The 55,716-nt window shown below is 40.7% G+C and overlaps 1 protein-coding gene across 4 annotated transcripts; it reads right to left on the bottom strand.

The window, feature by feature from the left end:
• Window positions 1-5,318: 5,318 nt before the first annotated feature.
• On the bottom strand, window positions 5,319-54,036 carry kif13ba (kinesin family member 13Ba). 4 transcript variants are annotated; one of them, XM_022209566.2, is made up of 39 exons: window positions 53,893-54,036; window positions 53,337-53,669; window positions 46,754-46,847; window positions 37,862-37,874; window positions 36,672-36,732; window positions 36,427-36,519; window positions 34,570-34,750; window positions 32,661-32,748; window positions 32,060-32,194; window positions 27,666-27,778; window positions 27,108-27,219; window positions 26,730-26,942; window positions 26,538-26,648; window positions 26,192-26,326; window positions 25,547-25,677; window positions 25,241-25,327; window positions 24,757-24,947; window positions 24,371-24,650; window positions 23,888-24,050; window positions 23,632-23,787; window positions 22,345-22,494; window positions 20,995-21,120; window positions 20,559-20,732; window positions 20,244-20,401; window positions 19,933-20,065; window positions 19,620-19,775; window positions 19,253-19,352; window positions 18,993-19,119; window positions 18,801-18,856; window positions 18,586-18,710; window positions 18,228-18,503; window positions 17,982-18,134; window positions 17,772-17,849; window positions 17,616-17,666; window positions 17,300-17,456; window positions 16,341-16,471; window positions 14,037-14,099; window positions 12,391-12,979; window positions 5,319-12,204 (listed from the first exon to the last, which is right to left on the bottom strand). In XM_022209566.2, exons 2-39 carry the CDS (start codon window positions 53,404-53,406, stop codon window positions 11,999-12,001), a joined length of 5,436 nt encoding a protein of 1,811 aa, XP_022065258.2. In that variant the 5' UTR covers window positions 53,407-53,669; window positions 53,893-54,036; the 3' UTR covers window positions 5,319-11,998. The 4 variants fall into 4 exon arrangements, with proteins under 4 accessions (XP_022065258.2, XP_022065259.2, XP_022065260.2 ...); XM_022209567.2 differs by having other exon boundaries at window positions 14,037-14,096; XM_022209568.2 differs by having other exon boundaries at window positions 16,341-16,438.
• Window positions 54,037-55,716: the final 1,680 nt, after the last annotated feature.

The following is a 55,716-nucleotide window of genomic DNA, read 5'->3' as shown; positions in this document are numbered from 1 at the left end:
CACGACCTATTGCTATTAAAATCATGTAATTCTGGCCTTGTCTTGTAATTCAGTGTGTTTTTCTAAATTATTTCCAATTCAGTGCAAGTAAGGGTCGCTTCACAGTGAGGATTTATTCCAACATGAGTGCACGTCTCCAACATTATTCTTTACAACAATATCAGAATCTATATTCTGTTCAAGTAAATGTTCAAGGATATCCATACCTTAAAAATGAAATAAAAGAAGAAATAAAAATATAAAATAAAATTTAAATTTAAATTTCAAAAATAAAAAATAAAATAAAAGGTGTTGCACTTTCTAATAACACTATCATCTCTTTTTCCTCTGCAAGGAAACAGTTAACAACTTAAATTTCACAAATATGAGAGCATCAGTTAAAGGGCTAATCTCCAACACTATTCTTTACAACATCACAATGTCCTTTTTGCAAAATCAAATACCAAGCAAATTAGTGTTCACAGATATCTAATCCCCATGAATAAAGAATAATTATTGCACTGTTGTCTGCAAGTTTGTTATTCACAGTATAACATAACTTGCTAATGAAATTTTAGAAATGCTTTGATTTTCATTCTATATTTACAATAACAAGAAAATAAAATCAATAAGACACAGAAACGAAAAAAGGTCCGTTTTTTCATTTTCTGAGACCAGAAGTGGCATCAGTAAGTGTGGAGCATAGACTGTATATAAAGATGGATGTAGCATCTGGCTCCAAAATTGAAGCCCACCCGGAAGTGTCAAAAACTTGCAATATCACGCCGTCCGCTAGGGTTGGCTCCAAAAAGCTTTTTCTCCATAAACCCCAATTCATTTCTGGAAAAAATAAAATTTGATAGACTGATTTTCTACAGCTCAGGATTTTTTTCCCGTTAGTTTTCATGGTCAAAATGAGAGATCAGGTGGCCGATCTTAAAATAAATCAATACTGAATTTTAAATAAATCGTTAAAGTTGGCGGAGCCAGGGGGCGTGGCTATACTTGATAGACAGCAACAGAAGCCTCTGCGGTAAAATGTGGGCGGGATAAGAGAGTCCTCAGCCAATCCTGCCCCGAGTTGCTCTCCGGTCCAGTCTGTTTGATGACGCTTTTTACGTCACTGGCTCCAAAAAATCCAAAACAGCGACCAGGAAGTAGCAAAATCCGGGCTTCATTTCCTTGGCGTTGAAACCAACGGGTGACGTCACTGTTAGTTTACGCCTGGGTCTGACAGCATAATAAACCCCTCAGGCGTCGTTCAAAATGTGGGTTTTGATAGAGAGTTGTGGTCAGTCGAGAGTTTGGATAGAGTTTTGATAGTCTGGATACTAGAGTTTGGATAGTGTTCATATAGTTTGGATATGGTTTGGAGAGTTTAGCGAGAGAGAGAGATAGTTTGGAGATTTAGGAGAGTGAGGAGAAAAAAATAGGTGATAGGAAGGAGCCAACCAGGAAATGGAAAATTTCCAGTGTGGGAACATTTTGATTTTTAACTCCTAATAAGGTAAGCTAAATCTAACATTATTACAGACACATTAGGTTTGCTTATCAAGAATTGTATTTTTCACTGTTTCTTATTTTATTCAAAGGTGAGGTGTTTATTGTGTGTCAAAAAAAGGAATCGTTTAAAACCAGAAACTGTTGAAAACCTGTTACTTCTGAATAAAATGAATAAGATCTCCCCTTTCCTGTACATCCTTGTTTAAGTTACACAAGCATATTTAGTACAGTCGTCCTAGTTCCACAAGCACTTTCACTGTCCTCTGCCTGCATAAGTCCATGCCATTTTCCTTAGGTGACAGAAAGACATTATTACACAACCTGCTGCATTATATGATACTACCGTTTTGGGGAAATTTACACACACAGGATACATGAAAATATATTTTATTATACACATATGTGATCATTTATCTATAGAAATCATTTGATCATACATTTTTTTTGTTTTTCCATAGTCATTCCCCACAGCCACAATGAACAATGATTCAATGCATCAGGCATGTGGTTCAGATACAGCTGCCTATGATTATACACTTGACCAGTAGGTGGTTTTGTGTGCTCATGAAGCTTCAAGAAATGAACCCTTTCTTGAACCAATTGGCTCAAGTGTTTCAATGCCTCATGAGGCTTCATCTCATCATCACTATTGCAAGCCAACGCCTAAAGAACAAACTAAAGCAACGGAGCCAAACCCGGTTCAGTGAAGAGAAGGAGAGGAAATGTTTGAGTGCAGCCAAATAAAGCAGGAAGACACTGAGCTGCTCAGGCGTTCCTGATAACACCAAGCAGCCACCTGGACAGCCAATTGGAACACAGCTTACTGGAAGTCCAGAGGGCTGGCTTAGTGAAGTAAATTTAATTTAAATTTGAAGCAGAAAGTTAACAGAGAAAGTTGAAAACCACCTTCTGATTCCTGAAATCATAGAACACCTGAACATGTCAAACTGGTTCCACAGTAGAACCTTCACTGTAAAAACGTCATAGTATGGTGTGTTGCTCAAAAATCATTATGACCGGCTGTCTCGGGTTCACAATAACACAACATGTGAGCAGAAAAATCACAGTCTGTCTTTAGTTCAGCTGAAAATATTAGTTTCTGTCTTTTTTATTGACCAAACCTTTCAGGAAGTAGATGAAGAATAATTAAAGTTGTCATGTAGAAGTCCCAATTTATTTTGGATCCTTGTGGAGAGTTTAATCTTAGAGTTTGTAAAGCTGTTGAGTTTTTAGAGTCACATGGGTTGTTTTGACATTTAATAACCGAGTCCTGAAATAAAATTACAGTTGTGGATTTCTGTCATTTAGTCTGGACTAAACAAATAACAGCAGCATAAATCTCAAACATCACTATGAGGAGTCTGGATTGAAGTTTCTCACTTGATAATGATCAAGACATGAAATTTAGGTTGGTTTAAAGGGATATTCCCCCGTAAATCTTTGAATGTTGACCTAAAAGGTTGGTTTCAGGAAGTTTTCCACCTACAAGGTCCTCAAACATCCACCTTATAGGAACGTTCCACCAAAAATCCCTGGACATGCACCTAAAATGTTGGTTTAACCGAGTATTTCATCCAAAATCCTCAAAGAGACCTGAGGGGCTGGTTAAAAGGAATATTCCACCTAAAACCTCAACTAGGGCAGTATGTGTAGCAGCGACAACAGAAAGAGGTCCTCTCTGGATGGAAGAACCGCGTCCAAGTGGCAGTCCCCTTTCTGCTCTTACCTTACTCACTAAACTGAAGTGCCATGGAGGGCTCGAGTAGTTGGCGTTTCCTGCTGCATCCTTCTCTTTTTCAGCTTTCTTCCAAGTCCGATCACTCCCAACCCGGTTTTTGTTGACGTTTTTGACCCTTTTTCGAGCTTTGACCAATCCGAGAACATGAAGTACATCATCGGCGGCGTATCCACTGGAGGGAAAACCAGCCTCACCAACCGCCTGATGAAGGACCTGCCCAACTGCTGCGTGGTCCATCAGGATGACTTCTTCAAGCCCCAAGATCAGATTGAAGTTGGTGAAGATTCAATTCAATTTTATTTCTATAGTGCCAATTACAGTCAAATTCTCTCAAGATGCTTTACAGAACGCATAAGCCTGATCCCCCAGAGCGAGCCCTAAGGCGACAGTGGCAAGGAAAATACCCTTTTGACGGGAAAAAAAATCCTCGAGCAGAACCCTGCTCTATATGTGGGGGGACCCATCTGCCTGCTGGCCGGGCGGGTTGGGAGGAACAGAAGAGGTAGAGAGGTAGAAGGGTGGAAAGGAGGAGGGATGGGAGAAGAGGGAGATGGGGAACAAGGAACATATGACATACAGTTGGATACATGCATGACAAGATAAATGATACATACAAAGTACAAGCAAACATTTAAACTGATTCATAGTTTACTGTTATGGTGTACGACTCTGGCATTAAAAATATTACATATATAGCTGGCAGTAAAATTCAAACAGTGAGTAGATGAGCATATCAAATATAGTAAGGATGATACAGAGTAGATTGGTGGAAATGGGCAGCTGGAAGCAGTGGACTGGAGGAAGGTCAGCAGCAGCATCCCACAGTGGACATAATGGAGACTAAGCCAGTTTGTGGGAGAGCAAGTGCAGATCTGAAGCATCCAGCTCTGGGACCAGGGACACTCAGGAAAGGGCGCAGGGAGAAACAGAGTGAGTGTATATAGTGCTGTTCTTGCACAATATTTGTCACTTAATTGCCCTCAGGATACTATCGTTGAGTTTACCAGTTTTACATAACAGGCAGATGCGGCAGCTAATGTTGTTGTAATTCACATAAACAAGGAAACAAGTGCATCAGAATTTGAATGTTAACAGTCCAAAATGAAAAAGGTCATATACAGCTTTCCTATTGGGTTAAAGAGCCAAAAAAAACCCAAAAAACAAAAAAAAACATGAAAAATACTTTGTAAAAGCGAGAGGTCGATAGTAGCTTTCATTTTTTCTTACAATTTTTCGGTGGCCCCCCAAAATATCTGTTGTACCCCCCTGTGCCCCCCCCCCCCAACTAAAATTAATCTGGATCCGCCCCTGCAAACCAATCATGCTAAGTTGTACAGCCTAAAAGAAAATTCCAGTTTAATTAAATAGGATGTATTTCCCACTGATGTGACTATTCTGTGGATGAGGGTTATAACAAAAAAGTTAAAAAATGTCTGCATCATTCCTTATTCATTATTCGCTTAAATCTACAGGGACCTTTCCTGACTGATCTGTGTTGTTTTGTGGATGGAGGAAGTGGAGAGTGCAAAGTTAGCATGACCCATAGAGACACAGCAACCACATTAAAGGGAAATCCACTGGAATGATCCTTGATATTAGAAGTGAAACTAATCCTACTGTACTGCTTCATATGATACTAAAACAATGTCATCAATTAGTTCAGTCTTGCCTCTGAGCATTGTCACTTTGCAAAACAACCCCAACTTAAGTCCTTCTCATTACTGTTCCCCCAGAACTCCCAACCGTAACACATACTTTTCATCAGAGGAAGGAGTTTGTGGAAGTAAGAAGAGCACAAGGTACCGAGCTGGCATAAAGAGATCGATCTCATTGGCAACTGAGCAAACTTCATGAGCTGATGAAGATGTGGTCGGTAATTTAGCCTCTGGACCATGAGATTGAAACTTATCACAGAATAAGTGCAATTTTTCCGTGAAAATTTGGAGAAAACCTCAGACAAACAATAGTATAAACATTTAAAATATTTCACATTTTGATCTTTTTCAGAAATAAAGAACAAATACTCTGTTCATTTTTTCTCTTTTTTATTTTTCATTACCAGATTACTATTCAGATGATAAAAAATGAAAATTATAAATGTATTATAATACACATTTATTCTTTGGATTGCAGCATAGAATTACATAAAACAATTAAATTAATCAAAACCCAAACTTGTGCTCAGATTTTTTTCTCTTTATAAGTCTTTAGATGCGCATATATACACATACATACATAGAGCACCACTGTGACGGTGCACTCACACATACAGATGACAAATCAAGACAAACGCTCCACAGAATCAGCAGTAGCAGTGATTGATAATGATTAGTTAGGATGACAGTAATACTGCTGACCAAGGTCATTACAAACTTAGCATCTCTTCAGCTGAAAGTGTGAAAAGCTACAGGGCTGGAGGGGATTTTTATTTTTGCAGAAATAACAGCAGGAGTGAACTCCTGGACTTAACAAGCACCAAACCCTCTCGTTAAGCTCCTATTAGCCTTCCATCATTACACAGCTCAGCTAAATATGGCTGCTGGTACCTTGGAGGAACATTGATATCAACAGGCTTTATAATGCACCAGGAGGAGGAGGAGTTGTATCTGAGTGTTCCTGGAAAGCAGACCCAGCTGAAACGTTCAGAAACGGCCTAAAGCTGGAAAACTATGCACCTGCAACAAGGCTGCGCTGCATCAACTGCTAGCTACATATTGCTTGTTTGTGTGGTTTATTCTAATAATTGAAAACACACCGAAAAGGGAAGCGGCTGCAGCTGGGTCAGTAGTGAAGCACGTGTAACTGTCAGCTAGAAAAACTCGGTGGTTCAACAATCTGGATGACCAAGAGCAGGACAGAGGTAGTTACAGGATGAGAATTTACTACCAGGGCCGGAAAATACATTCTAGTCCAACACAAGTCCAAAGACAGCAAATAGAAAATCTGTTTCCATCCTGGGTTTCTGTTGTGGTGGATGATAGTTTCAATGATTTTTCTAGTTGTCTTGTATAGAACCATGTGTGGAAGAAAGGCCTTTTATCAGGTTTTCCAGCAGCCACTAGGGGGCAACACATTAGCTTTCCTGACATTTAGACAATAGCCACATATCTGTGTCAATGTCAAGCAAATTCAAAGCAAGCTTTTGAAACATCACAACAAAACTAAATAACATTAAAACAGGCTTGTTTCAATTAACCACTTTAGAGTGAATAAACTAAGCTGTGCAGTGTTGGACATGTACAGCTGTGTCACCTACGGCTGGATTAAAGAATGGAAGAAGGTGTAAAAAAACAAAAAAAAACAAAAACACAAAACCTTGAAGAAGGAGGAACAAACAAGACATGGCCATCCATGAGTGAAAAATAGAAAGAGGTTGTCAGGAATTGTTTTCAGTCTGCAAGCTGTAACTATTTATTCATGACAGTTTTGATGGTGTTTGACATGTTTTATATTGGCTAAAGGTGAAGACAATGAAAGAAGTGGAAACAGCAGATCAGTCTGATGAGTTCATTGTTTTCTATGTGAAAACCTTTTAGACAAAGATATTTCTATCTCCCACTGGGCACTTTACCTCTTTTTTGAAAAAGTTCAAAATACCTCAATTTGGTTCCAACAATGTAAAATTGGCGATCTTTTAAAAAAAAAAAAAAGTAATTTGCTTTTCTGCTAACTTTTTCTCAATGCATTATTTTAAAATGCGCATTAACACAGGTAGTAAAAACCCGACAGATCCTGTGACCCATTAAACAACTCTTTTAGTGGAAACTCTTTCAGTCAATAAACCAGAAAGGGTTTCCATGGTTTTGGAATGACCCTCTTTAAAACTCAGTGTGCTGAGGGTTTACTGGAGTACAGCGCGTTCACTTAAGAGAGCTGAGACAGTTTCTGCTAAAACCAGTCTGGTTCCAGGTTGAAGGGCAGGTTAAGGCAGGAGCTGCTCCAGACGTTGGCACAGAACTACAGAAACATAACATTCTGCACAAAGACATGAGGTGCATCTAAGAAAAATAAAAGCACTTAAAACAACAGAAGTCAACAAAAAGGAAACACTGTGAAGGGCTGAGGACTCCTAGAGATCTGTATAGGCTGGACTTACACTACCGTTCAAAAGTTTGGGGTCACTTACAAATGTCCTTAATTTTAAAAGAAAATATTTTTTCAATGGAGATAACATTAAATGAATCAGAAATACAATCTAGACATTGTTAATGTGATAAATTACTATTCTAGCTGGAATTTTTAATGGAATATCTCCATAGGGGTACAGAGGAACATTTCCAGCAACCATCACTCCTGTGTTCTAATGATACATTGTGTTAGCTAATGGTGTTGAAAGGCTCACTGATGATTAGAAAACCCTTGTATAGTTATGTTAGCACATGAATAAAAATGTGAGTTTTCATGGAAAACATGAAAATTGCCTGGGTGACCTCAAACTTTTGAACGGTGGTGTAGATCCAAATGACATGACATAAAAAGGACTGAATGTGGTTCTAATGGTTGTTGTCACATAACTTGTCAGCTTAGCCCTGACCTCTACAGTAGCAGAGGTGGAGACTACGGAAATGAATTATGACTTTGAATCTATCCTGATCAAAACACTCTTCTCGTTGTGCAGTTTCTTTTTCAAATGGATCTTGTTGCTCTGTAGACGATGTGCATCTATGTTCACTGATGGGAGTTACAGAGAGGGTGTGTGCTGGAAGTAAAGACATGTCAGATCTTATCGCTATATTTAAGCTTAGTTCTGCTGTTGTGTAAAACATTCCCTCACAATTACACCAGTTTCTGTTATTTTTGACTTAATAAAGACTTAAGCAGTGAGTCAAGGACTATGGCTGAAGACTATTGCTCCCAAACCTCAAAATGTTAAATTGAGAGAAGAACAGGTAACTTGAGGGCACTGGTTCATAAAAAAGGTTGTATTTTCCTTTTCCATATACATGTGTTCCAGTAATGAACTCTTCAATTCCCTCTGGAGACTTTTGTGCAAATTAATAGAAACATTGATATGAAAACAGTGTATGGAAGATGGTCACATGGTTTCTGAGGCACAATAACATAAAAGGACATCCAGAAGCCTGACGTGATCTCAAACCCCTAAAAGAAGTGTCTGAGCAGAGACCAGGATGGGAAAATCCACCAGCCACAGACCCTGGGACTTTTTTTAAATTTATTTTTTTACATTTTTTTTCAAGAGAGCAGGGAGGTCGAAAGTTTGTTGCTCTCAGCAAAAGTCCCAAGAATTGTAAGTGACGTGACAGCTGGCGGTCATTTCCCATCTTGGCAAGGACTCACAGACACAACTGAATCAGAGCAGGTCCACCCAACCACACACACACACACACACACACACACACACTACACAACCACACACAAGAAAACTTCACGACCTTCCTTCATTACCACCTAACTGTTACAAACCACAACATTAGATAGATATATACAAAAACTAACTAACCCAACAAGAGTCCAACCTACAAAACGCATCACAACCTGCCCATCGATGACACACAGACGGCCACCAACCAGTCAGAGGACTCCAGTGTCCCGGGCTTTAAGGCCAGACAATAAATACACGGATGATAAACTAGACTATGGTGATATATTGAGCCTCATCTCATATTTCAATTTACTGCAACTTCAACATTATAGCTTCCTCATTTCTGCTTAGAAATCAATACATAATTCATTTTCACCCAGAAAATATTCTAGCCATCTCTGCTTTAAGGCTCACATGACAAAGTGCCTCATTTGTAGAAATTCTATCTTTATGTAAAATGATGTTGGCCACTAAACTAAAAGCACCGACTTCAGTTTGTCCATTTGAGACTCAAAAACAAACTACTGAAATCCAATCGAGCGCACAGTCAGAGATACAGAGCGTTAGATTCAATCAACTGATCATTTACAGTTAAATTTACAATGCTAATAGCAGCAATTTCCATGAAATCATTTGTGCAATATTTCTTAAAATAAAAGGCTTTATCAATTTTCGTGCGATAAAGGCATGTGTACAAGGATTAAATATAAATAGTAAAGTCACGCCTCTCAAATTAAGGAGACACATGATAAAATGAAGAAAAGCACGTATTCATGAAGACGATAGTGTTTGGTCATACCGAGTGTGTTAACAGCCACACAGTACGCCACGTGATGCGTTTACAAGCATCAGAGATTCCTTAGTACACATGGACAAACTGAATGTCACCGTAGAAACAGCGACACACAGCAAAAGAATGTCAACTATCAGGTTTGTCCTCAACGGGAAATAAACTGAGAGTTTCTGCTGTAAATAAGATTACATTGTAAAGTGTCCCAAGTAAAGATGAAGTATCCATTTTCCATCTTTAAATCATCGCGTGCTTGATGCTCACTCAGTGAGGCAGCAACACTCTGACGCTCAGATTAACCCCCATCGAATACATTTATCTTAACATTAGGTAAATCCAGACATTTAGTGTAGCAATTCCAAGAAGAACTGTCAAAATTAAAACAGTAGAAGCCAAAAAACTTTTGGTTTCTGCAATGAGTCGTACTCCAGGACTGTAAAACTACATCTCCCACAATGAAACCCCATACATGGTGAGACAGCCGTGGGGACAGGGTCATTTCTCAGACCTATAAGGCCGTTCCTGAGCCACAGTAGTTATCATAGTATGAGCAATAAACTGAGCTTCATCTGTGATATAGGTGAAGTGGCCCTTTAGCTTATGGAAAAGTACTGCAGACACAAGTGTAGGTCGTCTGCATTACAGCAAACAGTGCTCCTGTGTGCTGCAATGAATTTCCATAAATGAATGCATGGGGATAAGGTCAGCAAAAATGTTAAAACTATCCCAATATCTGCCACACAAGCTTGTATTTTCTTCAGCAGACGTGTCAGGAATGTGTCAGTCAGAAGTGAGGCTGGGTTTAATACTTTCCCAAAGAGTACTTGGATCTTATTCTCCCAGAAACAAAGACCAAAACTTTTTTAAAAGATCAAATGCATAGAAACAAATTATTTCTCTTCTCAAGCTTGAAATATTCCACACAAAGTCACTTTCTTTTCCTTAATACACACCTGTGCCCATTGCCACCAACACACTTCTAAAACAGCACCTCCGGGTGTCCAGATGTCATCACTGACTTACAGAGGATGACCAGGGACTTTGCTTAAAAGAACAGAAGCCATCAAATATCTTCGTATTACCTCAGCTGCTGTGAAGAACAGCCCTCTGTCTTGCTGCATCATAACCACAGACACATTCTGTTCACATACAGAATCTTTTAATCCAACGTCTCCAGTGCAAAATTGACTTTTAAAGCCTCCCAGTACAAGCTGCTCGCTCCCATAGTGGCTTTGTCTGATGAAGACACAACTCTTTCGGTTCTACACAGCTAATCTTTAACACCAAAAACGACGACGACAACAACAACACGAACTTACTTGTGCAACACTGTACAACAATTGCAAACACACACACACACACACACACACACACACACACACACACACACACACACACACCCCACCTTGTCCTTTTCCCTCTGCAGTCCCTGAGATCACCTCACACTTACAGCACAAGGCATTCTTTTCAACATAAACACAGCTAACAGAAATTAAATATCCAGAAAAACCAATGCAAACCAAGCCATAGTGAAGGCACATTCTGGGAGGATCTATCTTCAAAAGAAAGAGTCCAGGAGGGAGACGAGTCTCAGTGGGTCAAGGGGTACGTCTGCACACTGGATGTGGAGAGTTCAGGGGAGTGGCAGCCGTAGGGGGGAATTCTGGGATATGGAGTCTCAGGGATACAAAGAAAAAACATAATATGCAGGGATGCAAACAGATTCCATGTGGAAAAGCATTCTGTCACCAAATAACTAACGTGGTTTGAAGTTTATATCACTCCAACACCAATTTAAAATAAAAAATGTTTACAAATTAAAGTGGATCGATTTCTTCATTTACAAAGAACAGAAATCATTGAGCTCAGAACGACGTGGAGGGAGAGTGATAGAATAAAAAAATAAAATACATAGAGATAAAATAAAGATAAAATAAATTACACAATAAACTATTCAATCTTTTCCATATTGATTTAAGCTTGTCAGATTGTGGCTATACATGTGTTTGACCTCATTCTGATTTTCCCTTGTAGATATGAGGGGCATCAAGAATGAATCATGAACGTAAATAATAATGAAACAGAGATAATGAAAAAAAGATCAGGCACAAAAAACCATTAGCCATCATCAGACTAGAAAAGAGACTTTTTCACTCTAAAAAAGGTGTTTTTTTTTTTCTTCTCCCAATCAAACGATAGGCTGTGACCTCAAAACAGTGACAGTTTGCATCCCTGTATATCATTTCAGAAAGCACCTCTGAGGCAAATCATCCAGCCGGTAGAGTCTGTTCTCTTCCCAGGTCCAAAGAAGTCCCTCCTCTCACTCTCAGCAGTCTTCCCACTGACTGCTATTTACTTCACGTGATCTTCCCACATGATAAACAGTCCTTCCACGGACTTCTGCATACTCTGCATAGTCTTTCATCGCCTTACTTGCATTTGTTCTGACGGGTCTCTTCACTGTCTTTATTCAATGTCCATTCATTTCCTGTGAATGAACGCAGTGAGTGTAGTTTCCAACTACAGGAGGTTAGGCAGTAGGTCAGTTCTGATGTGTGAGCCTCTTGCATAGCTGGGCGGAGAGGAAGAGAGGAGGAGGAGGAGGAGGAGGAGGAGGAGGGCTGTGGGGAGTTCATCTCTCCCATCCAGCTCCTAAATTTTTGTCTCAGCTGCTCCAAGACTTACGGTTCTCCCCCCGACGTGCAACAATAGCTTCTCCTCTGAGGATGGGGACGTGGGCGGAAGGAGCAAAGCTTCCTGTCTGCCGACTGGACCGATCCCGACAGGACAGTCGGTTTGGGCGGACCAGCACCCCATAACCTGGTTTACAGTGGAAATACCGTTGACCTCCGACTGAGCCGTCATTCTTACCTACAGAGAGAAAACACTGAAGGTCAGCACCATCCATCAGAAGCCACTGAACATAACGGTGAAGTCAGTTCCACCAATCAAAGGCATTATTAGTACAGTACTGCATAAAGAACAATGCCAAAATCTGAAGAGGTTTCTCATATTTGTATCATTTGGATGCACTGACCCTTGTAGTTGTACACCTACCTACAGGAGTGTCCAGCTCCACCCCCACCCACACTCCTTCAGCAAACTGCGTCATTCCCACGTAGCGCACAGTCCCCGCCTTATTGCTTCCTACTGTAACATACGCCCCCTCTGTCAGCCAATCAGGCAGTACGTCGTCATGACTATGCTCTTCATCATCCACCAAGATCTCCAGCCTCTCAAAGCCTTCACCTCCTCCTCCTCCTGAGTTTACCTGCTTCTGTTCGGAGAAGGACATTTCTGCTGTGATGTTGTTGTGATTGGCTGAGCTGTGAGAAACAGGCGGAGCCATGACGGCCATCTTGGGGCCACACTGAGAAGGAGAGGTCACAATATCGTTCCTGTCAGCACCCTGCTGCTGGGGATTTGTGAGTAACGTGGTCTCAGCAGCCATGAGGGAGGAAGACGAGGAGGAGGGTTGGAGAACGTCAGACAGGGTAACTGTAGAAACACTAGTGGAGAAGTAGCCGCTGGATGACTGGCTGAGGGGGCTGAGGGGGGTGGTGTCATGCGGGTCATGCACAGGAAGAGGAGGAACCTCTGGGAACTCTGCTCGTCTGTCTTTGGCTGGGGGCCGTAGAATAGCAGCCTACAGGACACCGTGGTTGCCGCAGGAACAGGACAGACGAGAGCATGCAGACAAGGCAAAACAACAAAACAACAATCAACAATAGGAATCAATCTCTCAGAAAACGGTACAGTCCAAGTTTGTCTAACAGGACAGACTCTGGTGTCAGTTATGTGGTTTTGGAGGACCATTTGCAGCGCCTACTACACTTTTCTGTCAACACTGGCAGCCCCACACTGGTCGGATACACAAACAAGGCAGTCACTACTTGGGCTGCTGAGTAAACAAACGATAACAAACTTAAACTATGCAAACTGCTCAACACATCAAAACTTACAGTGGCACCAAATTGAGAACCAATGTGGAACCAAAATAACAAATAAACATGATCGCAGTAGGCAATTTAAGACTCCATAATAAATCTGATTTAAAACACAGTCTTGAAAAATATGAATCCATCATTAAACAATTCTGACATATTGTGACCGTACATGCATTAAAAAGTTCTTGGCTAGTTTCAGTGCTACTCCTTTCTATACTACCCACAAAGAGATCTCTTTCTGTACTGCACCGTAAGTGATGGGGAATAAAATCTCATCTCCATTTTGTTATAAAAGCTAATTCTCCGGTTAAGCTGAAGTTATCCGAGTTTGTCTGTTAATTAAATTATAAAACAAATATGGAAATTTGGTACTAAAACAACTGTAACTTAACAGTATCATCTATCACTCACATTAGGACATAAGGTTTCAGTTACTTGTTTTTAGTTGTAAAAATGATGAAAGACATTGCTGACTTGCAATGCTAGAATTAAAGTGTAAAGTTTTATTGGATGACTGACCCGTTTTTGACCAGTCTGACTCTTGAAACCTTACGGCAGTGCATGACTAAAATGTGGGAACATGTATGGACAGGAGGAACCAATGTAAGCCATTTTTACAATGTTCATATGAGCAAATATATTAATGATTTTGTATTGCTTGTAAATCCACAATAAAATCAAAGTTACTGGTCAACCAAGAGGAGCAATAACAAGAGGTCAGCAAGTATGGAGAAGGAGGTTGAGGCAAAAGCTCACCGTCTCAGACTTGACTCGGCTGTCGTCCCCTCCTGATGATGTCATGATGCGAGGCACATGCTGCTGAGTTACAAAAAAGGTCATGTCAAGAAAAAAAGAGCACATGGATGCACACACATATATTTTCTTTACTGGATATTTACAGGTGGAATGAGTCTAGCATAGTTTTATACACATTATATACAGTCATGAATCTACATAAACTTCTGTAGACCAATGACTCCTAGAAGTTAATTTTCCATAATTTAATGATTGAACACGTGCATCTCTGTCACAAAAATCAATCATCCACTTTGGTTGTAAAATAGACTTATCATAAGTCTTCTGGAAATATGACTGCTGGGTGTCATAACCCTGCAAATAGGCTATGCCAGAAAAGAGAGACGTGCTGTTATTAAATAATACTCAGAATCATGAGGTGAGGTGTGTGAGTCAGTGGTATCAGTGGAGTAGAATGTGCGGATGTGATGAGAGATGTCTGGTGTAGCAAGCAAGGGGGGAGGAGAGACTGCGACAGAGCGAAGGGGTTTTATTTGTTATAACAAACCTTTATTTTCATTTTAACCTCTGCTATCCCTACCCTGATCTCTAGTGTCTTTGTTTTTTTTCCTTTTTCCTAAGACAGGCAGCACGCTTTAGGTGCAGCAGCCTGAGTTGCTATTGGCAAGGCAGCTCAAACTAATTTCATTGTATATGAAAGTGTGCAATGACAATAAAGTTCTTCTCATTCTCATTTTGTAGCCTCGGAGCACCAAGCAGGTAGGATCACGCCCTCAGTCTTCAGCAGTTTAGGGAGCTGAGGAAATAATCCATAATATCTTGACAGCCAATGTTCCCAAACAGTATACTGGGCAGGGTTGTCACATAGGTCAAAAATATACATACAGCAGTGTTAAAATGTAGTTAAATGTCCCATTTTCACCTCAACAAGGCGCTTTTGGAAGCTGTCCACAAGTTTTTCATTGTTGTATCTTTGACCATTCCTCTTTCTCATATTTGATGCAATTAAATTTGTTGGCTGTCTGACAGACTTGTTTCTTCAGCACAGGTTCTTGATAGGGTTTAAGTTAGGACTCAGGAGAGACCAGTCTAAAATCTTATTTGTAGCCCAATTTAGTCATTTCTATACCACTTTTGTTGTGTGTTTTGGGTCATTGTCTTGTTGAAGCACACCTGGCTGTGACCAAGATCCAACTCTCTGGTTGAAGATTATACGTTGACCTGAATAACGTTGAGGTATAATCCTCCTTCTCCATTATTCAGTTTACTTTATGTAAAGCACCAGTTTCACTGGTAGCAAAACAGTTCCAATGTATAATACTACCACTACCATGCTAGTGGTAGATTGTGTTTTGTTTTCCTCACTTTCTTTCTTTCCATTTCTGGCCATTGTGGTGAAATAATTCAGTCTTTGTTTTACCTGACCGAGGAACTTTCCTCCTTTTCTTTGTTCATGTGATCAGCAGCAAACTTCAGTCAAGCTTAAAGGTGCTGTTTCTAGAAGAACTTCCTCCTTACATGGCAGCCTGTCAGCTCATGGTGATGTAAAACACACACAGACTGTGGACACTGATGCCTGTATTCCAGCAGCTTCTAATTACTGCTTGTGGTCATTGACTCTTGACCATCCTGACCAATCATCTCTCAGCAGCAGGTGATAGTTTGATGTTTTTTTCTGAACGTGGCTGTGATGCAACTGTGGAATGCACTTTATACTCAGATGGTTTTGGGACCTGTGGCTGCTTTGAAAAGACTCCAAGTGACTTTCCTGACTTCTACAAATCAATAATTTGCTTTTTCAGATCTTTGCTGAGCTCCTCAGAGTTTCCCGTTGTAGTGTTCAGGGCTGAGTCTAATAAATGTACCAAAAGGGCTCTATATAAATTGGCTCAGCGAAGTCAGCAGCTCTAGTCATTCATATTGACTCATGAAAACTTAAGAGGCCATACCAAGAAGAACATTTAAAGAACACAGCTTTCTCCACCTACAAAGCTGATAATTTTAGTTGCTATAAGTATATTTTTGATGAAGCAGATTTGTAATATTTCCAGAGGACCTGTAACAAATCAATGAAAGAACCAATATCCATTGTTGTTTTTTGCAACAAACCCTCAAGTGTTTCAATGATTACATCAGATAAAACTAATACTTTTGTTCACAACTGTATAATATATAAAATATGTCATGTATACAATATTTTAACATTTATGCCTCTGAAATAAATTAAATCCAAGTGCCTATAGTTAATGTCTTCTGGATGAAACAAAGAACTGCATTGTACTTGACTCGTCCACCTCTGCTGACCTGCTGGTTGTGCGGTGAAGGTCTCAGCTCCTTCTTGTCATCTCGCGCTGGAAACAGAGACTTGAGCAGTTTGGGCATCTGAGGAACCAGCGCTTTAACTGAAAGATAAGAGGCAGCAAGTCCTGAACGACCTGGGGAGGGGGAGGAGGGAGGCGAAACGAGGGAGATCAAAGAGAAGGAGGAGGCAGAAAAGAGGAAGGAAGCAAGGAAACAAGAGGAGGTCCAGGAGGTAGAGGAAGTGTGACAGATTAAGACAAGGATTTGAAAGTGTGTCCAGAAAAATGGCAAAACCCCCACAACACAGTGATAGACTGACAGAAGAGGCTGCTCATAAAACACACTGACACAGACATGGTCGATATATCCATTACGATATGATTTAAAAAGATTCACTGGATTCTGTAGCAGAAATTAGTAAAAAAAAAAAAATTAATTCTGTTCATTGTCAAAACAGAATTAATCTGAAGAATGCCACAATTACATCTACTCTGACTGACATGGAAAAGAAATCACTATGAATCAGCTAATTGGCAGTGAAATATTCAGATTCATCACAGCAGACATTACAAAGCTTTGGTCACAATGATGAGGAAAGTGCAGAGAGAGGCAAAAAGCAAAGCAAAATGAATGGAAATAACGTGCAAAAGAGTGGACAGACAGGGACATCACACAAAGCAACACTTCTGCAGGGACAGATAGGAAGAGACTGAAGACCCAGCATTTAATGTCAACAATGACACAAGATGGTGTTGTAAAATGTGGTGTTTAGGAACATCATTCTAGAGGAAACAAGACGTGAGGGTGGAGGATGTAAGGCAGCGAAGAGAACGTCTGAAAATGAAGGACTGCTGAGATCTCGCTTTTGTAAAAATGGATGAATCCAGGTAGAAAAAAGAAGAGAGGAAAAAGACGGATGAGTAGGAGAGTAAGACAGTGGAGTATTGAAGGTGAACATTTACCTTGCTCTGGTTCGTGGTTCTGTGGGGAGGTCATGGCAAAGGGAGTAGGGGATGAAGAGGGGGAGGTGGAGTAGGTGGAAGGGGATGAGGCTGGGCGGGGGAGGGTTCGGTGAAACTGAGAGGGCATGAAGATATCCTGCTGACTTTCCCATCGACCCTAAGAAGCAGACAAAGGGGGAGATGACACGGCAATTATTAAACCATCTGAGTCAACATGTTCAACCAAATAAGCCACTGCTACATATGAACAGAGTGACACATTGCAAGTGGATCCACAGTTAAACATAAAATTCTGTTATTGAAAAGTATGTACAACCTTCTCATCCAGCAGGGAGGTCGTGGACAGGTCTTGTCTACTTCCAGACAGCTGAGGAATGGGATGGACACAGAGTATATTGAGGGAATCCTGTCACATTGCAATGTTATGTGGAATCATCTCATGCTTTGACATAATAACGTATTTCTGTTTTACCCTGTGGACAGATGGAGAGCTTATGCTCCGTCTATTACTCCTCCCTCTGCTAGTCAGCTGCTCCTTCACGGCCACCTCCTAAAACACACACAGCACATTTGTATCTGATTGAAAAAATGCTGAGTGTGACTGCAGGCTTGCTTATTGATCAGTGGATCACATTTCTGTCTTCTGAAGATTATGTACAGTTCTTTGAGTGTGTTCATCTACCTGTCTGAGTCTGTCCAGAGTCAGGATGTTCTCCAGACTCAGGACACTGCGGAGGTATTTCTCAATGGCAGCCTCGTCATCACCTGACTGGCCTTTGTGTGCGCTGGCAGCAAGTCGGGCCAACAACTCCCTGTCCTCTGAACCAGGAGTGTCCTACAAAGACAAAGCATCAAGAAGATTTGTCTTTAATAATCCACCTTACTAATCAGGACTCTATATGCCAAGTATTTTTTACCCCTGCCTTACCCCAGGGATGTTGGAGACCACCTCAAATGTGACCCCACAGCCTGGTATGGTGCTGCGGGTTGACATCCTTTTAAGAAAGTTGTGGGCAAAACCCTGGCGCCCCGGGTTAACATTGACACAGATTCTCTTTCTCAGCACTAGCTGCATGTCAGCAGGGTGGCTGAGCTGAACCACCACTCGAACGGTCAGATAGACGCGCTGCTCCGGCCACGCTCCCCCACGACTGAGCTGAGGACAGTCATGGACAGTAGAGTCCCACGATGCTTCTGCTTTCACCTGCAAGTCAACAATCTCAGTTAATACTAGACAAGTTATAGGAAATATGCCTCAAAAACTGTCTGCTGTAGCTGATCCTTACCTCTCCATCGTAGTGTTTGACAATTTGGAGGTCAAAAAAGTCGTCCTCATCCTCCCCACTCAAGGTGGCATCCCAGCCTCCAGCCTCAGGTACCTCAAACTGGTCTTGGGAGCTGAGGTCATCAGCTGGGGGAACAACACAAAAATATTGAAAATTTACCCCTGAGTAGAAAACAAGTGAGCAAACATATTGTACTGAGCAAAGAACTTCCGTACGTTTGAGGTTCAGAAAGAGGACAGGAATGTGGGTCTCCATGCCTGGTAAAGGAACCCTGTGAACAAAGACACAATGTTATCAACGCATCTCTAGACGTTTGCCTGCATCTTTGTGCCTCCAAGTGGTAAAGTCTGGAAATCACAACAAAATATTTAACAAATGAAATCAGAGATAATCTGCAATGTGTTTACCATTCAGCGGGTGCTCCTGGAATGCCGCTGCCAGCAGAGGGCACCATGACAGCGTTTCTTTCTTCTGTCAGAGTCAAGCGCCACTCAAGCAGCTGGGCCTCCCTCTCTGTGTCGTCCTCTGTCTTTTCTGTACACAACACTCATACTTTAAGCACCTCTTACACTGTAATGCACAAAAATACACTCGTCCTTTTAACTGGGCTGATTATGAAGACAATGACAAATTGTATACCAATATAACTCTGAGGAACAGGAAGTACCTGCTTTGATAACCAAGCTCTGCAAGTGCTGATCGAGGTATTCCTGTCTCTTGGTGAGAGCAGCTAACCACTGCCGCCGCAAACGTTCCAGATCTCTTTCCTGCCCAACAAACCACTCAGTTAACTATTGTATTATCTGGTTCACTTCAGCTTTATATTAATTTCAGATGTTTAAGATATGAGGTACATTCCTTTAAATAAGGAATGTTTTTTTTTTTATGGACCAAGGACTACAGATGGAAATTAGCATGATGCTAAATCTGGTGCAGCCATCTTTTTAATGTAACTGCACGCTGTCCTTTTTCAAATAAACTTGAAAGAAAGAAAGAACAGAGACTGTAGACAGAGGTGTATTAAACTGATTTACCTGATAACTGTCCATCTCGTCTCCTTCCTGGTTTGGTGCGGTGTTTCTGATCTCAACACATCCCACTGATACTGCAAGCACAATCTCTGCTATCAGAGGCATAGTGCCTGAGTCCTGAACTGAGCGCACATCTACCTGGATTCGCCTCGACTGACCCTGGAGATGAAGACAGAGGAGAAGGTGTGGCAGAACATAGAAGTTCGGAAGACAAAACACTAGTCAGAATATTTAGAAGCTAGCTTTTCGGCTGAAGTTTGCTAATTCCTCCTCCTACAAACAGGTTGGCTGCGGTTATGTTGGGGCTTATCCTTACCTGCCGAAGCTGGAAGATTCCACCAGTCCGCACATCTCTGGCCGGGACCACTTCCACTGGGACAAAGTCTCCATTCTCATTTATTTCCAGGATTTGAATCCATAGCTCCAGGCGACGTGTTACCTCACTCCACCTATAAAAATAGACATTATTCATACACCTGGGCCCCATGTCACAAAGGAGGTATAGTGAAAGTTTAGAGTTGGTCAACCCAGAGTTCAGGTGTAAATTCTGCATTTAAACTCTGCTTTTGAAAACAGGACCTGGGCATCTTGCTGAATTAGAGGAAAGGTAACTGCAGTTGTGTCTACCTATCTCGTAGTGTGCGTGTCTTGGCCTGGATGATGCTGAGGTCCCACAGGGCAGGGTTTCTTCCTGCATCAGCCTGTCTGTGTCCGTACACCTCAATGGCAACTGCCCCTTCTGTGAGGTACTCAATGAAATCCTCCGTTACTGACACCGCCATTTCCTGCAATATCCAAAGAGACCAGTGTCACACCAACAACATGTAAGTGACTCCTTCCCTAATAGTGCTCACTATAGTTTAACCCAAATGCAGCTTGTGAAGGCTTTTAGGTTTGCTGTTAAAAAGCTTTTAAGATTCTTATCCACACCACCCTGTTCACCTTGCAGCTGTCAAACACCACCATGCAATGTGGGTCCTTGGTACTAGGTGACGAGGATGATGTGTCAACTTCAGGGGCTACAATGATGGGCTCAGGCTGGTCCCAGAACGAATACTGACAGAAGACGAAGTTGGACAGATACTGAGGAAGACCAGTGGCTTGCAGGATCTTAATCTGTAGAAGATACACAGGTGAAAAGTCATTCAAACAGTCATATATAAATATTATTGAATGTATTGTATTTGAGACAGACAGATATCTGCAATTTCAACTATATCAAATTATAATGAAACATCAGCTTATTTTTACTAAAGAAAACTAAATATACTTAATACTCCTTGAAGTTTAAAACAAAGCACCAAAAATTATTTCAAACCACTAAACCAGGTTTAAATAACAGAGAGAATGCAATACTCTCTGGTGAGCTGTGTCTCACCATGCAAACCAGTTTGCGATCCTGAACTTCATTGTCTTGGTTGTTGTCAGATTCATCTCCACCAGCCATGCTGTCCTCTAAGCCCCCTCCAACTCTCACAACCTCCACATGCAGGCGCCCAGCAACCTGAAGACCAGAGGGTAAAACAGAAAATAAACGCACTTTACTCCAAGTACCAAGAAAATTAGAATAGACAGTTGTATGAATTACCAGTGGAGAGACTCATCTGCAACTATTTCAACTCATATAAACAAAAAATAAAGACATTACATTTCTAGTACATAAAAATTAAATAAATAAGTCATTTGATAGATAATTAAAAGCTGAATGGTGCAAATGATCTACCATATCTAAAAAGTGTTTATTTAAAAAAAAAAACCTTCAAAGTTGTTTTGTAGAACACTGAAGCATCACTGATCATGTGTTTGAGCTTTAAGTCTTTTAAAAACACTAAGGAGGACTTCCAAAATTCAAAATCATCTTTAATTTGGCCATACTTCTCTTTTTGACTGTAATCTCAAGTGTGTCTGGATTAAGGCCAATCACTGAGTCAGCCATCCTAATCACCTTATTGATCCTGCTTTTATCACCGACAGTGATGGTTCCCCTCCACCAGAGAGTAGTAAAAAAGAGGACACTGGCTAACATTTCCTGACGAAAACGTGGAGATGTTTGCTGCTAAAAAAAAAAAAAGCATCTAAGCCTCCTCAAAAAGAATTGTTGATTGATTCTTCTTCAATGTAACATTATTGTTCTTTTTTGAGTTTATTTCTCTGCCCAGGCAGAGAGAAATGCATTTGTAAGTCTGGACTATCTCTGTCTGCTGACACTTACTTATCACTGGAAAGAACTATTCTTTCTTCATTCTAAAATCCACAATGAAGTCTTCGGTCTTTCCCACACAAATTAAAAAAAAATTTGCATCACCAGCTGACAGATAATTCGAAATCTCTTCTGCAGAAGGGGTCATTGTCTTGGTTAAGTAAACCCAATACAGCAGTATCGTCCAAAAACTTTTGAATTTGACACACAAAAAAATGCTGACACCCGAGTCTGCCCATGGTCAGTGGCGTAGAGAGTGAATGAAAAGCGGGGATAAGATTGTTTCCTGTGGGCCTCCTATTTTAGTATATAAGACAATGTCACGCTATTATCAAGCCTGACAGACTTGGTCAAAAGATGATTTAAAACCTATGCAATAATTGTGTTGTGCAGTTTAAAACTCAGCAATTTGTTAGCAAAAAGGCGTAGATGAAAATACTGAAAGCACAAGAACAATCAAACAACACAATACTAACAGGGCTAGGTCTGTAGGAATTGAAAAGCTGGAAACAAAAAGACTGTGTCTACCTCTCCCTTTTGGTTGATGATGGGAACAGCATACTGCAGCTTGACATCGTAGAACAGACAGGAAAGGAAGACGTTGGCAACACCTATCAGACTATGGTTTTCCTGCTCATCAAAGAACGGGTCGGCTCGACGGAAATAAGAACGCATTCCCTGGACATGGGAGAGAAGAGAGATTAACAACGAATGCAGTGCTTAACAAATTTATTAGATCACCACCCAGTGGAAGGTGTTTGCTACCACTGCCCTAAATTAACAGTACTGCTGATTACCTAAATATTTCTTTATGCTTCTGAGATGGGTAGTCCACCAGTATGAGCAAGCTCTTTAATCTAAATTATATCTTAATGCTAAAATACAATTATTGCTGTTACACATGAATGTTCAAATGTAGTTTTATAAAAAAAAGCTGAAAAAATAGTAAAGTGCATTATTTTTTTATCATTATTTTTTATTATTTTTGATTGAGATGTCAAATTACAATTATTTGCTTGCATTCCTGAACATAAAAAAAAAAATGTTTTAGTGGTTGTATGTTATTCTCGATTAATTTCTGACTTCTCTGAGAATTCCACTCGCCTGAAATTCCTCACTCCAGTTCACATTGGTGAAGTTTAGAGAACTCACTGAGAAAGAGAGTCTGAATTAAAGAACTTCTTGAAGTTGGATGGCCTTTGAGACAAATGGGGCAAGACAGAGATTCTCCTCAGTGTGGTCAAGTATGTCTTGGACTCTATTGCAGAGACTTGTACTTAAAAATGCACTAAGAAAGAGGCCGAAAACTAAAACTAACTGAAGCAGATGTCTGGCACCTGAAGATCTGAAGTACTAGAGAGAGAAGGAAAACCACTGCTGATCTTCAGGTAGATATTAATGCTTCTACATCAGAATATGAGAAAGTCTCCAGAATGACCAGAAGCAGACGACTTAAGGAATAAGGCTTAAAGGGAGGAATAGTGGCTGAGAATCCATTATTGAGGCCAACAAACATCTCAAAATGGCTAAAATTTGCCACAGAACACAAACACTGGACTGTAGATGACTGGAAGAAGATACTCTGGACAGATGAGTGAAAGTTTGCACTCTTTGGTTAGCATCGTCATGTTTGTTTCCACAGAAAGGTTGGAGAATGTTTTGATGCCAGAAGCAATAAAACAGTGAAACACAGTGGAGATTCCATTCTGGTATGGGGTTCCATTTGTGTAAACGGCATGAGCAAATGAGTTCAAATGGATGGTATCATGAATGAGAAGGTCTACCACAACATCTTGGTGCATTTGTCTGACTCACGGGGTTATCTTGATCATGGAGGTGGTACTCTTGCCATTCCTGATACAGCTCTCTCATGTCCACCAAACGGTTCTCCATCTTCTCCAAACTCCAGATCTGTTTCCCTCGACAGCGTCGGCGAACCTGAATTGCTGGTTCACTCAGTACTGCATCCCTCTACACATACACACAAAACAGACGTATTTAGACTATGGGCTGTGGGAAAAACAGACGACAGGACACCCAGACATGAAGTGGTAATGTTTGCATGTGAGACCTTGCGGTTTGCGTTGAGGTTGTCTGATGGGATCTGCAAGGTGACTCTGTATTCGGTGTGTCGCTCCAGCTCCTCAGCAATGAAACATGCTTCTTGCACTAGCAGGTTTGCTTTCACTATTTGCTCCCTCAACCTCCGCAGACTCCTCACCAACACCACCTCTCTGCAGGAAGACGGGGTGGCAGACAAAAAGGAAAAACAGAGGGAAGAAGGGATGAGGAAATGTTAAGTTTGCATTTGTTCATCAACACAACATGCATAATATGCACAACAAAAATAACTGTTTCTCTGTTCCCTCTATTGACATAACGCATTCTCTAGTCATTTGGCCTAAAACATTAGAACAGAACTAAACCCAAACCGTTAGAAAGCACTCTGGATCTATTGGGACCTGAATTTGGTCCCCAGGGTCACAGGGGATCCCCATGGATTGGTGTGCAGCCAGTTGAAAGGCCCCATGAGGACATAAAAACAAACACACACCTGTCCTCACTCCACTGTCTCAGTCTGCTCTGAGCGCTGGTTGAATGGCTCATCCCTCCCACACTGAGTCTCTCCAGGCTGCGGTAGTGAGACTGCTGTCCTGAACTTTGCTGGCCAGATGTCGGCCCTCCGGACTGGCCGGTGGACAGACGGTCTGGGTTAAGCTTCTTGCGGAGTTGCTGAAGCTCCTGCTCATACATCTGCCTCTGTCGCTCCAGAGCAGAACGTTTCTCCTCTTCATGCTGCCTCTCCAGAGACTGGAGGACTGCCTGCATGGGGTCTGACCAGACACAATACAAAGGAGTCATTAAACACAGACAGGAAACTAAAACACTGATGTTCTGCCAAGCAGGAAATCAACATTGTACTGTCTGAACACATCTTACCATTGTTGCCCAAGGCCTTCATCATGACCTCTGTCTGGGCAAACTCATAAGAGAAGCTGACTTCACTGGACACCTCACTGGCTGTGTCACCGTCTGCATCCAGCTGTTCACTGCTACCACTGTTCTTCATTACACCTCCCTCACCCTCCTCATCCTCTGCTGCCCGAGACCGGCGTTTAGGCAGGTTGATCCTTTAGTTGGGATAAGCACATATGTTAGTGACTCAGTAACATTAGATGCAACTTTACAAATTCCAAGAATGAATAATGAAAAACAGGCTGATTAGATATAAACATAAATTGGAGATATTAAGGAAAAAATGTGCGTATTAAAAAAAGAAAGAAAATCTGAAATGTCAAATGGTAAATAACTGCGACACAATGCACTGACAAATATTTTCCTTCGTATTTATGAAATCTAGGAATAAATTCGAAGAAGGTTAGAAAAATTTCAACTGTAAACAATTTCAAAACAATAAGGTTACCTAAAAAAGTGGTTGTTTCCCCAGAGGATTCGGTCACCATGATGAAGTTGCAAAGCGCTGGTTACTGGAGAACCATTAACACATGTCCTACAACACCAGCAAACAAACCAGCGGCATTAGCTGACAGTGACATTTATTTTTTAAACTTGTAATAGGAGCAGTATGAATACACTGATGGCAATAATAACTGTAGAGATAAAATGATGTCAGTGCTGTAGTGCCTGTGTATGGTTCCTCCCACAGAGCTCTGAAGACAGAAACACGTTTCATTTAGCCTTGTTTGGTATCAACATTGGCACTACTTACCGAGCATTGCGGTACGAGGTGAGGATGACAGCAGCATCTGCTGTAATATCAATGATACAGTGCTCTGCCTGGATACCCATCCCACACAGCTGGATGTCCTGAGAGTCTGCTGAACCCACTTTTGTGTGTTGCTGGGACACAATGTTCAACATGTTACAATCTGTTATCAGCGGACTCAAACAAACACATTTTAACAAAGTAATATCTAATGAAGCAGAGTTTACAAGGCTGTGAGATGTTTCTGTTTGTGCTATAGAAGTAATCATAACTGACAAACTCTAGTTACCTGTGCAATGACAACCTCAAATTTGTCTGTTTTAATCTCGCCCATCAGTAACGTAATAATTTTCTCATTAAAGTTGTGTTGTGCTTCAGATGTGGTATAGAATTAAATCCCCTCTTGACAGTTTCCAATACACAAGGTTTGTCACAAGCACCGTCACATTACAACTGACTCCTGCTTAGCCAATTATGAAAACAAAACTTCATTTTCTGTTTTCTAAATGTGTGTACATATTTCCTATGACAACTCAGTTCAGACGTTTACAGAACAGATTGACTCAAATTAGTGTAATATTAACATTATTACTACAGTTAAGACATTAATTAAAGCATGGTGAGCAAAGAATGTGTGTATGTGCGTACCTTTAGGTAGTACACAAGCAGTTCATTGAGGGCAGGATCAGCATTGAGGTTGACAAGGAAACTTTTATCATCTCCAACTTTGATCCCTGAAGATTGAAGAGAAATACCCAGACTCTCCAACTGCTTCTGGCGCTCCTACAAACACACACTTCTTTAAACATCATGTTTATAAATTGAATAATCCAATATAAAAAAGATGTTAAAATCAAAACAAAAGAGTTTTTCTTCTGCAATTTGAATGGGAAGACTTTCAGCAAATACCCATTATCAAATAGGAACTGATTTTGTAGAGTAACTCAATATGTTTGCCTTACCAGTCACACTTTGACATGAATGTGGGTCTTACCTGTGCAATCTCCTCAGTTTTGCGGAGCTTCTCCTCCCAGGTGACGGTCATCTCTTGAATCAATTTTTCAGACTCTTCCAGACGCTCTTTCAGCTCTGGAGCTTTCAAAGACTGGAGAAAAGACAGCGGATGGGAAAAGAGGTAAGAAAATATGTCTATATTGTGATTTTCAAGCTTGTGAAGACATCTCACCTCTGCCTGGGTCAGCTGTACTCGAAGTTTCTCTACTTCCTCCCGGAGCTCCCTGATGATGCGAGCATTGGGGTCTTCATTGACGACAGCGTGATTAACGATGCTCTTCGCTCGGTCAGCATAACGCAGTGTAGAAAGCGTCTCCTCATAGTTGTCTGCTGCTGGACTCACAGTTGCAACCATTGCTGTGCGACTGTTACCACCCAGGCAATCCTGGAGAACACAGGAACATGAAAGAAGAAGAAAGACAAAGGGAAATGTTGGGGCACCAATTCTGAAAAGATATTTACTACATAAGAAAAATTAAAAAAAAACAGCACAAACAAACTAAATGTGTTTGTACCTTTATCCCCAGTGGACATCTATTGTTTTATTTACCTTTAGCAGCCATGTCAGAACAGAGTCTCTGTAAGGAACAAACTTGGTCTTGTTCTTGGCAGTTCCCTGTTCAGCCAGTGCTGAGATCACCAGACCTAGTGTAGTGAGAGACCTGGCACACACAAAGACACACAAAAATATAAGGGTCAACTACCTTCGATTTCCTTTTATGTACCTGATCATGGATTATATCACAGTCTTATTCTTTTCTCTATTCACCTGCTGGGATGCTTCAACATTAAACTTGTTGGACAGATTTTTCCAGACCCATGCACTTAGTACCAGAATATGATTTTGATAACAGTTGTGTAAAGTTAGTCATGTTGGGAAAGCAATTTGTGTACACTATGAAAGAAAATGTGTTACAATACTCAGGAAGATACAAAAACTTGTTCACAATTACAGCTTTATTGGCAAATTATATATAAAAAAGAATCTTCTTAGTGAGATGACAACGCTCTGTGGTTAGGGAAAGATTTTTATGGAGCACAGCAACACTGCCAAGGTGAAAACATCTGTGGACTGTATTTGTGGATCTGTTTAACTGCTTCTGATTACTTGTTGATGTTGCTTCCCTCCTTTAGCCGCTCTCCTGCTGCTCCAGTTTTTGCTGCTCGCTCGCTTCCAGCCAAGTCGACCAGACTCAACCGACTCACCTTCTCCCCACTCGTCTAAAATAGAAGAAAACAAAAAGACAAGTAAAGACAGAGTAAATAAAAAAAAATCTGAATATTGTTCTGTTAACTACTGCAACCTATTGTATAGTAGAATAATAATTTAAAAAAAAAAACTTCCAGAAATCAGTATGGATGGAGATGTAGCTCCAGCAGGGGTTTTGCTGCCTATGTGGGTTCAGGATTTTCATTTCTGTTCATTCAAATGTAACCAGATTCTGTTCTCCTTCTGACTATTCACTGGTAGATCAAATCCAGGGTGGCATGCCATTTGACAATGAGTTGTAGAATGTCAAAGCTAGTCTGCAAACTACGAACAACCAGGTGTCTATGCAGCGTCCTATAGTGCACAGTTGGGGTGGGGATAGCAGCTATCCCACTATGACCAACCCAAGCCCTCCTGTTAGCCCCCACCCCCATCATTCCCACTCTCACCCCAACCAGTGGAGACAGATGGGTGCCTTCCTTGTGCCTGGTTCTGTCTGAGGTTTGGGTTTCCTCCTCGTTAAAAGGGTTGTTTGGTGACTTCCCACTGTTGCTGACAACTAGCTTATAGGGAATCCAAAGGCAAATTCTGAATTGTTGGGCTCTCTGTTCCTTGTTTAAATTTTTTAAGGTCTGTACCTCACTGTGTAAAGTGCCATGAGATGAAATACGCTGTACATTGGTGCTATATAAATAAAATTATATTGAACTGAACTGAATTATGCCTGCATGGATCATCAAAACTTGCAGACAGCTCTGAAAGCAGTAACATGAAGTCTCACAACCTCTGATGATCCATTACTCATCAAGGAGCCACAACACCAAGCCAATCACCTGCTGGGATTTTAGCAGCCTCCAAGTGAGCACTCCTGTAATCTGCAAGCATTAGAGCTCTAGACAACAGAGATATAAACAGCGAGGTGACTTTTTTAGAAACCATACGTCTCTACTGTTGAATACATTTGTGCTACATGCTTTGGTCCACTCTTATTGAGAGCACAATTGCGTTGTGTTTCTCTGATTCTTGTAATTCTACCGTTCTGCTGATGACACCATCTTTCAGTTACTTATTGACAGGTTCCCTCTGTGTCTTCCCAAGGGCTGCTGAAGAGATGGATATCACATTCCCGTCTGTACTGGGCCTGATCCACTCCTGACCATGTCTGACAGATCAGCAGCTGACAAGACTGAATGCAACACCTGATCAACGCCTGCTGTAACACCGAAGCAGCACGTCTGCTAAACATCAGCAGATACAGTCCTCTGGTCTCGGTCTACCGTGGATCTGTCCAACCATGTACTACTGTGCACTCAAGGTGTTTTGATTTGATGTATTTGAATAATTTCAGAAATGTCACAATATTATACAGGCCTAAAAAAGAGAAAAAAAACCCATACAGAATGAAACAAAAAACAAAACAAAACCCAGAACATGTCTGAAAATGAGTAGGATGAAGTCTAACTTTTTAGACTTCAGCATCTCTTATCTTACTTTACTGTTCTCTAATATAATTTTTGAAGCAGTCTTTTTTGCACATTTTCTTAAATTGTTTTACAGTTGTATTCATTTTGGGATCGTTGTCCAGACTATTCTAATTCACCCACAAACTGATAATCATCTACTCTTGATAGTGGTACGAGCAAATGGCTTTTTACAAATTGAATTTCCTCTTAATCAGTAATTTCTAATGTTATTTTTGAACAGTTGTTGTATGTTATCAGGGAGCAACTTATTGTATGCTTTGAACAATATTTGTGCAGTACTGAAATGAACTAAAGCAATACATTTCAACTTTGGAAAAACAATATATTAGTGTGCTCATTATATTGCACTTTATGGACTATCCTATCCTTTGTGGTAATATTTTTTACTGGATATAACATTATAAGGGTTACCCCACACTTCTGCACAGTAGGCACAATACAGTAAAAACAATCAGCAGTATAATGTAGAAGAGGCTTTTGAATTCAGAATGCGTCTAGTCTTTCGTGGTAATGAGCTAGCATGGTATAGCTTCAGATTCCCGAAAGTAAAGCAAATTATTTAACAAACAATAGATGTGTATCTGGAACAGAGCAGAGCAAAATGGTCCTTTTTAAAAATAGAACAGAGAGTTAAACAGAGAGGAGACAGAGCTGATGACTGAACAGCAGCCTACGAGAAGATGCAACGTAGTGTAATTCAGTAACTGCAGCTCCTTCCTTTTTAAATGTGCACGTGCATGTCCTGATTCTTTTTTATTCATAGTGTACTGTATGCACACACACTTCAGTTGTGTTTCCACTCAATTCTTAACATACAGCTGGCTAGTAAAGTAGTAACAAGCAGGGAATACCAGTCAATGTGGAATTTTAATGTATCAACCTAATAATGGACTCTATAACCAGGAGAGTTGATACCTGGGTCAGTAACCAGATCAGCAGGCAGGGCGTTCAGTTCATCAGCCCATTTGGCAACAGCTTTAAGGTACCATCACAGAACAATTGTGAGGGCATCGACACATAGCTCCACATGAAAAGTGATCTAGAAGGGGGACTCAAAGGAAAAACTGCAAACCCACCCCCCCAAAAAAATCTTTTTAAAACTCTGCGCTACACTAAATAGTGTTGCTGAAAGCATTTAGCAGTGCACTGAAAAAAATACAGCAAACAACTGAGAATTGGTGGCAAATAAGGTCAAAGTGCAAACCGATTGACCTTTGAGTGGAGTGTTGAGTTGAAAAGTCTATGCTGGACATCCTGAATCCTGTGAGGAGTTTCTCTGAGTCAGAATGACTCATCCGGCAATGGGTGATTTTTCTACCTGTCAAAGGTTGCTTATCTACTTTTTGTAAACATGTCCTTTCTCCAGAGTTCCTCTACTATCAACACTGGTTATGCCATTAGGGAGTACAGATGAACTCTAACAAAAGTTATTTAACTTGAATAAACAATCATGCTTAACAGGATTAAATATTGAATATTCATATTTAAAGTAGGCTTAAATATCACTTACATTCTAGTACAAGCACCACAGACTGTGGTAAATGCTATTTATTTGGCTGAATAACGCTGTTTAGCAGTCTATTGTTCTGGAGCATTGAATCTATTGTTGCATGTTGTGTGCACAGCAATACTTTGGTATCTTCCACACTGTGGTTTACAAGCCAAAATCCCTCATGGCCGCTGTTCATATAAATACTACAACCAACATGGCAAAAACTACCAGAGAGTTGATCAGTTGCACTGAAATAGACAGGCATCAGGAATAGTGGACATTACCAGGAACAGAAGAACACATCGGCTCTGTGACTCACGGACTGACTATAAAGTTTACACATTAGCCGTTTGTTGAGCTTTGTGAATCATGCTGACTGACTGTCCCACAAGCTTAGAGTCTGACTCTGGGCGTGCCTTGAAAACAGAGCAGGCAGTATCAGCTGACAAACTCAGTCACGTCTGTGAATTATTAACAGGATTCGTTGGTAGCAAGTTCGTCTGGATTTAAAAGCTCGGGGCAGAGGAGACTAAGTGGGTTAGTGAGGATGGAGAATCAGTCATCCAGGTCTTCGAGTGCCTGGTCAGACAGCTGAGCTGACGTATTCCATTTGGTAACAACCTTTTCATTTGCCGACTGCAGAGGCTGACTAATCAAAAACTTGCCAGATACCCTTTCCCCCAGGCAATCACATAAACAGTATACTTCTGCACTGGTACAGACAATGATATTTGGATTCTGTTGACGCTGGGTGCAAACTATTACAGTATAAGAAAATAATAAGTAAAATTCCGGTAATACTTCTTTAACAAAAGTAACAGAAACAATATCAGATCAAAATCAGTTAAGCAATCATTAAGATTAAAAAATCATCACAAAATGTTGGTGATTTTTTTAAAGCTTACGATTACTCCGTTGTCAGAGGTGGCTGACAGAGTGAAGTATACTCAAGAGCTTAAAAAAGGTGGATGATACAGCAGCCTTAAAGTGTAGAGGTGAGATTAATGCAGCGCTACATGAAAGGCTCTTTCAGTGACAGAGACTGCATTAACATCTTGCAACAACAGCAAGCACCATGGTACAACCCTGTGGTGGTCAACATGATCCAACTCTGTGTACCAGCAATCAAGCAATAATACAAACAATCTAGTCAGCTTTCCAACTGTGACTGAGTGTAAATTTAAGCAATTATACATCTAATACAAAAGGCAATTCCCTATACCAGTTGCACCTACAACCATGAACACAGATTTGTCTTATTTTTTTAAATGTATTTATTTTTTATAGCCGTGTATGTTTGCGCGGGAATATCTTACCCCAGACTGTAAATCTTTGAGTGTGTGTGTGAGGATGATGTTGAAGACAGCGTGTGATCGACTGCTCTCCTCATTCATGTTGGTGGCAGCGACAGTGCGAGATTTATTCCCCTCTGACATCAGAGATCCAATGTCCTGATATAACAAAAGACAATAAACAACCAAAAAATGAATAATTCTTATTTGATTCTGTCTGCATGTCATCTTTTGGAAAAGGAATAATTTATAGTACATGGTATGCTTTTTTCTAAATTTGCCGACCATTATAATTGAAAAGGGTCATAGTGTCATTGAGTCTCTTGACAAGTGTAATATATACTACAAAATGCTATTCAAAAGCTAGCCTCTTTCTAGTGTGACTGGTGAGGCTTCCAAGTCCTTCTCTGCTACCAATATGTGACCGACACCATTATAAATTCTCAAAGTTCAAAGAAGATATGCAAATAAGACCTTCTGTTCAGAGGTCTGGCAGACATTCAAACAGTAGACAGAGTAATTGTGACAAGCCAGACTTTGACACTGCTGTACAGTGGATATCATAAATAAAAGTGAAAGGCAAAGTGAAAATTTAATGTCACTTTTTTCATATGAAAGCTCTTACCTTGTAACTGGCCACCGCTAGTCGAGACAGCCCGTCCACGTAGGGACCCAAAACTTTATGTTCCCTTACCCTCAGTGTTTGCCTACCCCTGGACATTGAATGAAAACACAAACAACATGGTTATACTTGACAAAATGCTAATTGTGGAATGTCTTCAGGGTGGGAATAAAGGCTCTACGACTAGAACCTACAACAGTTTATACAGACTTAGTGAGCACTTTGCTCACTGACTTGGACTCTTGTTTCTAACTTGCTGCTGGCCTGAGAACTTCATCATTCTCTGATACACAGTGAAGGACATATGGCTGTCAGATGGTCTACTTCTCTTTGACCCGTATTACTGAGGTTAAAGGTTATGTGGTGAGTGAGGGTCAAAGGTTGTGCTGTCTGGGACAGCAGAAACAGATCTTCGGTGCTGATTTACTGCTGACCTGCTGGATATGAACTGGCCTCGATTCGTGACTGCAGGCCAAAAGGCTAATCTTTTATCTACTGACCATAGCAGCTGGTGGTACCGTAACCCACAGTGAACGTTCTCTGGTTTATCAGCTAACTTGAGCTTCTGTTAGAGCTTAGCTGCAGGAAAGCAGACCAAACATGATTCTTTCCATTAATCGGTTAACCATGTGGTCTTCAAATTGCCGGAAAATAGTGTGCAATCAATTCAAAATCACATTTTATAATGCCTTCTATTTTCTAACCAGCAGTCAAAAGCTCAAAAATATTTAATCTACAATAATATTAACCAGATGGGCATTTTTGCTGGACAAACAATTACTTGATTGTCCAAATGGATGCTGATTATTTCTTTGACAACGAACTACTTCATAAATTGATCAATCATTGCAGCCCTAAATCAAGTGTATAAAATTAAATTTAATGAATCAGTGCTTAATGCAGTGGCTCAGGTAGCAGTGTGAGTTGTCCACCAATCGTAAGCTTTGTAGTTTGATTTCTATCCTTCCATGAGCCTAAGTATCCTTGGGCAAGACACTTAATCCAGAGCTGCTCCCAATGATAGGTGAGCATTTCATGGCAGCTATGTCACCAATGGTGTACGAACTGGTGAATGAGAAAAACATTTTGTAAAGCACTTTGTAGTGCCTAGTTCTGAGGCTCTAAGGTGCTACCCATTGTGTTTAGGGCCTACATTATCCCCGTCCAGATGGAAATACATTTGCAAATAATCCTAAGGTGACTGTGGTCACACACACACACACACACACACACACACACACACACACACACACACACACACACACACACACACACACACACACACACACACACACACACACACACACACACACACACACACACACACACACACACACACACACACACACGTGTTCGTTTATCTATACCGGTGGGGACATTCATATCTAACCCCTAACCCTTACCAACACCAAAACAATGTCTAACCCTAAAGAAACGTTTTTGCAATTTTACATTTTTTAGTAACAACAACATGGCCAAGAAAATGCTGTTGCCACCTGTGGGGACCTCATTTTAGGTCCCCACCGTAAGACGAATGCCCACCTATATAGCACAGAGTCAGGTTCAAGTCCCCACCGGTATAGACAGAGACAGAGACAGAGACAGAGACAGACACATCTATTTCTATATACATTTCTTTTTGTCATGTATTTTTCTACTGAGTCAAATCAACTTCAGCTTGATTTATATTATCTCAAACAATAAAAAAGGTTTTCTGAAAATTAATAAAAATGGAGTTATCTGTTTTTGCAAATAATCTCTTTATGTGTGTATATATATATATATATATATATATATATATATATATACACACACATCTATACATCTTTTAAATTTACCACAGGCACTACGCCCTGCAGAGGACAGAAACATCCGTTTATTTAAAGGGTGGACAATTAGATTGGGATCATACCCTTTGGGGTCGAGCAGATCTCGGACCTTCTCATTGTAGATCTCCATGTAGGATACCTCCACAGTGAAGCTCTCCTCTTCGCGCTGTTCCTTTTGGGTTCGTTCAAATAAAGCACTGCACAGGCGGGGAATCAGCCCTGGCTGGTCCCCTGAACCCATCATGGTGTATGACTTTCCTGAACCTGGAAACACATGCACAGATATCGAGGAGACTGAATGAAACAGGTATATTCAGTAGTAAAAATGCTCTCAGTTTTACAGCTGACCTAAATCAGCAATTACTACTGTGAACTTAATATTCTACAGGCGTGAAAGTATTAAATGATAAAAAAAAAAATATTCGACTGTGAAAAAGAATTTTCCACTCTACAAGTCATTGTGACTTTTGCATAGACAGTGGATTTCAGATCTAACTGGGTTTGTGTCAAGATTATACACTGCCTGTCCAAAAAAAAAAAACTCACCACCTGGATTTGACTCAGCAAATAGGTAAAAGCCTCCATTGGACAATTACTGCAGTGATGAATACGTTTCAGCAGGCAACAACTTATTTAACCCTAGCAGATGCAGTGAGGAGCTTCTCATTTTTTAAACAGCCATGTAAGAAGACACATCCTGTGGTCGTGGAAACGATGTTAATCTGTCTCAGAAGGGCCACAATCATACAAAGAAAACAATTAAGGAGATTTCTGAATCCACTAAAATCAGGTGTAGAACCGTCCAACGCATTATTAAAACTTGGAAGGATAGTGGTAAACCCTCATCTTTGAGGACCAAATATGGTGGGTCATGTGGTCTGATGAGTCCAGATTTATCCCATTCCAAAGTGATGGGGGCATCAGGGTACGAAGAGAGGCAGATGAAGTGATGTACTCAACATGGTTAGTGCCTGTCACCCTATGGGGGTTAGGGTTATGATCTGGGGTTGATCAGGTTCAGCAATGTTGTGTTCCCGAAGAACGAGGTCAGTTCACTGCCTAAATATACTGAATGACCAGGTCTTTCCATCAGTTTTTCTTCCCAGATTTCACGGGCATATTCCGAGATGACGATGCTAGGATTCACGGGGCTCCCATGGTGAATGAATGGTTCAGGAAGCATGAGACATCATTTTCTCACATAGATTGGCCTCCAGAGTCCAGACCTCAGCCCCATTGAGAATCATTGGGATGTGCTGGAGAAGCCTTTGCGCAGCGGTAAGACTCTCCCATCATCAATACAAGATCTTGGTGAAAAATGAATGCATCTCTGGACAAAAATAAATGCTGTGACATTGCAGAAGCTTATCAAAACAATGCCATAGCGAAGGAGCACCCAAAACTAAAGGCGGTCCAGCAAAATATTAATATTAGAGTGTGCCACCTTTTTTTTTTTTTTTTGCCCGGGCAGTGCATGTGAATTAAGAATAAGATTTTCCTTTTACACCCTGTCAACATTGGGCATGTTTCAGTCCTGTTTTTCAGTATTCGGTCTGATGGAAGAGACACCATGTATCGAGGTATCTTAACTTTGGTTGAAAACCAAAGACGTCATTGGGATGAGAAAAGAAACATTTTTAAGAACTTGAAGGGTACATCCAGTTCCTTTATACCAAAGCTCCTAGGTTTAACTGTGGTACTTTGTTCTTAAGAAGAGAGAGTCTGTCCAATATTCCTGTCACAACACATCCACACTGACACTCCTCTCTTAATGCTTTTGAATTTGCTAAAAAAAAAAAAAAAAAAAAGTGGACAGAAATTCTTTGTATATTGTATCCAACCTCTGTAGTTAAGTAACAAGCTCTGGCGTAAAATATATTTACCATAAATATATTTATCACATTGACCACAAAATATTGAGCTGTCTCACTGCAAATTACCAGTTTGTCCATAGGCAAAGATACAGGCATTGTAGCCCTGGAAGGCATTGCGGAGAAGACTTTCCCCAAGGCACTGGAACACCACCTCCTGACCTGGAATGAAGTGACACACATACACTCTATTCAACTGTCTACTGTATATTTAGTTCTTTACAATTTAGAATTATCTAAACTCTAAAATGATGTGGTATTTGTTGCAATGGAAAGTTTGTAAAATAAATAAATAATTTTCATCATGAACTGACCTGCAAATTTTTCCTTGTCTGTCTCGTCCATAGACCAGAAACAATAGTCATAAGCGAAGACCTGAGGAAACAGTGACAACAGCAGCATGAGGCACACAGGCCTTCACCTTAAATTATCGTTTTGTGGCGCTCAATGTTCATGCACGTAATATGAAGTTCACATTCAAATAAGCCACCAACGAGCTTTCAAAAGCTATATATTGAAATGACAGTTGGTTCAGAGATACAATCTAGAAGTTATGATTGTTACCAATTAATACTGTTTGATAGCCTAGCCACGCTATACCCATGTTTCTGACAGCACAAGGGTCGAGGGAAGCTCGACAGGGAGGGAGGCGGGCTAAAAGGTTGTCTATCAAATCCCTCTGCAGCAATTGGGTAGGTATACAACCAATCAACGCAACGAATAGGCTGACGTAGTTCCGAGAGCACCGGCGGATTGTGGCTAAGTCCCATTAGCTTCCCAACCAGCGGAGCCAACTGGTATTTTAAGGATTTGCCATATCCCGTCGGCATAAGTCCAAATACGTCTTTCTTCTCAATGAAACACTTAAGTGCCGTCCTTTGTTTATCTTTCAAGTTGAATTTTAGCTTCAAATCTTTAAGGGCTGTGGCCAAAGCCGAGTCGAAAGATAACTGTTTATTGTGCGCCGTTTGTTTCTGTCAGAATCGTCACGCCTCTGTCGTCACTTCGTTACGCCCGCCTTCTGACTCTACACTTCATGGTGATTGGTCCGGCCAGTTTTAGGAGAATCCAGCCTCGAGCCTTATGGAGGGTAACTAGACCCACCCTGGCAGAGAATTAAATTCGTTGCCGTGGGTTGTCTAGCGCGGCTAGGCTAACTGTTTGATGCAATTAGCTTTAAACTGAAAAACAAAGCATGTGGTTTGTGTGGCATTACGTGATTTTTTTCAGATGGGAGAAAAAAAGACCATGGGAAATACTGACATACAGTCAAGTGAACGGGCCAAAAATCTTAAAAGTTTCCACAGAGCAAGAATTGTTTAAGGGTTTAAAGTTATTAAATTAAACAAGACTAATCTGGCAATAAAAGGTCTGCAAATCATTGCACATGGTTCCACACAGTTCACAAACTGAGTTGAAGGAATACAGCAGCGTCTTTGTTTAACACAGAGGTGATTCACAACCATGGAATTAGCTGAAAAATTCTGTCTGTGTGTGCCGTTACCTTGGACTGACTCCTGATGATGTTGGGAGGTTGAAGGTCCACCGGAGCATGTGGGAAGACAGATGTGACATTTAGTGTACGTTATAAAGGAAGCAGGATGTTGGCCGTTCAGAGTAAACTTTTTTTTTTCTGTGCCCTAAGCAGGAATGAGAAAGAATCAGGAAGAAATACATCTACATGAGTGGACAGAGACAAAAGCCAAATTAGAGCCAATGGCTACAGGCTTTCCTTGTTTTCACGATCACACACAAATGAATATCATCTTTGTGTGTATGCAGCTTGTTTACATCTTGTTTGTCACATGTCAAAAAAAAACTTCTCAGGGCATTTGGTAAGGGCGTGTCTGTGGCTGTCAGGGCAGGCACTGCACTCATCTCTGAGGGCTTGGGGACTGTTCCAGTAAATGTTGTGTGTGGGGGTGTGTATAGGACCGTGGTGGAGGGGGTTGATGCTAAAGTTGGCAGAGGGTTGAGACGGTCTGTGGTGGAATCAGATGATGGCATAAAAAGGTTACTGGGTCAAGGTCATGCACAGAAATTGACATGTAGAGAAAGAAAAAAAAAAAAACAGTGGCATTTGAAAAGAGAGGGAATTGCCCCTAATATCTGTCTGATCTTTTACAGAAAAACTAAGGATATACATACACAAGCAGGGACACACACTACACACATTAACCAACATACAAACATATCAGTGTTACGAGCATCTAGCCAACAGCCATGTCCTTTAAATGTGATCTCCTCAGCACACCGACGGCCATTACCATCTGGTTTTCTCAGTCAGCATAGGACGAAATGTCACAGCAGCCAGACCAGGCTAATCTAAAAGAATGCTTTATGAAAATGAAAGACAAGTGACTATGATAGGAAACCATAAAGTTACACAAACATTAACCTCTGACTTCACTCTCTTCTACACATTACATAGATTGTAGGAGAAGTACTGCACTACATTCCCAGCTATGTTATCAGACGGATGTGCTGATGAAAGAACTGGGTATATCGGAGTATCCCATGGACAGTTAAGCTAATACATAATAATTATGCCCAGTTTGATTCATGTGGTTAATTTTATGGTACACCTTTTATGACCGGAAAGGCAGCATGGCTTTACACATTGATTGCATCAGTCTACACACGTGCATAAATTCAATATGTAAGACACTCAAAGTAGTATACACACTGCTCCACATGCATGTCCTCGCCCACAGCAGTGTCAGCTTTAAAGTGTGCATAAGAGAATAGACTCATTCCCTACCATCCACAAAACATTACCATCACAGCAACATTTATGATCTTCATCGCAACACAGACCATGAACAAGATCTCACCTAACCCATGCTCGTAAATCAAAGCTGGACTAAACGTACTCACACTCAGCCAATCTGTCAAACCTCTAACATCAGCTCGAGGCAAGATAAAAAAATAAAAAAAAAATAGAAAAAAAGGGAGACCAGCTGGAGACACATTGGTATTTTTAAGCCATTGTGTGCTTTCAGCCAACAATGTACTTATGCTAATGTCTGACAGGCTTTCATATTGGTGTGCAAAAATTGTAATTAACTTGTAATTGTATAACAATTTTTATTAGAATGTAAGCGTCAGTAATTTAGTGGGCACTTTCAATCACAGACTGATTGAACTGGCTGTCGCTGAGAGAAAAGAGTCACTAGTTTCTGCTAGTGCTTTAGCTCAAACAAAACTTATGGAAAGAAAGAGTCAAGTGTTTCTGCATAAGCATGTTATCCAAAGACTGAAAGGGTATGCATTTCTCTTGATTCTTTCTTGTGTTATATTCATTTTAACTTTTTCCTGTCTCATCTTCTTCCTTCATCGATGCAGTGCTGGCCCCACTGCAGGGTGAGAGTAGCTGTCGGTCAAAGAGCTGTATCAAGTCTGATGATGAGGCCAGAGGTAAGAAACCGCTAGTGGTTTACACACCCAAACACAGAAATACTTCTGTCCTTAAGAGGACCCTCCACTGGTGACATTCTTTCTAAAACATATTATCACACACATTAATAGTTAGCACTGAAAGCCTGACTTCATATAATGACTTTGACCTACTGCTAAATCTAACCTTGGGCCTTAGCTTTAAACAATGTCCTCAATCTAAATACTTAAAACTCACACTGGCCCTCATAAAGACAGCAGTACAAGAACGCACACACATGCGCTCACACCTGTTTCCTTTACCCATGCACATTCTTCATAAACCACCGAAGCTGCAGTTCTTGCACAAACCAGCCTGCCATCTGTAACATTTCATATTTCAATGACGTTTCGCTGCTGACATGCTTCACTGTGAAAGGAGATTAATGCACAGCAACTCTTATCTGCAGTCTAACTGATTCCAGTGGTGAATCAAATCAGGATGCAATTAGAATCTTGTCTACACTTTGTTTTACTCCACAGAACCCAAAGCAGTCGGTGTTTCTGAGAGTTTGTAATATCTAAAAGTTTGAAGAAAGTTAAAACGTGTTTATTTTATTTACTCTGTAAAAGGAAAAGATGCAGCTGGTTGATTCTCCATTTCTGTACAAACATTTCAATAAAACAAAAATGTTCACAGATAAGGGTTACAGAACAGTCAAACAACAATCCTTCATCTAGATATTTAAATGCCCAAAATATATTAATATATGATAATAAACTGTTTGTGACAACCTGATTTCCAGATATTTGTGTTTCTCTGACTCTTCCTCTCAAGGCCTTCAGAGCATCCTACATGCATACATCCATTTATCTACCCGCAGCCGTATCTCCACTTCAGGGATGAAACCAGCGTGGCAGGTTTTGACATACACAGTGATGACAGCTGTCATGGTCGCTTCAAAGCCTGCAGGCGAGAAGGGTCGCCCATGTATTGCACGACCATAACGAAGCTAGAGGCCCCACTGACCAATGAGAAGGGAGAATGAGGCGGTCAGGAGAGCTGTAAACCCGCCTCCCTCGGTCCTCAAACACTTCCATTCGTTCCTCTTCTCTTCAGCCTGCTCCTCCGCTCTGATCGCCGTCATTTAAAAAATAACATAATGCATGGTTGCTTCCCCCCTCCTCTCTCTTTTCGCTGTTCTTGCACTCTTTGTCCTTTCTCTCTTGGACTGTACCATCCATGGTTATGTAGGGAGGAGCGAGGAGTGGAGGATGGAAAGAAGGCTGAAGGTAGCCAGGGGGTTTAGGGAAGAGAGAGGCTGGGCCTGAGACTGGAATGTTAAGCTGAAGCACAAAGAGCATCAGAGGAACACAGAACATACTGATGACACATGCTAGAGCAATAGGTCCTCACACACTGAGAAAATGGTTACATGGTAGACAGCCTGTGCTTATCCTCCTACATATGTAAAGTATATGTTTCAGGCACCATAAATTGGGTTATACGTATCACTGTTCAGAAGTTATAGCACCTGACAAATATAAACTGAACGTCTGTATTGTACGCTTAAGAGTAAATGTTGTCGATCAGCTGACTAACCAAATTGTCAAATGCCATGGATGCAACGTCAAGACAGGATGCAGAGCAGTCTGCTGTTTCAACCAGTCAATCCTTTTTTGCTTGTTTTCACACTAAAATTCAGTAAGTTAACAGAGAACCTGACCTACAAAATACAAATATTTGAATGGTTAATGTTAGGCATCGTGCCATCATCGGCCAGTTTAACGCAGAGCAAATTTGACTCACTTCCTAATTAAAGTGCCTTGATATGAACGCTAACATTCTTGCTCCCTATTCGAGATATTTAGGCCAGACACATAAAAGTCATAGCACCAAACCTGAGCTCCATGCCAGTTTCACAAACACAGGCTTCCACCGTTTCACACAGTCAGGGTTAGCTCACTACTGACAAAATCAGCATATTTGAACAGTCTGTTACTGTGCAACTACAATGGACTACAATCCATGGTTGGAAAAGCATACTACCAGGGCAGTGGTGACTATGTAGCCTCTCACATATTTGTGAGATGTACCAGTGCATTTTCTCTCTAGAGCTACTAAGCAGTGGAAGAATTGTGGATTATTGATGTGTTTACATTACAGCACAGACAAATGCCCATGGGAAAGTCCAATATTTAATCTGCACCTGAGCTGCAATTGTTCTACAGTGACAAGCTAAGAGAATAAAGCACATTCTCACCCAATATGTTCATATTTTCACTCATAACAGGGTCTCATTTTCTGACAACACAGCTTAAAAATGTAATTTTGTTCAGCAGAACTCAGAAGTCTCAGATGTCCAAGCTACTGTGTGAAATCTACCACACAATTTCATAAGCATGTGCTGCAGCATGTTCACTATACTTTTAACCACTAGGTTATTTGAATTTAATGCAAATAACCTAGTGGTGTCAGCTGTTTAAAGTCCCACCTGAGCCTGACTAAGTGACTTGGACTTCGCCATGCTTCGGTCAAGTTGCTGACCTCAACACTGGTTCAGACAACGTTCAGAGCAGGAAAAGTCCAGCCAGTGTGACCTGTGAATGAATGACTGACTCTTACCTTCATTTCTACCCCTGTCATCATGCTACTGCACTGGACAGTTTCAGCATTTCACACTATTGTACACCCAACTATCACCCTCCTTTCGCGCCTTCTTTTCATAAACAGATCTTAGTAATCACAAAAAAACCATACATACATACACAAGAAAAATTGTCCTCGAACATATGCTGATGCGCACACACAGAGGGCTCAACATCAGCTCAAGACATGGGGCCACACAGCCTCTTTGTGTATCGTCTTGGAAACCGAGCTGCATGTGTTTGCTTCACCGACATCCGACAGAAGACGGATCTTTGTCAGTGTGCAGTGTGTCAACATCCAGCCTCACTCGTCCAATGCAAACAGCCTCTGGTCATCATGTCAACCACAGTGTCTGATCACACGGCTTTGGAGAGGTTAGCTGTCAGCTTATCAGAGAGACCAGTACAAAGTCCCCTGGCCCTGCAATTCAGACTCTAGTGGTAAGGACATCCCTCGTCTTTTCAAAGAGATTCAGAAATGACACGTGGAAAAGCGCATAGGATGCCAAATAAAAAGCATCATATATTACAAGACAGCAAAGAAGCTAAAATAAAAACCTACGCAAAACCTCACTGTCAGAGTGTATAGAGAGTTAGTACATCATGTAATTATTTTTTTCTTGTTGATTCATTTGGAAGCCTTATTCAAAGAAAGCAAATGCTGAAACTTCAGCAGACAAGATCACCACTACAGTGAGTCACTGAGGGAGGCAGTGTGAGAGGCTAAGTCGACTCTGCTCAGTATGTGCTGCTGGTGGAAAAACTGAACGAGATCCACAAGAGATGAATAACAAGTGGAAAAAAATAAGGAAATGGCCTTAAAATGAGGTTCTTTAAAATATTCATGGTGGGAATTACACTTCAAAAATAGTTGTTTTGATTAGGTAAAGCACATAACGTCACTTGAGTTCAATGTTTGAAAGGGGAAAAAAACTTTGTGTGTTGATAAAATATATATTTTAAAAAATATAATAGTTTCATAACTCATAATTTAATTCTTGTTTTGGAGCTCAGGCTGAGGTAGAGAGGCAACAGGAAGGACATTTTTCACTGTGGAAGGCTGTCTGCTTAAATGCATTGACTAACCAGGAGTACGCTCAACAGCAGAGACCGTAAACTTTTTCAAATGCTGCTTCCCAGCTACCATCAGATATCTGATCAGAATATTAGGCCACCATTGAAACTCATAGTAATGATACTAATATTAACAACATTTTTTTTCCCATTTACCTGGATAGAATATGGTTTCTGACAGTCTGAGAAAATGACAAAATCCTTCATTTGTATTCAAACAGAACTAATCCTGAGCTTCAGCAACAACTCATTACACAAACACCAGCACAGACGTTTTTGAAAACTGCCTCACTGCAGAGATTAACAGTCTAGCACAGAGAGGGTGAAAATACAAGGGCAAAAGCAAATTTCCACAACAGATTCTTACACTCAAGACAAGATTCTAGGAGAAACAAAACTCTGGAATTTGACTTTGTTGGCAGTATTTTGCTTTTTTGAAAATTATCACCAGATAAATGGCAGTAATACAGTGCTGCTATTACTAAGTGAACTACCTAGAGTATGTACTCTGCTATGCTGTCACTCTGGCCTCCTTTGTTGGTCAGAAAGTAGTCATGAGTGAAGGACACATAGTTAATCCTGCCGTCTTTTCCTTAATTGAGAATGGACACCTTCATCCATCACTCCACTGATGCTACATTGCACTATCTTGAAGTAAAAAAAATCTATCACCTCCCTGTATGTGTCCAGCAGAATTTTCTCCGTCTATGTGATCTATGTGTATACATATCACATTACCTCTGACCCAGGACATCATTCCAAGAGCTCACTTGTGTAGCAAACAAATGCCAGAGACAATTTTTAGATTAGCTCTTATTGCTTTGTTCCACGTTGTTTTCGCACTGTCAACTCCATAGGATGTTTAGTGCTCACAAAACAAGTGCTTATATATCTTTATATCTTTGTTTAAATTACAAAATGGCCATATTTAATTGTCAAGGACAGATCTACAAAGTGAAATAAAAATACACTATAGGCCAGAGGCAAGGCAGGATGCATCTTTCAGTTGAAGGTAATCTAGGTAATGAAGCTTACTGGATTGATTAAAATAGATTGATTGATGGATTCAAAAATGTACTAAATGAGAAACTCAGTGTTTAAAATAGTAGGGAATCCTCAAAAATGGCTAAAACAACAATCATTATGGAAGACCCAATACATGTAAAGTTATGGAACACATCTAAATCTATGTTTTTGAAGATTGGTGAGTTGTGCCAGTTCAATAAGCCAAGAATCCTAGAAATTTTGCCAGTTAATTTAAAATATTCATCTTCTATTACACTGTTAATAGATAAAGTTTTGCCGATAAGTCACATAGATACAGATGAGGTTTGGACTCAGTAGGAAATTGCACTGTTTTTTTTTCTTTTTTAAGTCTTCTCAGTTTTATAGAACGGGAGTCCCAATAACTCGGTTAGCTTAAGCAAACAATACGCACCTGCAACAGCCCAACTTTATTGCATGCATTCTCCATGCACCCACTCCACTCTTTCTCAAGCTTAACAACCAATTAAAATGCTGAGTTAAAGATAATCCCCAGTGTAAACACTATGTCAATGTGAACTGGACCCAAACAAACAAAAAGAAAACGGCATCTGCACACTGAGTGCAGCAGTCACTCAGCCCATCCTCCTGTCGCTTCCTCAACCCTTTGTCACTGAGAGACAGACAGAAAAACTACAGCTCTGCTCTTGTTCAGTCCACCATAAAAGTCACTAGGGAAAGTTTATGGTCGACAGATGCTCAAGTAAATGAGGCTTTTCCCCCTCTTCCATCTTCTCCTCACTTAAGGAAGGGGCTTCATGGTCACTGGCAGCGACCTGCAGTTAACCTCCCCCTGAGTTGCCATGGAAACGGAAGAGTTGAGAAAAAGGGAGGAAGCCAGGCGGTGGGGAGTTACGACCTGACGGATTGAGGAAAGAGAGGAGCAGAGTGGAGTTGTCTTTTCATGTATAATTGTCTCTGTCTGCCAACGTCTCTTTCTTCCAGACACCTCTGACACACACAGAAAACACACACGCTGCTGCTGTTGCTGTCTGCTGCTCACGCTCAGCCCCAAGCCAACGCTATTCATTGCTTCTGATCTGGCAGTCTGCAGCCAACTCCACTAGTCAAAAGGAGATCAGCACAACTGGCTTCCTCCAAAATGGCGGGTCAGTAGTCAAGCATGGCCTAATAGCACATTTCCAGCCATTACATAATTACATTCAACAAAAGACTTTTTACAGCCTTTTCGTTCCAGTTCCGATGGTGAATTTGACAGCCTGCCCTTCCAGAGTTATTTCTGTAACAGAGTTTGATGTATTTGTCACAACATTCTCACACACATACGGGTCATTCCGTATCATTTCAACCAGTGGTCCCCACCTGACCCTCTCAGATTTGGCTAAATTTTTACATACATTTAGTACATTATATATGATGAGAAAATCCAAAATTTGAATGCTTTATTCTCATTAGTTTCAAAGTTATGGTCATTTGAAGTAGGTAGGGGGTACCCTAAAATTGCGGCCAAAATTAAGACTTGAAATTTTCGACCATTTTCAGACTTCTATAACTTCTGAACAACAAAAGACAGAGATCTGAAATTTTCAGAATCATTTCACAGTGACCTATAGTCCTCAGAAATATTTACTTTATATTTATAATTACATGTTACAGAGAATGACAAAGTTGCGATTTTATCCATCACAAACTTCTAAACTGCTACATTTGGTCACCCATTACACAAAACTAATCATCATATCCATTAGAGATTTTATGTGGTATAATTTGGCTATCTAAGGATTGGATCTGTATAAAATGAAAGGCTATGGTATGATCATGAAATATGAACAGCTAAAAATCAAAAATAATCTGTCCGACCTTTGATTCAAAGGTTCAACATTAAACATAGAAAGGGTTTATAGAAGCAAGTTGTGCTTGGTGTCAAAATTTAGGGAAATTCCTGTAATTTCAACATGTCTTTTATTTTTTGATACCACCTATCCCACAGGATGATACTGACCTTTGACACAGAATAAACTTAAAAATACATTTGGAGTTCTGAAGTTATAAGCTTCATTCTTTCAATGTGTATTCACAGTGGCCATTGAAGATAACCTGTCTAATGTCAGTACAAAAAGTACAATTCAATGCGAACTGCCCAAACGACTAGTTCAGCTGAGACTTGACAATAATGTATGTTGTCCGCTTCATGAAAACAAAATCAGACAGAACAGCCTGTTGAATTAGTTTTGTATGAATCAAATTTATCAGTTAACGGACACAGAACTTAATACATTACTAGAAGACTTACCTGGAGTCTCCCTTTCCAAGGTTAGCTCCTGCAGGATGAAGGATGGTCTGGTTCTTCACCATTTCCACAACACATTTAGTGTTTAATTCCTTTTCTGTGGATCAGACAACATATAGTGTCAGTGGTCAAAGCATTGAAATCGGCAACCTAAACATCCTTATCACACCACCAATTCACAAGTAAAGTGACTGAGTGAAAATTTTATTTTTTTATCTATTAATTTATTTAATCAGGGTCCATGCAATTATCATGGGACACAGAACCGATGCATTAATATGAGTGTGTAGCAAAAGCTAATTTACAACTCCCATCCTTGGTTGGGCTTTTAAGTAAAAGTGGTCAAAGGACCAACAACACAAATAAAAAACATGACTAAATGACTAAAACTGTTTAGTATCCTCTATGTTGGGTTAATTTACAAACACAAAAAGTTTGACAAACATTGATTCTGATGGTTATTTCTTCTTTCCATCAGTACTTAAGATCCCGTGGAACATTCAAGTCCAAACAACTGTGTGAGCAGGATGGCAAAGATAGTCTCTGAAAATGACCTTTTACCTTGGAATAAACTTTGGGCTAATCAATAAAACAGGACTTGTCCAGGATGACACACAGGCCTGTTTGTGTGTCATGATGTAATACTTGGTCTTTGGAACACCAACTGACTATTTCCACTTCACCATAAGGAGAGTCCTAATGTTTTGTCCACTAAGGTATTTGTTGGAACAGGATGCAGTAATCAGCATACAATACTGCCCACCGAGGTTATTTCATCTGGGATTGTAGTATGCCAACTACAATTTCACTGCCTTATTAAAAAAGGACTGTATGTATAAACTGAGGCTATGCATTACTACAGAATGCAAAATGACAATAACAACATAACTAAATAAAATACGTGTCAGATTTTGTTTTAAGTGTAAACTGTTCGGTTCAACAGAAGCCTTGCTGTGAAAGTACCAGCAGAGCACTGGGAAAATAACATGAACCGCAATGAGGCTGCTAAGTCTCTCCATTCATCTGTGTTGCCTCAGAGACCTCATGAAAGTTGTCTACACACAGGCTGGGCGCTGCCAGCATGTCCAGTGCATCCAGTGTCTGGCACAGCTGGTCATGCATTTAAATAAAGCCTTTACCAGTAGGAGAATGACCGTATTTAACTGGTGAATGTGAGGGCCACAGAGTCTTAAATGTTTTTAGCAGCCTATTATTGCTCATAGCTTTAATTACTGAATAAAAACTACAACATTTTATTAATACAATAGTGTAGTTATGGCCATAATTATAACACAGTTTGTTTTTAATAAAATTGGTCACTATCTACGTGTGAACAGATGATTATCTCTACCATCAGGAAACTTGTTTTTAAAACAGTAAAATTCAATGATAAATTCTTGCTTTTTAACCTAGATGATCAGATAAAGATGGGTCCAGAATTAGCTACGCCCAATGTGTTCCCCCTGGCAAGGATATCCTCTTCTATTTTGCCCCCGTCCATTTGGAGGTCAGAGGTCAGTGTCAGAACAGCGCTCCTTCAGCTCCAAATCAGTGCTTGCTCAAGGACACTTACTGATAATAAATACTGTCCTTCAACTGTACGACCTTGTTCAGGCTCCCATGTAAACAAGCATCCATCGTGCTCAACTGGCCTTTAAAAGACACCAGAATTTATACCGAGATTTCCCAAGCTTTTCTAAAACGTGTAAGGTATGCATTACTACAGACATTCACACAAAGAGACACAAAATTTCTTCCACACAAATATCTGGCAAAGCTGTTACACAAGTGAGAAGATTCAAATGATTCTGTGAGCTTTTCTCATCATTTGTTTTGGCAATGCAGGTGTATTTATGGTGTACAGATTCACTCCAATCATTCTTGAATGAAACATCTTTCACTACAGACTTTCAAATCATCTATTCAGAATGTGTTTATCACGTTGGAAATTAAATTGGAGAATAACAAACAACTTCTTTTCGATACCATGCAGGCCAAATACAGACTGCAACATTTTTCCAATAGTCAACCATGACATTAACCAGATGGCAGTTAATAATCATTTTCTCCACTGTGCAGTAGGCTTGCTAGAACATGCAAGGATGTCAATCAGCAAATGTGTTAAGACAGGAAAAACATTTAGTGGTTTCAATTCCGTTCTACAACAAGAACACGTTACAATTGTCACTGTATAATATGTAGGATTTTTTTTTTTTGCTTTTTCCAACCAAGGTATGACAACTGTAAAGCAGGGATGTACACGTACAGTACAGTCCACGAGTCATGGTGAAGCAGACAGCTAGTTACCATGTGATAAAGCTGCAAGCTGTCCAAAAAACAATGCACTACCCAGGGTTGATTAGAGTGTATAGAAGACAGTAATTCCATATAAACCTTTTCTCACTGTGCAATAACTTTACCAGAAGACAACCTATTGTTTAAATAATTAAGTACAAATGTGTAGCATTCTTGCTAAACATTGCCTGGCCATAGCTGCCACTCTGTTTCAGCCAAGAATACTTCCAACTACTTTCTAGATGGTCAGCAGGCTTTTGTATATTTTTACAGATTTATTTTTTACATAATTAGGATGGGCTTCTTTTCCTACCAAACACATGCAAATACATATTCTATTTGGATGCCACAAGCTTGTTACTTGCTCAAGTAGACAAGTGCAACTTAAAGAGGACAAGCTGTGGCTGTTTAAACCAGAAATATTACTTATTTCAACTAAAACCATCTGCTCGTGAGCCTGAATGCTACTGTTCCTAGCAGGAACACAGGGGTAGAGCTATGGAAACTTGGTGTCAAAGGTCAAAGGACCTGAATCACCCTCCAATTCTTCTGCTGTCAGGAATACTACAAAGAAAAAAATGTGTGGTGAGCCAACAGACTCGATGACAAAAAGACAGTGAGAGCAAAAGAAGTTAACAGGGGTACTGACAGAGGCATAGAAGGATTTAGTGAGAAAACTTTCTGTTCTGCCTTCTCTTCTTCCACTGCTTACTACTGTACCCAAGTGCCACAAGTGCTACTTCCTGCTCAGCAGAGGGGAAAGTTTGATGCAATACGGTTGAGAGGATATATGTACCCATTGTTATCTGCTGCTTGTTGCTCCATAACCAGCTCCCACTTTCCACTGGCTTTCCCTTCTGTCCTCCTCTAGGCTACCGGTGCTGAGGTTTGGCGCAACAGGCCTGACATCAGCCAGGAAGCCGACTGGCCATGGTGTTGCCGTTGCTACGTCTGAGGTTACCCTGTTCTTCGAAGGCCACAGCCATGGTAACGTTGAGCATTATGCAACGTTAGCAAACGCTCATTCAGACTCACTCCCTTCCTGCTTTTGTCCAGTTGGGCAGCTACACCACCTCTCCTCCTCAACCTGGGATACATGGGGACAGTGGCCTCGAAGTTAACAAAGCCTTATTATTTCAGAGTTGCAGGTCTGAATCACCACACCAGCTGGGGCAATGTGAGCGAGGAAAATGCCTTCCCTTAGCTACAGCCACTGTGTCCTGAAGAAACTGTGTGACAGTAGGAGGAAGAGTTGTGACTGAAGTGAGGAGCTCAAGGGTGTCAATGTGTGGAGACATAAATAAGAAATGGAAGAAAGAAAAGCAGCCTAATTGCAAGTTTACTAAGGGTTCGATATTTGCTGGCAGCTCTTGTGAAGTGACACATGATGGAATACTTCTTTGCCCACTCAGAGATGATTTTGTTTTGGGTGGATATATGAAATCATAAAAACATTTTATCAACACTGGTAGATTTGGACAGAAGCCCAATTCAGAGAGTAAAACTGTCAGAAAGGCACTACCAAGAACATGGCATTGCGGGTTTCAACATCATTCCCACTGCCTTCAGCAAGCAATCAATTTCCCTGCTTTCCTTTCACCAAAATCTCGGTCGTTTTTTCTCGTTGAGTATTGGAAGATGCATGCAGACATGGTGCAGAGTGGCTCTGAACTAGCTTCCCGCCTGCCTCTGACATTTACTTTTAATGGTTTGAAAACTGGATCGCTTACACAGAATTTTCATTCTGACATGAGGCCAATGCTCCTCACCATGAAAAAGGCTTTAAAGAATTAGTGTGTAGGGTTCAGGGTATCTATTGGAACAAATGGAACATAGTAGGGCTGGGCGATATGGCCAAAAAATAAAATCTCGATTTTTTTTTTAGTCATCTTGGACGATTACGATTTTAATCAATTTTTGTTGTTTCTTTGCGGTCTGTTTGCTATGGCTAGTGCTAGCCATGCCGCACTTCCATAGCTGCGAGAACTCTTCCCATTCTTTAGGATGCCTCTGCCGGAGGTGCTGAAAGAGGTTAGTTGTGCTGCTACTCTTCGTTTTCACAGTACTTTTGCAAACCTTGCACATGACTGTAGTTTGCTCTGTGTCAGTCTTGTCAAAGCTGAACCACTTCTATATAATCGATGTAACACGAGGCTCTTTTCTCGCAACCAAACTCTTCGTCTGCTGTTGTGTCCGAAGTGACGGGGGTGTGAGTGTTTTGGCGGAAGGAGATGAGAGGCGGAAGCAAACGCCAGTGCACAAGTCATGAAAGGCAGAAGAAGAATCTGTATTGTAATATATTTAACTCGCCACGATTTTACGATTTGGCAAATTTTCAAATCGTCAGGTTTTAAAAAGGCGAATTAATCGAATTAATTCGATTTATCGCCCAACCCTCGAACATAGTATTCAGAATTACAGTTTCATTAGTGTATTATCACCTGTAACTATAAGTCAACGTGTTTTTCTTAGCTTAGAATGAACCCTTCATCACTCCAGGTTGTCCAAGAAGAGGCAGGGTTGAAGATGCTTGCAATCTGCAATTTTGCTGCTACGAGTCACTAAATGCTACACACTGACTGTTTAACTGCATAACTTGGAAACATGTTCATTTTGAAATGGCAGTGTAAGGTTTTTGACATACTTTCATATATAGTCCTATTTATTTAATGGTGTTAAAGGCCTCACACTGTCAGTTTTTCATTCTAAGGACAAAATGGAAGTCTTGTTTTCAGGTTAATGAAACAAGTGGGCAGCTTGGTATCATTATCTATCAATTTAAGGAGCTAAGTGGGAAAAAAAGTAGATGAGGGCATACTGGGATTTGGTTTAGATGTTCAGATACTGAAAATATAAAATGGAATGTGACCAGAGATGTATACACTATACACCTAACCACTTTTAATCAAAATGTACCTGATCTGTGACAGAATGCCTTTCAGAGCCCATCTGTATCTGCCCTTTCTTTTCATCATCCACATAGTCACAATCTTGTAAATCAAAAATATCTGGTGTCAACTAGATCATGGTTGTTGGTCAAAAACAGAAATACAACAGTTATTTGTACGTCCAAATGAAATGTCTAACATTACAGAGATCCATCACTGGGAACATTTTCTCGACTACACTTTCTCTACATCAGAGTTCATGGTAAACCCCTGCCTCTGGGAACAGAGTGGTGATCTACTGCCTTAATCTTGTGACCGACATCTCCAGTTTAGAGGGAGTAAGCAGAGGGACACATGTGATTCATTCTGCTGGTTGTCAGTCAACCACTCTGTCTCAGCAGCCCTCCTCCCCCTTTCATTGGACACATGGTATCCCACGGCACAAACACGACTTGGCAATCGACCAGGAAATGTCATCTGTGCCTTCTTGTGTGCAGCACTGGAAATCTGCAATATAATTGATTGGAGCACTTGAGCGTGCATTAAGCTTTTGGAACACTGTGCGTTTGTTATCCAGGCTTTTCCAAAATTGGAGATATGGATGTAACAATATGTAGACAGGCAGCAGCCCAAGGATACCACTGAACATTTCTGATAGCATATTTGTGAGAAAGCAATAACAGAAACAAGAGGACAAATTCTATTCAGAAGCATCATCAATGTGTAGCTTAACTTCTACCAAATGACACTGAGTGCACAGATGCTGCATCATCAGTTGGTCAGACTTTGATCGACTGACGTTGCTCTTTAAATTATATCAACTACAAACACAAAATCACTGACTCTGCTAGTAACTACAGCAAGTAACTAATGAAGTCCAAAAGTGACTGGCCTCTCTGTCAATCAGTGAAGGAGACAAAGTTACTAGACTTTCTAACGTGGATCTCACACAGCAGCTCGACTTTAAATCTGGCAGGATGGCAGGCAGCCATCAGGAAAGCCCCATGGCAGCACTGTACAAACATGTGCCATCCAGAACAGCCAGGCAACGGCTTTTTATTTTAATCTGCAGCAGCTCATTTCACTAATGGGTGGTGATTTCTGACTGCTATCCCATTCTCAGGAAATTAAACCGGGACTACTTGAGTCAGGCCAGCCTCCTGTGGATAATGTTACTGTGAGATGCAGTCTGTTTAGAGTTGACCTGAGGTAGTCTAAGCATCATTTGAGGGGGAGACAGCCTACCACCGAAAACATTCGTTCCACGTTAGTGCATTCAACATGAGAACTTGGCATCCGGTGTGTAGATATCATACATTTTCACAATATTTAATGGACGCAGTGTCCCAGTACAGGACTGAGTGTGAATAAGTGACATGTGTGAGCAGACTGAAGCCCCTCACCTCTCCTGTTCATGGGCCGAACACGAACAGCCACCTTGACGTTGGAGTCGTCCAGGCTGGGCTCCCCCATGCTGACTCCTTATCCGGGCTGGGAAAGCAACGCTGATCCAAAATAAATCAGCTTTTCGGCTGAACAATCATCAAAAATCCTGGAAATGTTGCGCTAGCCGGACTGTCGGCCGGCTAGCCTCTCTCAGCTTTGCTCCATAGACCAGGCATGTCCACGGAAAAACAAAAAGACTGGGCAGAATCCCGCAGGAAGCCAGCTGCCGCCGCTTATTTTCTTCTTGTGATCATATTCCAGGCTAGTTTAGATCCACACAGGAGTGGCGGCTGGAAGGGAAAGGAGAAATGCAAATTAAGCAAGATATTACAGCGGCTGGGGGTTGTGGCTGAGCAGACATATGCTATGAGCAAGGAAAAAAAACGGGCTAGCCAGCTAATTTGCCAGGCAAACTGAAGGGGAGCAGCAGCAGAAAGGAGCAAGTTTTTAGCCGTTTCCTTCCATCTGACTGCATAACATCTCGGGACAATACCCGGCTTTCGAGCTACATACCTCGGTGGATTCATCACATAGGTGACACCGTTAACCTAAAAGTATAACCGAGAGAGATCCACATAAAACTGTCTGGCGATGAGCTACAGCCTCCCAACGGAATCCGCTGTTCTCCTCCGTGTCGAGCTGCAAACAGCGAGCAGCATCCGCCCTTCCGGAGAGGCGCACCTTCAAAGTAATAGCACCACTCATCTGTCCAAAAGTTCTATTAAAACACACTGGGGATGGTTGTTTTCGCGAGGAGAAGAATATTTTGTGCTGTAACAATGCTTAGTAAATTATACATTGTCCCTAAGCTCGCTGTCAGACAGAGCAAGTCCACCCGGTCAGACACGTTTCACCAGATACTAACAGAAATGCCGCTAATGAATCCGAGACTAACCAATAGCTCACTTCTGCTTCCTCTGTGATTTTGAACCATTAGCTAACTTCACTACTATAACTTACTTCTATATACTTGTACATTTTTACCTCCAATTATCCGTTTGAATTTGTTGGAATTATCGGTTTATCATGTTCACAGAGCTTTTCTGACTTTTGTTCTTTTAAATTCAGTCCCCACTCAGCGGTTTCTCCCGGAGGACGTCAACACCGCAGCCCGTTAACGGCAGGCTAGCACCGGCAGCTACAGCTCTGACTTGGTTAGCAGGGAGTCTTCCAATAACTGTACATTGTATACAAGGGAATAAATAAAACAACGACTAATGTCACCGATATGTGGATAAAACATGAAGAAGTGCTTGTTACCAGATGTGTTCAGGACCCCAGTCAGTCACGCGATACTTCCTCCCTCCACGCGTCAAGTTAAACACAAGAAACTGAAGTCTTCCCCTTGTTTTCAACATAAAAGCTGGTAATTCAATACAGTAATTACCATTGTATCACGCCAGGTACTTTATCTCAGGTACATTCACTTTCAGTTTTGTGTCATTGTATTATGACTAGCACAAGCGCACCTTAGAAAACATATCACAACGCTCAGTGGATTTAACACTATAGTAAACACAGGAATCATATATGAATTATGAAATATTTTATTTATTTATTTATTTTTACAAATAGTCACACTTATTTATGGAGCAAATTTAAAGCAACACAAGTTAATCTAACCTGCTTTCCAGCAGAGAACTGGAATTACAAGACTAACCTGACAAATTTAAATACTAAGGTTTAGACTGACAATATTATTAAGCAACGTATGTATTATTGTTCAGATATTATACAAACAATACTATACAGAAAACAATATTATACAAAATACAAATTCACCTGATAAATTAAAATTATAAGGTTAAGAACCTACAAAATTATTCATGGAAAACCCAACTCGTCTCAGGATTCCTCATGAGCAGGTATACTGGTGATGGCAGACAGAAAAACTTCCAGCAGAACCAGGCTAAAAGAGGGTGGACATCTGCCAGTGTGAAGGAGAGAAAAGAGAGCAGAGGCTAAACAACAAGCAAGACAACATAAACACTGGACAGGTTGGTGAGACCAGAAGCTGAAGGTCAGACCAGCTACAGATCCTACAGAGAGGCTCAGGGAGGACAAAACACATCCTGTATTAGAGAAGACACAGAGTTGAGGACATGCACAACTGCATATGGGTCATTCAGGAATTGGATGACATTTGGGCTTCAAAGTTTTGATAAATGAACCTTCTCTTTTACAAATTTCTGAGACGTATTCATCAATAATAGGTAATACACTATTAAAGGCTTGATTGGCTCAGTTTGCACATCAATGGTACTATTTTAATTCCATGCTTTATGTGTTGTTTGCTAACCCTATTCTAATAATGGGAACAGGGTTGCTAATCCATGC

This window comes from Acanthochromis polyacanthus, chromosome 2 (assembly GCF_021347895.1).
Source record: "Acanthochromis polyacanthus isolate Apoly-LR-REF ecotype Palm Island chromosome 2, KAUST_Apoly_ChrSc, whole genome shotgun sequence".
Taxonomy (NCBI): domain Eukaryota; kingdom Metazoa; phylum Chordata; class Actinopteri; family Pomacentridae; genus Acanthochromis; species Acanthochromis polyacanthus.
The sequence above is the reverse complement of the archived record's forward strand: the minus strand, read 5'-3'. Positions and strand labels throughout refer to the sequence as shown.

What these genes read in the sequence shown, in the direction of transcription:
- kif13ba (XM_022209566.2), bottom strand. Translation starts at nt 53,406, where the DNA reads ATGGGGGAGCCCAGCCTGGACGACTCCAACGTCAAGGTGGCTGTTCGT. An exon ending in TAGCGGTGGCCAGTTACAAG is followed by an intron (nt 32,195 to 32,660) that starts GTAAGAGCTTTC and finishes TTGTTATATCAG; the next exon opens with GACATTGGATCTCTGATGTC. An exon ending in TACAGCTGACCCAGGCAGAG is followed by an intron (nt 26,649 to 26,729) that starts GTGAGATGTCTT and finishes TCTTTTCTCCAG; the next exon opens with TCTTTGAAAGCTCCAGAGCT.